The sequence below is a fragment of the Ictalurus furcatus genome, chromosome 9 (genome assembly GCF_023375685.1).
Source record: "Ictalurus furcatus strain D&B chromosome 9, Billie_1.0, whole genome shotgun sequence".
Taxonomy (NCBI): Eukaryota; Metazoa; Chordata; class Actinopteri; order Siluriformes; family Ictaluridae; genus Ictalurus; species Ictalurus furcatus.
The window spans coordinates 18,965,134-19,033,408 of record NC_071263.1 but is presented as its reverse complement, the minus strand read 5'-3'; the positions used below and the strand labels follow the sequence as shown (position 1 = coordinate 19,033,408).

Genomic DNA, 68,275 nt, shown 5'->3' with positions numbered 1-68,275 from the left:
TATCAGTCACTTGCTACGTGTCAATGTCCTGTCAACGTCAAATCAAAAGCTCTGTCATGAGATAAAAAGGCAAAGTGATCTCTAGAGTGGATAGAGAAAATGTATATATTAAAATATCCTTATATCCCAGCACTGTTCAATGCTTGACTCTGATTGAACAAAACATTATTAATTTTCTGTAACAGCATGTTCAGACAATAGTTTGCAAGATTTATATGAATGCGCTTATTTGAATATATTATTGTTTCTACAGTAACAACTTACACCAGTATAGTGACTTGTATAGTGGATGTTCCACATAAAAATCTTTTTTTGAAATGTTTAATTTTTGATAAGGTGTATTCTGTGAGGAGATGATTTATTTCATTTTACTGGAAGGAATGTCCATTCAGAGGTAAAGCTGTCACTTGAAGTTTTACGACATGAGAAATTCGTCAGGATGAAGACTTCGTGAGAGAGAGAAAAAACAGGCTTCTGAGAGCTGCAAGTGATGAGTGCTATAGAAGGAATAAACACTTTAGGACATGCTGTTATTGGAACATAAATAATTTTACGATGGGCACAGTCATGTGCTTTGTGATTATGTTCCTATAATAGCATGCCCATAAGTGTTATACTCCTTACATGGCATCCAAACAAGTAGGATTTGGAGTCCAACCATATATATATATATATATATATATATATATATATATATATATATATATATATATATGCACTGAGTTCCACTGAAGAAAGCTTGCATGAAGTTTTTTTTCAGTTGTTTCTACTTTGTGAAAAATCCTCTTTATTATTATCTGTTGCAATCTGACCAGGAGGATGAAAGAATAAATGGTTTTCCAAACCACTGTCAGCCAATGCACCAGTCTATGTTTAACATTGCAAGCATGTAACCCAACAGGCAGCAGCTCCAATCCCCCATAAGTCCTGTCTGCTGGAAATCAGGGAACAGAGGCTTGTCAGGCTCTAATCCTAGTAAATGCAGGATGGATTCAGGGTGACTGGCAGGTGTTGCACGTGGCTGATGCGTGTGTGTGTGTGTGTGTGTCTGTGCCTAAGGCAGTATCTCGGAGGAGGGACTGTCAGTGTTTGGTGGAGCATGGCACATCTTCATGAAGCACGGGGATTCTCCGCGATATCTCTACAGGATGCGCACACAGACGGATCTGACTGTGTACTGTTCGGACTTGCTCCACTCTCAAAACAGACCCATAACTGAGCCAGGCTGATAATGAGAATCTGGTCAGTGAATAAAATCTCCAGTGTTAGAGATGAAGGCAAAAGTTATGAAAATAAAGTTTGTTCATTCTTAACTTTAAGTGTAAATGAGCTCAGAGTTTAAGGACTCTTGGAGACACTAAGAAGTGCTTAATTATAATTTCAGAAATAGAGACACAAGGGAGCATGGTTTCCACATAGGTGATTATAGGAGGCATGGTCTCTTGAAATGCAATATATGGAAATAAATATAGCTTGTGAAAAATTGTGCTGCATATAAATTCCAGGCCACTGTTCCATAGAAAGGCCAAAAAAAAACCTTTACTTTTTATCTTATGTGAAAGACTTGGATCCTTTCATGAAGATCCTTTTTAGGAATTTAAATTTCATAAATATTGCTTCTGACAGCACACATCAGTTTATAAAATCCACAATGAAATTACAAAATCTTTCTCACCTAAGGGTCTGATATTAAAAAAGCATACCCGAATGGATTTTGTGCATAATCAGGTGATGATGGACAGGTGCTGAACAAATTTGTGCTACAACAAATTATGCTTGCAAATTTTGCTTTAAATGTTACTTCTTAGCAGTTTGCTTCCACTATTCATCGTGGATATGCTAAAGCTGTATGGAATTAAATTTGTGCCAAAAGTAGCTTCAAGAAATGAACAAAACTATACAATGAGGAAGAAGAAAAATGCCCTGAAATGAAAAACAGTTAACTGTGGCAAAAATTGAACAGGGTCTTCAAGTAAACAGCATTAAAGTAAACAGCATTAAAGTAAAGAGCATTCTTAACAGTTAACAGTTTTCTAAGCTTCCTTTCTGCTAATCATGGTTTATGAATTTGCTTCCATTTTTGTTTATACTTTCAAAGTTTTCGCTTACGCAAGATTATGTTCGCCATTCTGACACAAATCTCACGTGTGGGCGGGGCTTAATTGTGATTTACTCTCATTGGCTTGTGAATGAGAGTAAGCCCACCCATAGGTGAGATTTGTGCCAGAATGGTGACATTAAACTTGTGGAATGTAAATGAAAACTTTGAAAGCGTAAACAAAAACTCATCATAAACCATGATTAGTGAAAAGGAAGCTTAGAAATCTGTTCAAAAATGAATGCTGTTTATTCAAAGACCATTTAATTCCATAAAGCTGTACTTTTACACATTACTTGAAAAATAGTGGAATAGTGGGGAAATGTGGAATATGATATTTGTGTCATGGTTGTAGATTGGAGTGTAATAATTATTGGAAGACAAAAAAAAGCAAACAGAAAACTAGAGTAAAAAAAAATTTTTTTTTTTTTAAATATTTTTAAAAAAATATTTTAAAACTGATATGTAAGTAGGCTAGCGAGGTGATTTATCCATAACTCTATACTTAAAAGTCTTTTTCCACATCATGAATTAATGGTAGGTCTACTTCAGATTCTGATCAAAGTTGGGAGGCTATTAAATTGAATCATATTGTAGCAGATTCAGTGGTATCATCAAATATTGACGCATTGCCTTAAATAATAGAAATTGAATCGTATCATGTGGAAGCCTAAGGTTTGCATGCTTAGTTTTAGATCAGTCATGACTACAAGTAAACTTTATTTACTTGAATTTTACAAACTGGTAAAGAATATTGTAGTTTTCTTGTGCTACTTTCTTGATTTTAAGATGATGTTTAAAATTTCTGATTGGTGACATATTAGAGCAGTATTGTCACGAATCAGACCTCTGTGATTCCTCCCGCTCACCGCCAGAGGGCACCATCACCCGAGTACTGACTGCTGTATGACCCTGGACTGTTTAGGCTGTTTTGAACCTTCGCTGCCTTCCCTGACCGTCTGCCTGTTTAACTACTACGTCTCAGCCCTGCCTAGGACATTGTGTTTGCCTATAATTGATCTCGGCCTACCTTTACGTCTGTTTTATTTCTTCCTTTAATAAAGCTGCACATGGATCCCAACTCCGTTGACCCTTCATTGCAAATATATTTAAATTCTATAATAATTGTGGCCAAAATAGCATATGAAAATAAATTTATTTTATGTGTACAACTGCACTATAGAAGATCAACATTAGATTAATAGCAATTAAGTACAAATGGTAGCATGGGAAAATGTGTAGGACAATTTACTGCTACATAAGTGCATATTGTTTCACAAAGTTAGACTTATTTTATGGTACTTGGTGTTAGACATACATTTTTGTACTTTACTTAAGAATGTTTTCCAAAAATAATGTTTCTGGCAATAAATGAACACTAAAGAAGGAGTAGATCGCCAACACATGGATAAAACGTATATAATTTTATTGCCACTTTGGTGGTGGAACATATTAAAATTTCATTCTTAAACTGATGCACCATGGGGGGAAAATCACACTTGTAAATCTGTATGATTTGCATGCAAATTAACATACAAATGGTGACTGATTACTTTGTGCCATTTTAATTAGCCTTTCATTTTGTTTTTAGTCCTCATTATCATTATTGTGATTGTCTTGAAGAGGCACAGACCCCATGGGCCCTTCTGAGAGGGGAGGTGAAAGTGTTTGAATCTCTACGCTGTTGTAGTGCGGCTTTGAAGGAAAAAGTTAGATTTTTCTGGATAGATTTTTTCCACTGCTTAACTGTCACTATAGTGTTTGTGGACCTTTTTCGAAACTGCTCCTGCCAAGGAAGAATCTCAGATCTTAATAAATCAATCAGCCTGGTAGGAGTCCTACACTGGGGAGAAAGAGTTACCATGACTACCTGGGTTGAATGTGACAATCTGTTACCTTTCTCTCTCTCTCTCTCTCACTCTCTCTCTCTCTCTTTCTCTCTCTCTAGTGCAGTATTATGGTTAATGGTAAGTTTTCATATTCAAAGAAAAATCATGAAAAACTGTATATGAGTAATATAAATATAAGAATAATGGAGGGAGCTTTAAAGTTTTTAAACACTCATCAGAGAGTAGTATAACTTTTAATGTTTTAAACTATTTTCCTTAATAGAATTTAATGCAAAACTACAGAAGCCCTAAGCGGCCTTGCGTTATACATTTTTTTTTCTTTGTAGTTTTCTCGTGATAACGACTTAATTTTCTTGTGATCTCGACATAACAAAAGTTGTTTTCTCACTATGTAATTTTATCCATAGAAAATCTCATGCTTTATGAATGGGACTGGTGTCACATGCACGATGGCACCTTCAACATCATAAATGTAATAATTGCCCACTGTAGAGATTGTCTTTATCTCCACATTAAGAAAGAGGGGTGTCCCCTTTTCAAGTGTCAGACACTAATGTGGAAGTTGTCGATCCTGTATGGACGACGTATTTTGTAGGCCACCCCAGAAGTTAGCATCACCCAGGTTCACTCCACATAAAGCCAATAGGATTTTTTCCATTGGCTTTTGGATTATTGCAGATACAGATAAACAAATAAATAAGATACAAATAAACTCTGTGATCAACAAAAGTTTATGATTCTTACATGTTTCGTTCATTAAGATAAGATTCATAAGATTTTGAAGCCTAGATACACTCGCCAGAAGTAAAAAGCTAAAGTTAGCTATAAACGAACTACACCACGGTCGCATGACTTCAGCGTCACCACCACAAGCTTCCAACAACTCTTTCAATTTTTATTGTAAAAAACAATACAGTTGGAAAATACTATAAATTGATAAATCTACAAACTGGAAAGTTTGAGTTGCAACAGCGCGAGTATAAACACAATGAGGGTAGATGAGTTTTTCTGTTCGGCATGATGACGATTAATGTCCCTGACCACCACTGTAGTCCTATTTAGCCACTTGTTAACAATCACCTTTTTTCAGACATGTGAAAGCTTTTTAAAAAATCCTGAGTTGGGTATTATTGATGTTTATGTTTACTATTTTATGTCATAGTATAAAACATGAACATATATTGAGCTTGTGTTATCCACAGACTTTATTTCAGGCATTTAACTAAAAACCCATTCAAAAACCCCATTGACTTCGGGACGATGGATGTCGAGTACACAGAAAAATTTTCTCAGGATAAAATTATTGCGAGATTTTCTCAGGATAAAATTACATTGTGTGAAAACAGCTTTTGGTTATGTCAAGATCACGAGAAAATTAAGTCGAGAAAACAACAGAAAAAAAATCATAATGCATGGTCGCTTAGGGCTTTCGTACAAAACAGATCAGATCTCACAAATTTCCAGTACAAGCAATCTGACTTTAGGTGTTTTCTTAACAAAATTTTGACTTTTGTAAGTTTGACCTAATCCACTCCACCTCCTATTTGTCCATACATATGAGGGAGAATTCATTTCTTTAAAAAAATAAATAAATAAAAAATAACTTTTTCATTTATAGTGCTTCCTTTTAATAGTGCAATTGTACATTAAATAAAAAAAATATATACTATGTTTAAATCAATATTATGTTTACAATGTAAGATGTAAGATGTAAGATGTAACCCCTTAAAGTCCCAGGACCTGTAGCAGACTTACATTCTTTACTTTAATAATGAATACCTAAAAACTAATTCAATAACTTTGTCTATATTTTCAATTTAGTTATGATTCATAGTACTTAGAAAATAAAATGCTCTAAACTGAGCGGTAGGCTTCATGATATTTTCAAAAGCAAATGTGTCATGTATCAGGAAACTCTGGACTCCAGTTCCCATCAGCCACTGCACTGCAATACATGTCACATGCCACCCATTACCCAGATTCAAGTTTCTGTTAATGAGCACACTTGTATATATAGCCATTGTCTGCACTGTTTCTTTGTCTTTCGTTGTCTTAGACTTCTGTCTTCCATGCCATGGTGTTTTGTTTCATGCCTAAGTGTTTTGCCTAGTTGTCTTAGTGTCTTTGTTTTGTTGTGTATTTGTTTAAATAAATGTTGCAAACTGCGGTTGCTTCCGAACCCATCCTTGATTCGTGACAAAATGTCTGACTCAGAAACCTTTGTTCCATGCTGTGACATTAAATCAGCTGAAAAGGGGAAAATGACACCAACACACACACTGCCTTATTCAGCTAAATTGAGCAGCTCATTATAGAGTGCTCCCTACATATATAGGCTAGATAGATAAATAAATTCTAAGACTGTTCAGTACATCACCAAGAGGATGTGAGTTATTGTCAATGATGTTTAATACTTTGTGTAGTATCCTCCTCTGAGACACTTACACCAGTGAATCAGCATCCATCCCTAACATTTACCCATCTTTCTCGCTACAACTGTATGGTAGAACCACCTCTGCCACCTCTTCTGTAGTCTATGTTGACCCTTTTTGTACAGTGCCTCAGAATTGCCCAGTCCATTTTATTATCCAGATGGACACCCAGCTGTCAAGATGTATACACAAAGGTAGCTAATTTATCACCAGCTCATGCTGCACCAATGGTATGGATGCATGGAGGATGTCTCTGAGTATAAATCAGACTGATTTCATGCAAAATAGATCAGACCTCACAGATGTCAACTAAACTGTACAATATATTCCACAGACCACCTCAGGACACATTTATTTAATGATCATTATGTATGTGAACAATAATATTGTCTATTTATACAATAGTTAGTTCTGGTCCACTAATTTGATTGGATAAGTGGCATTCCAAGAGTGTTGATATTTAGTTTAGCATCACTGGTACAATTCTCTGTTTGTATCACTCCGCTTGTCTGTGTGTGCTACATAAAATTCCAATTCTAGCAATTGTCCATTACATTGAAACAATATCAGGACAGCTGTGCAATGGCTTCCCTGAGCACTGATAAAACACATTAGGTCAAGTTGACATTATTTATAGGCCTCTGTGTTATTTAGGTTTGGATAAAATATATTCAGTTAACCAAGTGAACAATCAAATCAGCTGCACAAGAACTCAGTAATAAATATAATAATAGTAATAACCGTAATAAACATAATAACAGTTTATAAATTTACTTTAATAAAACTATATAAATATAATATAATAACAGCAATAACCATAATGACCTGTTGTAATTTCCTCTATTGTAACTGCATTAAAATGAATGGACTTGACCATCTCTGTTGTTTCACACCAGCCCATGAATATTGAATGAGAATGCACTTCTAAAAATGCATGTGTATATATATAAAACAGAAATGACATCAATGCATTTCTGTAAAACAGAATTTACAAATGTACCAATATGTTGGAACAACTTTTGGTCCTGGGGTCCTTCTCTGTTCACCTGTGTGAGAGATGGGCCTCTCAGTCTGAGGTCCTCTTTGATCAATGTGCTGCCTACAGCCAGTTGACCTCTGCCGAACAGAAACGATCCAGCGCAAGCTGAGAAACTATTGATCCCACTCACAGTCTGCAGCACCACAGCACCACATGCCAATTATATGTTTTTGTGTAACGTGCTGTGTCAAGAGTTTTTCATCTTCCACTTTTATAATCAACACCCAGACACAGCCTATTGGACTAGTCTGCAAACACGTACAAACTGGTTGAAAGTAAAGTGTGACAGAATGGGAACTGGGGGTTTGGCTTATTGTGTCTCATTCTGATTATTGTGATTCCATACGTTGTTATATATATATATATATATATATATATATATATATATATATATATATATATATATATATATATTATTAACCTGGATATTTACAGTATCTTACAGACTTACAATATTCATACTGTAACACTAATTTATGCTTGTCATGAAGTGGACAGAAGCAAGTAAGCTAGCTATTTCCATCCATCATAGAGAACTAATCAACCAGTGCCTACGATTGTGCCACTAATGTGGTTTTCTGCTAAGTTAGGATTCAACTAGTACAGTACTGGAGCTGGAATCATTCATTCCCTCAATTGCCACCTCATTTTAACTATCTCTCTCCTTCTTCTTAGTTCTATCACCTCCAAGTACTGATAACTGAGAACTAACTGTGGTTACCACAGGGTTTCAGAACTAGAGTGATCCAGCGAGAACTCAGTGAGGATGTTCCAGAGGAAATTATCTGTATTTAATACAAGTTTAATTTATTATTTGACTGAGTTTTTTAGCCTGAAAAATGTCAAGTGTGCAGAATACTGCACTCTACATTAATATAGAGTTTCTGTTTAAACTAGTAAGCTGTTAGGTAGCTAACTAAAGGCTCCAAGGTGTTTTTCTTGCATTACACCTGGGTTATACTTACCCTGTTTTTCTGATATTATTGAGGCCTTGACGTTTTTGTTAACAGTTAGTACATAATGGAAAGATGAGGGTCTTTTGCTGCTTTAGTGCCCTGTAGTGTCCATTATTATCTGAAATCATGTTTTCATTCATTCATCTTTAGGGTCAGGATGAATCCAGACAAAGGAGGAAGAATTCACCCCAGATGGGATGCCAGTCCATCGTAGAACACCAGTCACACACATTCACACACTCATTCACACTTAGGGGCAATTTACCATAACCAGAGAATGTTTTAGGCCAGTGGGTAGAAACAAGAAAACCCAGAGGAAATTTTTATGAATACAGGTTTAGTATTACAAACAAATATTAAACCATGTTTAGTATAATCGACAAATATTAAGAATTCAAATCTAAAAATCATCATTTGGTTTGGTTTTTTGTTGCATGTGTAAGCACATGTTGGGCTCAGCTGTGTTCTGGTAACAGATATTAAACAATATCACAGGTACTTTCCAGCTTGCTATTTCAAATTCTAATCACCTGCATGGATGAAAGCCACAAATCTATCAGGATCTTTAACAAGAGCCTACTGAAAAAACTATAGAAAGCATCACAGAAATTATAAAGGTCTCCACTACAAATACCATTACAAACCACCAGCTAACCTTTAAAATCATTACCATTACCATTATTGGTCCTTAATGGTATCCACTAGACATACTGTAACATTCCACCAATAGAAAACAAGGCAAGGCCTTAGAAATAGGCAACAAATTACCAGTAGAGACCCACAAGGACCATTACAGTTTCCATTAAAACCAATAAAATTCCTATTATAACCATTACAAATTCTATGAGGGTTTCTATTCAGTTGTTTTCCGCAGGGGAGTGATGCATAAAGAGTTAAAAGCACACATTGTAAGCTATTGAGGATCAAAATCCAGTCATCTTTTCTTGTTGGGGAGTTACTACACACTACCAAATTCTAATAGATGAAGACTTGGTGATAAATCATTTTTAATATTTGTTTGGTTGTATTGGTTTGGAAGTTTCAAATCTTGGATTGGGGGTTCAAATCTCTCTTCAAGCCTGTGTGCTCTCCCTGTTCCCCATGGGCCTCCCCCAAGCACTCCAGCTTCCTCCCCCAGTCCAAAAACATGCATTGTCAACTGATTGGCATTCCCAAACTATCTTTAGATTCAGGGACACTAGAAGAAATGCTTCTCCTTGAGCCTGTATAGTTTCTTGGTTTTAACATGTTAGATCTGTTACAGCCAAGGAAACACAATGTCACTGAGCTGATTATGTCTTGAAACTCTTAATTCCATCTTTCCTCCTGCTTTCCATGCTTATTAGCAACTGCCAACTTATTAGCAGTATGTTGTGTAGCATATTATGTTTTTACTGATGTTGTTTTTTTTTTTTTTTTAACTTTACCTGTATCTAAACATAGATACAAAAAATACACAAGTAAAAATCTTTCACGTCTATAATATGAAATGACCTTACATACACTGTGTAGTGCAATGTATGTAATATGCCAACAATTCTATTATTTTAACCTCAGAGAGACGATTCCTGAAAAACAGCCTGACAAAGTCTCCAATTTTGCAATAGAACATTAGGCTTTCTGTCTCAGGCAATTGCTCCTGTTAAAGACCAGAAAATGGGGAGATATCCTATTATAAACTCTCATTATGCCTTTGAATAGCTATCTAATGATTATTTATAATCATGTCTTATGTTTGTAGTATTGTAAAATTTTTGCTGAAAAGAAATTGAAAACCAATGATGGTGAAGGCCATAAAGATCTGCAATTAAATATTTCATGATCTCAAACACCATCTCATTAGAAAGATGACTGAGAAAGATGCGTTCTTGTATATTTGCTAGACTGTTTCCTACACTACTGTGTATCTGTGAAACTTGAGACAAGGTGTTCTAGTTAACATTTTTATTATTAATTAATTTAAATAATTTAAATTTTTGGATACCTAGCCGAGACATTTTTGCGTTCCCTGTGCACAGAAATATGGTAGAAATGTGGTTTATTATGGAGCTAAATGAAACATGACTTTAGGTCAGACTACTCTAGCAAACCACTTACAAAAAAAAGTGTGCCTCTTATTTGTATCTTTATTTGAATCTGTTTAGAACACATTATCTGTTCATTGCAAATTAACCTATTCATATTCTGTTACATCCCTACACCACTCAAAGGAAGCACATCACAACACAGAGGGCCGAGCAGCCCCAAGACTGTTCAGAACAATGGCAACAACAGCACAAAAAACAAAGAGCAGAGCTTTCCTGCTATCAATGAAAGCAACAGATACGTCATGCACTCAATCCACAGCCAGTGGACACATAGATATGCATGGAAGATCAAAGCCAGGGGAAATCCACTGCTCTGTGTCTGGAGCGCCAGTCAACAGTGGACAAATTCGACCAATAATAATAATAATAATAAATAATAATAGTGTATTTCTTGTTTGTGTCTGATTTTGTATTTGGTTGAAACACATATCTGTTCAATCCAAATTATGTATTTGTCTTCAGTTACATCCCTAATACATTATATTGATTGTTTTAGCTGTTCTTGATGGCATCATGAGCTTTTTACACAATAAGTATTCCAATATTCCACTCAAGTATTTGGAGAATGTCTTTTTAATGCTCGTTTTTTTTCTCTCTACAGAGCTTTGCAACATTATTGGCCCTTGTAAGAGATAATTAAATTGTTGCCCTTGACTTTTTTTCTTCCAGAAACTCTATTTACTAAATATCAGGTTGCAAACAAGTAAAAGCTCTTTCAAATGGGCTTTCAAAACAAACAGACAGATTGGATAAGTCTGATGATATTCTGTATTTGACTAGAGGTCCATCCATTTTCCAGCTTATCCTATACAGGGTCACAGTGACCCTATCCCAGGGAACTCAGGGGACAAGGCAGGTACACCCTGGACAGGGTGTCAACCTATCACAGGGCACAACCACATACACATTTACACACTACAGACAATTTGGAAATCTTAGTCAACATACAACACATGTCTTTGGACTTGGGGAGGAACCTGGAGTACCCGTAGGAAACCCTGTGTGCATGGAGGTGCGAGGAAAACGTGCTAACCACTAAGCCACAATGTCCCCTCTACTAGAGGTCATAACTTATAATTCCCAAACTCTGAGTGCTTCCAAGTTCAGCAAGTGACATCAAATCAACATGACTGTGCATCAGCAGTTAACAACGTAGCACTTCTTACCTTTAATTGAGTTGTGCTATATATACAGGGTGTCCCAAAAGTCTCCATACATATGGGAAATTAACACGTTTTAGCAAAATGTCTTCCAAAATTTTTGTATACTACTAATAATTTCTTTCAGATAGCCTTTAAGAATGCATTTGACGAAAAATAACATACTGAACTTATTCTCATGGCTGGATCAGGAACTGTCACAAGGTTGCGATGGATTTTAACAAGAAATATGGCAAGCACATCACACACGACACTGTTGCTAAACTTCAGAAAGACTGGAAGTGTTGCGGAACAACCAAGAAGTGGACGTCCACGAACATCCACTGACGAAGGCACAACCATTTTGCTTTTGAGGTAGGTCAAACTCATCAATAGCCATAATCAAGGCCACAATAAAAATGTCAAAATTCTGAAAAAGGAACAGTGCACACCAACATATTACACCTGATTGTCTCTGCCAGAAGGTTATGATCGATCTTTCAAGACAATGATGTACTAAAGTGAGTCAAATGAAATCTTGAAGTTTTAAAAGTGAAACATAACTTATAGAAACAATACATTAAACTTTTAGTTACAAAAACAAAATGTACCACTAGTCCATAACCCCTTCTAGTGTTACCTTAAACCTCTCAGGTTCTTGACCTGTGGTCTAAATTTAAGCAGGCTGCACATGTGCACAAACCTTAGAAAGGTTAGAAATAAATTTAAAATGTTCTCCATGGTGCTGTAATACATTCCAAAAGAGTCTTCACTGAAATGTCATTTCACTAGAAGTGTACAGTGTCCCCATATGCTTAAATTCAAAATATCACATATTGCATGTGTTGTTCATTTAATATATTCATTTTCAGAAGGGTGCCAATATTTCTGGTGTTGACTGACTGCATAGTGCATTCTGGTTAGAAATCATTGTCATTAAATGAAGGCACTTCAGTTGTACATGCCAAAAAATAGACAGTTCTCTTATGGTGAGGTGTGAAAATTGTGACGGTTCTTGTTGGAAAATGAAAAATCGAAATTCCTGTAAGCATTTAGTCCACTTAGTGCATCTAATAGAAGTTCTGTAATAGTGGCTCACAGCTACTTGAGCATTCTCTCAGGATGTAATAGCACAGAGATGACACCTTAGCTTGAAGGAACAGATTATTTCTCATGAATCACAGCCAACATGCAGCCATAGCTCTTTGAGTTGGTGCTCAGGTGCAGCTTCCTTTCTGATATAAGCTTAATATAATGGACAGACAATATAATGAGGCACTAACAGCAAATTGGCTCCCAGAGCATATTCCAGTTGTATCAGAACATGAGTGTATCCCAACAACACCATTCCCTCAGTGTAGAATGGTACAGCCTGTCTCTCTCCAGGCTGATTCATGTACAGAGTGGACAGCCTGAAGCCATGTTCACACCTCCATTCAATTAAACTGTATTCATATAGTGCTTTTAATAATGGACATTGTCAAGGTAGCTTAGTGGTTAGCACGTTTGCACCTCCAGGGTTGGGGGTTCGAATACCGCCCCTGCCCTGTTTGCATGTTCTCCCCGTGCTTCGGGGGTTTCCTCCGGGTACTCCAGCTTCCTCCCCCTGTCCAAAGACATGAGTTGTCAGCTGATTGGCATTTCCAAATTGTCTGTTGTGCGCATGATTGTGCCCTGCAATGGGTTGGCACCCCATCCAGAGTGTCCCACGCCTTGTGCCCGAGTTCCCTGCAATCGGCTCCAGACTGTCCGCGACCCTGTGTAGGATAAGCGATATAGAAAATGGATGAATGGATGAATCCCTGACACTTGCTTCTGTTAGACGATTCACCTTGCTCAGGTCTGTTAGTGACTGCTAGTTTCCCTGAACACATGCCAAAGTATCTCTACCTGTTGTGTATCTAGCATTTAGGATTCCTGTGGATAATTTACCTCCAATGTGTCCTGGTTTGTTCCTCATCTACTATTAATCAAGCTCCAGTTCCACTTGGATGATCACATACTCCTGTTACCAGTTACTTTGACAAATTTATATCACTTATTCATCTTCAGTAATCACTTTATTTAGGTCAGGTGTCACGGTGGATCTGGAGCCCATCGACACTGAGCAAGAGGTGGGAATATATACCCTGAATATGATGCCAGTCATTCACAAGGCATCATGCACATACTCATTCACATCGTAGGAAGTAACTGAAGAACCCTAAGAAAACCCATGCAGACATGAGGAGAACACCAGGATTGAACTGGGGACCCTGGAGCTGTGAGGACTGAACCACCACACTGCCTTCACATTAGTGGTTCTAGATTTAAGCAATACTGCACAAACAATAGTGTGATTATACTGAATATTGGCATAGCTGTGATTTGGCCATAGGCACAAATGCCAGTCATTCACAAGGCATCATGCACATACTCATTCACATCGTAGGAAGTAACTGAAGAACCCTAAGAAAACCCATGCAGACATGAGGAGAACACCAGGATTGAACTGGGGACCCTGGAGCTGTGAGGACTGAACCACCACACTGCCTTCACATTAGTGGTTCTAGATTTAAGCAATACTGCACAAACAATAGTGTGATTATACTGAATATTGGCATAGCTGTGATTTGGCCATAGGCACAAGCACGCAGTATAACTGCACAACTGTGAGTGTGATATTGCCTTTACACATCAGTTCTATAAACAAGAAATTACTATTGAATAAGTGACATTTCGGACACAATAAGGCAAAATGTCCTGTTTATTTTGGCACGCTAGTGGAACTAGCTCCCACTGAATCCACATTCACTTTACAGCCTGCCGGCTATCTCACTAGCTACCTCACAATGATTTGTACACTTTCGTTAAATGTACTTCTGGTAAAATTGGCATCCCTTTTCGTCTTTATCCGACAAGCTTTCGTATTTTAAGCCAAAAGTTGAAAATGATTGATTTCCATGTCCACTGATGATGTCATTTGTTACTGAATACTGTAGTAAACATTTCAAACTAGCAAGTGGAATTTTACATGGCAGACACAGACAAGTGGAGTGATACACACATTGAAACATCCCAGTGTGTGCAGTGGTAGCTCAGTGGTTAAGATGTTGGCCTACTGATTGGAAGGTTGTGAGTTTAAATCCCCGCACTACCAACCTTCCACTGCTGGGCCCTTGAGCAAGGCTCAAGTTGTATAAATGAGCTAAATTTAAGTCACTCTGGATAATGACATGTGCCAAATGCCGTAAATGTAATGTTATACAAGCACTCTTGGTACGCCACACAATCAATTAATTTAATTTTTAAATAAATAATGAAATAATTAAATTAATTAAATAATTATTAATTAATTAATTGAAATTAATTATTTTTATTTTTATTAATTAATTAAAATAAAATAAAATAATTTAATTAAGTTAATAATTTAATTAAATAATAATTATTTAATTAAATAATTAAATTTAATTTATATATATATATTATAAATTTGCATTGATATATTTATATACAGTGCTGTGAAAAAGTATCTGATTTCTTCTGTTTTTTGTGTATATCATACTAAATTGTTTCAGAAATTTAAAAAAAAAATCTAAGATAAAAAAAAATAGGCAACCTGAGTAAACACAAAATACAGTTTTTCAATGATGGTTATTTACTGAAACAAAAAAAGTTATTCAATACCAACCGGGCCTGTGTGAAAATGTATTTGCCCCCGTAATTACTAATTCCCCAAATCTATGAAACTGCATTCATAATGGGGTTCAGCTGGACTTGACACAACCAGGCCTGATTATTGCAAACCCTGTTCAATCAAATCAACACTTAAATAGAACTTTTTCAACAGCATGAAGCTGGTTAAAAGGTCTTACACAGTAACACACTATGCCAAAATTAAAATAAATTCCAGAAATGATGAGGAAGAAGGTGGTTGAAATACATCAGTCTGGGAAGGGTTACAAAGCTATTTCAAAAGCCCTGGGACTCCAAAGAACCACAGTGAGAACCATTATCTCTAAATGGAAAAACTCGGCACAGTAGTGAACTTTACCAGAAGTGGCCGACCTTCCAAAATTCCCCCGAGAGCACAAGCACTACTCATCCAGCAAGTCACAAAAGAGCCAAGAACAACATCAAAGGAACTACAGGCCACTTTTGCATCAATAAAGATCACTGTTCATGACTCCACTATCAGAAAGACACTGGGCAAAAATGGCATCCATGGAAAAGTGGTGGGCCGAAAATGCCTGCTAACCCAGAAGAACATTAAGGCTCGTCTGAATTTCACCAAAACACACCTTGATGATCCTCAAACATTTTGGGAGAGTGTTCTGTGGATTGATGAGTTGAAAGTGGAACTATTTGAAGACAGGGGTCCCGTTACATCTGGTGTAAACCAAACACTGAATTCCACTAAAAGAACATCATACCTATGGTCAAGCATGGTGGTGGAAGTGTGATGGTGTGAGGATGCTTTGCTCCTTCAGGGTCTGGGTAACTTGTAATAATTGAGGGAAACATGAATTCTGCTCTCTACCAGAAAATCCTAAAGGAGAATGTCTGGTCTTCAGTCCATAAGTTGAAACTCAAGCGCAACTGGATTATGCAGCAAGACAATGATCCAAAGCATAGGAGTAAATCCTAGTCCTAGAAGTAAGTGAAAGACTGACTTACAGTTATCGGAAGTGTTTGGTTGCAGTTATTGCTGCTAAAGGGGGCACAACCAGATTTTAATTTAAAGGGGGCACTTGCTTTTTTTTTTTTAAAAAAAAAAAAATAATAATAATAAATAAATAAAAATTGTATTGTGTGTTTACTCAGGTTGCTTTGTTTTATGTTGTATATCGTTTGAAGATCTAAAACTATTTAATATGAGTTATACACAAAAACAAAAAAAATCAGGATGAAGACAAATACTTTTTTACAGCACCATAGCACTGTAGTCTTTACTACCAGATTACATGAGTTCCTAATTTCTGTTTTTCTAAGTTTTGACCCTCCTTGGTTTCTATAGTTGTCTTTCTGATGCTCCTTGGAAAAACCTAAACCAAGGTCAGAGCAGAGACTAGCATTGAGACCACATTTAAATCCTGGCATAGACCAGCATCACAGCACTGCAGCTGATTTTAATGAGCACCTTTTAATTCCATTAAAGGAGATTTATCTTGATAAATCAAAACTGCAGACCTTTAGGGCACAATCTGTGCTTCATGGCCACAAAAGTAATAGCCGCATCAGTCGCTATATCACAAGGCTCAGAGGAGTGGGTGGCTTTGTTTCTGACACTAATTCATTATTAATAGCGCTTGCTGTGCTGGAGCAAACAGCGGCTCCCATAAAAGAAATCTCCAAATGGTTTATCTATATTTTATTGACTGTAAACAATGGTCGATGGAGCATTCTTTGAAAAGGACATACATCACAACACATTATTTTATGAGCCACTGAAATATATCCCAAAGATATCCCAAATGAACTTCACCTCCTAATCTGCAAATCAACCCCAGTTTATACTCAGTAATCAGTTACATTTCTCATGACGTCAGTTCCTCCGCAGACGTGATGTGATTATATTGACGCCCATTTATTTTTCATCACTAGATGGCGATGTTAATCTCAGGCACGATGTAGACTCACTTGCTCACATGGAAAAAGAGATGCGTGCGGTTGCCAGATTGCATCGATACCCTAACTGGTGGCTGAAATGTGAAAGGAATGAAGATGACACAATAAGCAATAAACGAATAATGAAGTTTTAATAAATAGTTAACTGAAGTCTTGAACTTAATGACCAATGAAGTCATACTGCAATAGCAACAGATAATAAGCATTATACCAAATTATCTCAAATCAGAAGGTATGCATTCAGTTTCTGTAGCAGGACAGCTGTGACAGTAGTCCTAGGCTATAGGTTTATATTAATGCATAATTTCTAATATGTTTCTATAATAACAGCGCATACACACACACATAATCTAAAAGTAAAAAAAAAAACTAACATATTATTTAACAAACAAATGCATACATTTTGATATGGTAAGGCTTTCTATCAGGAGACAGTTATGTAACATTTATGGAAGAGTTTCCTGCCATGGGAGGGTCTTCAGATTTTATAATTTTTTGGGGGTCTTACTTAGTTTTACGGGGGCACGGGGGCTTAGAAGTTAGCAGGTTTGCCTCGCACCTCCGGGAATGGGGGCTTGCATCTCTGTGCACGGAGTTTGCATGTTCTCCATGTGCTACAGGGGTTTCCTCCATGTACTCTGGTTTCCTTCCCCAGTCCAAATACATGCACAAATTTCCAAATTGTCTGTAGTGTGTGAATGCGTGTGATTGTGCCCTGCAATGGGTCGGCACCTGTCCACGGTGTCCCCTGCCTTGCTCCCCAAGTCCCCTGGGATAGTCTCCAGGCTCCCCGTGACCCTGTGTAGGATAATCGGACAAAAAATGGATGGATGGATGGATGGATTTACTTTTACAGCAAGAAGCTGATAGAGGGAACAACTGTTTATAGCTGCTATAAAGTGATAACAGGAACTAAACTGTCTCACATACGTTCCACAACATTAAATGTAATTATAAATAATGAAATGCCTTACATGTTGTTCTTTTAAAAAAATTACAAATTTTAAAAGCAATAAAACACTTCATGATGTGCTGCTGTTTTAGGACCATCACATCCTACCAAAAATCCCAGCAGCTGTTGATAATTATTTTCCTGTAACAGCACCCCGTATTTGTATAGTATCTGGCAACCTAGCCCGGGACGCCATTGGTTCTTCAGTAGCGCGCTGTGCCATGTTTGCATGATTTCTTTTGCTGAGAGCCGAAACGTAACATTATACTTCCAAGTTTGTTCAACTATTCTTATTTTTAATTAATTTTCCAGGGACGTGTGCGAGGACTAAACCGTCAAGATGCCGCGAATTATGATTAAAGGTGGCGTTTGGCGCAACACTGAGGTATGCTAAACGATAAACACGTAGCTGGCTAGTTAGCATAGCCGAGCAAAATTTGCTAACTAGCGTTGCTACTACTCCAGATAAAGTTAACTGTTAAATATCAGCTAAAGCGTATTTAAACATGGATTAAATAGCGTGCATGGAACTTTAGTTAGCACGATATTTTAAATGTAAACACGAGGACTTCACAAGTCACGCCGACAAGCTAGTGAGAAGCGTTAGCTTTAGAACTAGCCTACTAAGCTAGCTGGCTAGTTACAGTATCTGGATCATTTCTGTATATAGACTGATTTATTCTTATAATACAATATGAAGGAAGAGTTCTCAACTTTTTTCCAATGTATAAACACTAGGGAAACATGTAGCATCATATTTACTGTTGGAGATTTTTTTTTATTCTTCAACTTTTCCCCGCTGAAACAGTTACACTGTGTTACATTTAAATGCAAGATGGTATATAATGTGTATACTTGTTTTTAAGTAATTAATCTTCAGATTAGATTAAACTAGTTAGGTTTATAATCTATTAGTAGTTGTAGCAGTAAGTACAGATCATGATCATGATGTTCACTATTGTATGAAAAACCACCTGGCAGTGCTTCATGAACACATGAGTACCCCAGAGCCTCTGTGAGTCCATGGATCGGATCTGTGAGTCCATCACTCCCTGGCTAGATAAAAGGAAATAAACCTTGTGTGCATAAATGGTTCATGGACCTGTTATAAGTAAGATTAGCTTTCTAGATTGAACACTTGCACGTTATTCTAGTTTTACCATGCTTATCTCAGCCATCAGATTATTTTTTTCAATGCCCCCGTTATCCATTAAGATGAATAACAGGTTTTGTTGTATAGTTAGCTATGTTGACGTTTGTGTTAAACCACCTGTTTTTGCATTCTGTCTCAACAGGATGAGATCCTTAAAGCAGCTGTAATGAAATATGGCAAAAATCAGTGGTCACGTATCGCCTCTCTGCTGCACAGAAAGTCGGCTAAACAGTGTAAAGCTAGATGGTGAGTCTGGCTTTTTAATTCTTTACTCAGAGTTCTGTGTTTCATGTGTGTTGCTCGCGGTTGTTTCAAATTCACATTTTATTGGCCACATACACAACCGTACACTGTACAACATGCAGGAAAATGTCTCTTTGTTGTTGTATTTTTTGTTGTTGTTTGCCTGTCAATGACCTAAGAATAGCATTTTTATTCTTTTATTCTATAGAATTTTCTTCTCTTCTACTAAGCTTGTTATTGGATCGATGTACACATTATTTATAAGCATACTTGTCTTTGAGTTCTTGAGGTTTGGATTAAAACCTGTTCACTTCAAGTGACCAGCCAAACAGAACAATAACCATAACAGCACAACAATTAAATATATCTTTTTGATAATATTTAGTTGTGATTTCTACTGTAACCGAATCAAACATCCCCGTGGTTTTGCTGTTCTAAGTCGGTGGCAATGTACGTGCATGTACAAGTACTGACTCTTCTTTGGTTAACTTCAACTAGGTATGAATGGCTGGATCCCAGCATTAAGAAAACAGAATGGTCACGTGAAGAAGAGGAGAAGCTCCTTCATTTGGCCAAGCTGATGCCCACCCAGTGGAGAACGATAGCTCCCATCATCGGCAGAACCGCAGCACAGTGCCTGGAGCACTATGAGTATCTTCTGTAAGCGCGCTTGCTCATTGTGCTTGTGTATTATTAGTACGTTTGACTCAATTTTGTAACTGCACTGTTTATTTCTGACACCAGAGACAAAGCTGCCCAAAGAGACAACGAAGAAGACACGACCGATGATCCTCGCAAGCTCAAGCCAGGGGAGATCGACCCAAACCCTGAAACCAAGCCGGCCAGGCCAGACCCTGTGGACATGGATGAAGGTTTTCATACTGACGTCTTGGAACGTTCTTTCTTTGTCTGACCTGAGTACAGTAAAATTTTAATTCATTTGCTGACAGTTAATGAAGTGCTTTTATTTCTTCTGCAGATGAGTTGGAGATGTTGTCTGAGGCCAGGGCTCGTTTAGCAAACACACAAGGAAAAAAGGCCAAGCGGAAAGCCAGGGAGAAGCAGCTAGAGGAGGCGAGGTAAGATGACTAATGTTGGATGTGTACGGGTATGTATATATGTACTGATTACATGAGGAATTATTGGAAGGCTGTAAAAATGCATGTACTAAATTGTAATGCATTAAATAGATCACATTTACTTGGTGGATTTTATCCAGAATGACTACCATTTTAGTTGAGCAGCTGCTGGTAGTTTGTTGAACACCAAATCCCCCCCCCCAGGCGCTTGGCAGCCCTGCAGAAGCGCAGAGAGTTGCGTGCTGCCGGCATAGATATTCAGAAGAAGCGGAAGAAAAAGCGCGGTGTTGACTACAATGCTGAGATTCCCTTTGAAAAAAAGCCTGCTCCGGGATTTTACGATACATCTATGGAGCAGTACGATCCACTCGAGCCTGACTTCAAAAGACTTCGCCAGCAGCATCTTGACGGAGAGCTGAGAAAGTGAGTGAGAGGCACACACTCATGTATAAAGATCATAACTAAATGAATGTTCTTTGAAGGGCTGCACAATATGATATAATATCTATAATTATGTAGGGCTGCATGATTATGGCCAAAATGATAATCCCGATTTATTTTTTTTAATATTGAGATCTCGATTTTTTTTTTATCACGATTATTAATTGGTTTTAGTGACAACATATTTTTATTGCACTTTCACATTTTAAGTTTTCTCATGCCACAATATAACACACAAGTAGGCATGAGAGAACATGAGCTGGTCAATTATGACAGAATTTAGGAACATAGTGTGAGCCATGACAAATTAATTTACCTTCTGATAAACTAAATGTAATTTTCAGTTAATTTTACAGACTGTATGCAAAAACAACCGTTAACCTGTTCCACCTTGTCGTGGAAATTAGACAACACTCGCAGACTCGTCCTCTGAAGGTAAAAAGGTTTATTAAAGAAAGATGGTTAATACAGAATAGAAAAAAGCAGGATAGAATAATGAGAGCGCTCTTAAGCGCTTGTGCTGAACCACTACTATATATATATATAATATGAAACGCAGAGCATGACACACTTCTCTGTACCGATAAGAAGCGGTTGGAGGTAGGTCAAACAGGCTTTGTTTTAGGGTCTTAGAAGATGTGCAGACGAACCTTGAACAGAACATGATGTTTGTGTCTCTGTAAGCAGGTAAACATTATGTACTGATCTCAGTGACATCACATGGCCTTCTTAGGTGTTATCCTCTGAACAGAACAAAATAATTACAAAGTAAAAATGAATAATTTCCCTCACAACCTTGTAAACAAGTACAATAAACATCACTGTTCAGTGTTTGAAGTCTGCTCCTCTTAAATATATTTAAAGCTACAATATTAGACATTTCCCATTGTCATGGATCTGGGCTGGAGTCAGTTCTCGAACCGCTCTGTGTATATCGTGTGTGTGTGTGTGTGTGTGTGTGTGTGTGTGTGTGTGTGTATATATCTGAATAATCTCATATAGGATGTGATTGGGTGAGTTCATTTATCCACCAGATGCAAAGCGCTTTAGTTTAATGGTGTTCATTAGGGATGCGCTGATTAGGATTTTTTACGGCCGATAGCGATCCAGGTACCAATCTTTTTTTTATTTAAACTTTAATCAGGAGGTCATAAACAGTTAAATGTAAGCTCTTTGCTCATGGTCACTGTTAATTTAATTAAAATTATAGCAATGAGATACTGTTGGTTAATTGATAAATAAAAAGCATAAATTATTTATTTTTAAATATCTTAAACATTAGAGTCCTAATAAAACGTATATTAACACTAAATGATCCATATTAGGAAAAAGGCTAATAGCTTTCTAAGGAGATAACGAACTAAGCTTAATGTCAAATTGCTATTAAATGCAACCCATAGAAATGAAACATTATTTCATTTCTCATTTTATTTATATTTTATGAAATTATTATATCAATTTTTTTATATTAAATGATTTATTTATAACTACGCACATTTTCTGTCTTTACATTTTAGTAGTTTTATTTTTGTTGATCAGTTTTAGATCAGTTCCCCCAGTACAGTGTCTATGTCTGCTTATATAATATTGTGTTTTGGGGGGATTAAATCAAAACATGGAAACTGGAGTTGACTTTTCTGGTGCTATCTGGCAACCCTGAGTTTAAATGAAATGAACAGAGTTATGTTTTAGAGTTAGTGAAGAGAGTGAATGGAGAGGTGCAGTGTACTGTAAGTTTACAGACCGAACAGTTGCTAATCTTGATTATGATTGGTGAGGAATTTTTTAATAAAGAAGTTTGAATTAAACCCACCTTGTAGCGTTAGCATTATTATTAATTTACTCTGTACGAAGCCGCTGTGACTACACAAGCAGGTGCAAGTTCAGGTCATTTTGCAGGATCAATAAAAGATGGCGGTTTGTGAGATTGGAAAGTTGAGAGAAGCAGATGATGTACAGAGTTACTGTTCATCATAATGGCTTCTCTGCAGTATTTCCACACTTGTTCGGTTGACTGCGGAGATGAAAAGCAGTGTGAAAGTAAAGTGTTGCGCAGTGTAGATGTATTTTGGACTTCCTGTAGCTTTTATTCCGATTGTTTTATACAACTCCGAACAGGTCACTCGTGCCAGTGCGAATAAATATTTATTCACAGTCGCACAAAGTACTGTTCAGTTACAAATGCGAGTGAAATGGTCACACTGTAGAGCCCCGAGTTTATCTGCAAAGTCGAGGGCTAAAATGCTAACTTTGTTTCCGGGTTTTGGCACTACAAAATGACGTCATCCATGTGCCGCTGTATGGTGATTGGCTGTAAATGTAGGAAGACACTTGATTTGATGTGCAGCGGAGTTTTCTATGAGCGTAGGACGAACTTGAAACGTTAATCACAGTCAATCATGTTCATTTAATCGTGGGCAGTTAAAATCGTAATCGCGATCGATATTTGATTAATTGTGCAGCTCTATAATTGTCACAATAGACTCAGAGATTGCAGGCATTGCGATATCTTTTTATACAACTTAAAAAAAATTTTAATGACATACCATATTCGTATTTCGAATGAACTGATGTTTTGTACTGTATCTTTAAAAGCTTTATAAATTTTGTCAAATTGTACAATTTTATGCTAAAACAAACCTTTTAAATAGTTATTTTTGATTGTGGTTGAACAGTTTTTAGATTGATTCATTGATGGATTCAGTGCTGGATTGATTCATTGGCACACCTAACAAAAGGGACCTTTTCAGAAAGTGTAAATTGAATTCAAATGTAAAAGATAAGTCTCACGTGAAAATTGTAGATAATTGATTTCTTTTGCACCGCTATAATTGAATGGTTTTTTCATGGTCTGCCATAGTGAGAAAGAAGAGCGTGAGCGTAAAAAGGATAAACAGAAGATCAAGAAGAAGAAAGAGTCCGACCTTCCCTCTGCCATTTTGCAGACTAGTGGGGTGTCAGAGTTCACGAAAAAAAGGAGCAAGCTAGTGCTTCCTGCACCACAGGTAAACAGCCATATATTCTTCTGTGGAAAATTAAGTTTTGTACAAATACAGTATCTCACAAAAGTGAGTACACCTCTCACGTTTTTGTAAATATTTGATTATATCTTTTCATGTGACAACATGGAAGAAATGACACTTTGCTACAATGTAAAGTAGTGAGTGTACAGCATGTGTAACAGTGTAAATTTGCTGTCCCCTCAAAATAACTCAAAACACAGCCATTAATGTCTAAACCGCTGGCAACAAAAGTGAGTACACCCCTAAGTGAAAATGTCCAAATTGGGCCCAATTAGCCTTTTTCCCTCCCCGGTGTCATGTGACTTGTTAGTGTTACAAGGTCTCAGGTGTGAATGGGGAGCAGGTGTGTTAAATTTGGTGTCATCGCTCTCACACTCCCTCATACTGGTCACTGGAAGTTCAACATGGCACCTCAGGGTAAAGAACACTCTGAGGATCTGAAAAAAAAGAATTGTTGCTCTATATAAAGATGGCCTAGGCTATAAGAAGATTGCCAAGACCCTGACACTGAGCTGCAGCACGGTGACCAAGACCATACAGCGGTTTAACAGGACAGGTTCCACTCAGAACAGGCCTTGCCATGGTCGACCAAAGAAGTTGAGTGCACGTGTTCAGCGTCATATCCAGAGGTTGTCTTTGGGAAATAGACGTATGAGTGCTGCCAACATTGCTGCAGAGGTTGAAGGGGTTGGGGGTCAGCCTGTCAGAGCTCGGAGAATACGCCGCACACTGCGTCAAATTGGTGTGCATGACTGTCATCCCAGAAGGAAGCCTCTTCTAAAGATGATGCGCAAGAAAGCCTGCGAACAGTTTGCTGAATACAAGCAGACTAAGGACATGGATTAATGGAACCATGTCCTGTGGTCTGATGAGACCAAGATAAACTTATTTGGTTCAGATGGTGTCAAGCGTGTGTGGCGGCAACCAGATGAGGAGTACAAAGACAAGTGTGTCTAGCCTACAGTTAAGCATGGTGGTGGGAGTGTCATGGTCTGGGGCTGCATGAGTGCTGTCGGCACTGGGGAGCTACAGTTCATTGAGGGAACCATGAATGCCAACATGTACTGTGACATACTGAAGCAGATCTTGATCCCCTCCCTTCGGAGACTGGGTCGCAGGGCAGTATTCCAGCATGATAAAGACCCCAAACACACCTCCAAGACGACCGCTGCCTTGCTAAAGAAGGTGAAGATGATGGGACTGGCCAAGCATGTCTCCCGACCTAAACCCTATTGAGCATCTGTGGTGCATCCTCAAACGGAAGGTGGAGGAGCACAAGGTCTCTAACATCCACCAGCTCCGTGATGCCAGCTCCTGTGAAGCTCTGATGAACTCCATGCCCACGAGGGTTAAGGCAGTGCTGGAAAATAATGGTGGCCACACAAAATATTGACACTTTGGGCCCAATTTGCACATTTTCACTTAGGGGTGTACTCACTTTTGTTGCCAGCAGTTTAGGCATTAATGGCTGTGTGTGGAGTTAGTTTGAGGTGACAGCAAATTTACATTGTTATACAAGCTGTACACTCACTACTTTACATTGTAGCAAAGTGTAATTTCTTCAGTGTTGTCACATGAAAAGCTATAATCAAAAATGTGAGGGGTGTACTCACTTTTGTGAGATACTGTACATGGTTATACAGATTTATATAACTGTGTTCTCTTGGTCAGATATCTGATGCTGAACTGGAGGAGGTGGTGAAACTCGGCCAAGCCAGCGAAATCGCTCGTCAAACCGCTGAAGAGTCTGGAATCACAAACTCTGCTTCCAGCGCTCTGCTTTCTGAGTACAACGTCACCAATAACAGCATGGCCCTGCGCACACCTCAGACTCCCGCAGCACAGGACAAGATTCTACAGGTATCTCAGTGTTTCGTTTTCAATCTGTCAAACCAAAACATTGACATGTTAAAACCTATTTGAGCATAATTTCATGCCCACTATCTGATCTAATCTGGTATTTCTTTTACACTCACTCTAGGAAGCCCAGAATCTGATGGCGCTTACTAATGTGGACACCCCTCTGAAGGGTGGTCTAAATACTCCTTTGCATGAGAGTGATTTCTCCGGGGTCACCCCACAGAGGCAGGTGGTCCAGACCCCCAACACTATGCTCTCTACACCTTTCAGGTACTGTACAGAGTGAATATTTTAGTAAGATCAGATTATGATGATTGCAAAACGTATCAAACCAATGACAGCCTTGAATTATAAAATCTTTGGCAGAACTCCTAGTCATGGTGCCGAGGGTTTGACCCCTCACAGTGGCATGACCCCAAAGCCTTCAATAGGAGTGACCCCAGGTCGCACGCCCCTACGGGACAAACTCAACATCAATGCTGAGGATGGTGTGGTGGATTACGCAGATCCAGCTTATGCCAAACACTTGGTGGGTAGGAAAAAAAAAGCCACATGAGAAGAATTCTCTTCTTCTTGAGTATCTCCCTGCAGAATTTTAATGTCATGTATATTTTCCAGCAACGGGAGTCTCGCGAGCACCTGAAGTTGGGGCTAATGTCTCTTCCACTGCCCAAGAATGACTTCGAGATCGTGCTGCCTGAGAACGCTGAGAGGGAGATGGAAGAGCCAGAGGTGGACGAGAGCTATGTGGAGGACGCAGCTGATATTGAGCTCTGTAAACAGGTCAGGGATTTCACTTGCTCTGCTGCTAATCATGTTTTCTTTAAAAAATTTCATTATTGAATTCAAACGTTTAAGTGTTTCTAGGCCTACAGTAAGCATATAAGTTCAGAAATACCTCAAACTTGGTAATATTGCAATGGAACAGATTCCTAGTTTATTTTTCTTGTTTTTGTTTGTTTTGGCTTGTTTTTCTTCCCCCTTCAGACTTAATTTTTCATCTTTCAGGCCCAGAAATTAGCCAGAATATTTGTAAGCTGTTTCAGCAGTGTTTAGTGGACATTTGGAGGAGAATGAAAAGGATTTTCAGTTTTTGCATTGCAATTGCAGGTGGCAGAGAGCTCCAAAAATGACAAGTAACAAATGTCTCCTTCTCCTTGGAAGACATATGTCCAATGTTCAGGTAGAAAAATTTATACTTAAACGTGAAAATAACGTTTGCGTTAAATGAATTAACTTAGAGTATCGACACCGGGGTCAATTCGCCCAGAATGTTTAGGAAAAGCTGGTTTAAACGAATATACATAAATGTCATGGAAATTAAAATAGCATTTGAACAGTGAAATTAGGAATGATCAAAGAGCAGCCTGTTTTCTCTGACCATTCTCCAGCACAATATTTTAGTTGTGTTAAAGTCCTATTAAAAACAAAAATGTAAAAAAAAAAATAAAAATCCCGCACATTAACCTCTTTTCCCAGTAGCCAAAAAATGCCATTTTTGTCTGTTTTGGGGGTACCTGTGTTCAGCATTGATCGATTTGTTTTGTGATCTCACACACCACAGTAGTGGTTAATGGCTCATATGAAAGACACTTAAGACTAGGGATGCACCGAAATGAAAATTCTTGGCCAAGGCGAATATAATGAAAAACTTGGCCGAATACCGAACACGTTTTTTCCATTTATTTTGCCCTTTTTTTTCACCATTGCATAAATTAAATGGTCAAAAATGTGCTTTTTACTATTCTGTCTTGCTTTTCAAAGGAAAAAAAATCAATTACAAAAACTACGATTTCAAAATATCTATTTAACACAACATTTTTTTTTCATTCCAGCAGGCATAGGCTACCAACAAGGCACAATATAACTTTAAATAAATAAATTAGTAAAATAAAAATATCTTTATGTGGTCATCTTTGAGCCCCCCTTGAATAGCATATGTTAGGCCTCTAACTGACTGCTGAAAGAATGGAACACACTGTAGCCTACAACAAAAAAGTGCATTGACGAGTGAAAAAATGGTTCTATCCGGTTATATATGGCTGATTATATTGGGGATATATACCGATCGCGTCCCTGTACTCCTCGCAGAGTATTATAGTAGATATAGTATAGTTAGATACGTTGTTAATGTTATGTTCCTTGATAGATTTAGTTGTCTGCCTACCCTTAAATAAATACATCTTTACCTGCATCTGCTTCCGTACTCTACTCCCTTACATCTCGCGACGTGACCGAATACTCCGGAACAGAAACAAAACAAACGCACGTGTCCACAGTAAACATTGTCACGGTTGTCAACATCCGAAAAGCACTCGTGCACGTAGATCGTGCATGCGCGCGCGCCCCCTCATCTCTCCGAGCGCGCTGCCGGAAGTGGAGGTCGTGACATTCACGCGTCTCACTCTGGTTGCTAGGCTATATGGTCACGTCAAACACGCCATTTTCGGTCAAATTTATTTGGCCTTTTCACTTATTCGGCAGAACAGCGAAAGTGCTTTTATTCTTTTTTTTTATTTGCTATTTTCAGCTGAATAATTTCGGAGGCCGAACATTCAATGCATCCCTACCTAAGACTTTAAGAATTAGCAGTTATTTCAAGTATTTCTTCTTTTACCTAGCCTACCTGGGGCAATATATTCAGATTTTTTTTTTTTTTTTTTAATTATAAAAAAATTTAATTACTTTTAACACACGTTATATCTTCACAGCAAATGTTGATCTCAACCCCATTCCTGGTCTCAAAGATGCCCCACGTACTTGTCCATGAACACCCAAATATGTGGAAGTTATCTCAAACCACTAAAATTGTGTGTAAGGTTATCCAAACACAGGTAAAAACCTCTCCAAAATGGCACAAAACCTCTCTAAATAGCACAAAGCTTATAAAAATGGCATAAAGCCTTTAAAACTTGCAGACTTCTAGAACATTAAAAAAAAATGCACAAAATAACCTCTCCAAATGGCACAATATTAAAAACAAATGGTAGTAGCATGAAGTCTGTTTTCACACACACAAAAAAGTCTGAAACATACTCATAAAATATAATGTTTATTAAAAATAGCACCAGAGCCCCATTAGCCAGCACTGTCACATAATATTCTAGTCACATATAGGCATGCAGAAGGTGCTGTTTCCACCTCCTATGACATGGATGTGGGGTTGGGAGGCAAAAAAACTATTTAAATATAGCAGAAAAATGGAAAATTGGAACTAGAAATGGAGAACATGAATAGAAGTACAAAACATTTGAACAAGTAAAAAAAGACTGTTTGAAAATCACTCTGAATGGTTGAGCTCACAGAGCTTGGCTGTCCTTGAGATCATGCCACTCAGTGAAACAAAGACGGTCCGGTATAATACAGAGAGGGACATCACAAGACCGGCACTTATAAATTGTTTTGCTGTACTCTTCCTTTGAAGGCAGAGTACACAGTGTCAACTCCCAGCTGTGACTTTGTCTTTCTTAGCAGAGGCAAAGGTGTCCATGATGGTTACTGGGTAGCATGGCCTGCTCTCTGCCACCTGCAACACTTCGCCAACAGCTGCCGCTTCACAAGCTAAAAATCCATGCTAAAAAAAAAAACGCAGTCATGCTACATGCAAAAAAATCAGTGCCATGCTATGCGCAAACGTGAATTTTGACAATACAAGAAAAACAGCTAGCAAAATAGCTTACATGTCAAGAAGCCGGTCCAATCATTGCTGGAATGCTTGCTCCTCATCTGTATCCACGCTATCTTCCTCCGAAAAACCCTCCAATTCCTCGCTAGAGTCACTCCTAAGTAATTCCTCCAAAATTTCTGGCAAAGCCAGGCTTTTTCGGGAATGCGCCATCGTTATAAACCGCGCGCTGAGCAAAAAGCAAGGGAAAACGCTGAGAAAGCTATCTGAGACTGCAAATGTAACAATGACCAAAACACGCCAAAACTCACCATCACCTTTTGGGTGAAGTCAACTAGGTGTAAATAGCCACCAAGGGTGGTTGCATAACAAACCCGTCTGGCCCTACAAGCTGATTCGCCTGTCCATGCTGACTGCCAGCATACAGACAGCTCTAGACCAATAAGTGGCACGTAAACTGGCTAGTGCCGACTTTTACGCATTGCTATAACTCTGTCTCTGAATGGCCAATCTTAGCAATTAAGGTGTCGTTTGAAAGCTAGAAGTGTCTACAATTGGTCCATGTGGGTGTCAATCAAGTGGCACTGCCCGATTAAAATTTAGGAGGTGGGTGTTGGTGTTCAGCATAGCTAAAGCAGATTAGTTGTTTTTTTTTTTTTTTTTTTTTTTTTTTTTTTTAGAATGTGTCTCAGTTCAGTTTATGGCTAGCTACTACATTCCAGAGGAGTGGGATACCAAAACACTTAATGCATTTTGAAGAGGACATTTTTGATTAAATGTGGAACTTTGCATTTGTTTTCTTCAATAAAGCTGTTGGAGTATATACCAATGGAAATGTGCATGATTTATAAAATCAAGCGAGCTGGATTTTCGTCTATGTAGGTAAAGTAAGTTAGTAAACGTTTATACAAGTCCGACTTGGGTTTAAATGTCATAATTTTATTGTGGCAGTTGTATACAGTGTTTTACTATCAAAAAAGCTTGTCATGCTCTCCGATTTCTCTGTCTCAATGTTTTTGTGGAGAGGTGTGAATTGTTTGCCCAGCAGGGGGCTCAACCTCCGCCCCTTTCCCATCCCCCTGCACACCAGCAGTTAAGCACACGGTCATGAAACTGCACACACTGAAAGCCACCAGTGTCCTGACTACTCTTGTACCAGAACTGCGGCAATAAAATAATTCATTTGTTTATACTAATTGAAAATATCCGATAAGTCGTTTTCCATTCTGCCGGCGGAATGGAACGCAAGTGTTGGGGCTTAAGGGGTTAATAGTACTTGCACACGCATCAAATTAGCTTTATTCACAACGTTTCGGTCCCATGACCTCCATCAGGCATATCCATACAATCTATTCAACACCGTGTCATTTAAAATCAACACATGACCAATCACTGCAATGATCCATCATTACCGATCACAGTCAGTGATGTAATACATCATTGTAACCACATCATCATATAAAAGGGTTACATCAAAAATGTACAAATTACATAGACAAATGGACACAAACGTAACTATAGCATCAGATTAAACAATGCTTCGTTCATGCCCATAGCTGATCAAGTCTGAAGAGTAACAGTCCAAAATAACTCACATTAATGTGAAATTATTGAAAAAAACAAAAAAGCATTAAGTATTAAATACTGCTCTACAATGTGAAGTGCATATAGATGACCTCAAGGCCACAGAATGATAAACATAGACAGTCTAAATTGCTATTGTTGGCTATTAAACTGAAAACAATGACTGCAGTTAGGCCAAGTTTCTGAAAAGCAGAGCGGAGCATGAATGGAAGTAAAGAATTGGCACCTCTCTGGTCTCTAGATGACAAGATGAAGTTTAGTGTACAACATGTCAAGAAGTAGTGTCTCTTTCAACTATTTGTACTTGTATGAATGGTTTTAATGCACATTAAGTTATAATCTTGAATATATAAAGAAAAATGTATAAAGACAGAAAGCTACTTTATATATTTGTAGAAATATAATTTGGTTGTGTTTTTCCCATCGCAGTTTTTCTGTGGCTAAATATCAAATGGTGTGCACGATATGTAGTATACTACATAAGGTGTACAAAGTGTGTACCCCTGCACTAGAGTATATATTCTGTGCTCATGTCAGGCCATATAGTAGTCTATTAATGATTCATGTTATTACATGATGCTATTGCAGGCAGTCAGAGAAGCTGAGCGAGAGAAAGAGCTGAGGCAGAGACACACACCAGTGCAGAGGAATTTTCCCAGGCCCTCAGAGGTGAGCTCTGTCTTCTCTGATTGTTGATAAACCATTGTCCAAATCCTCATCATGCTTTAATGGTTTCACAAATGAATCCTAAAGTTGGCCTTTTCCATTTCAGTTCAGTTAACTTAAGAGTACCCTGATGAGTCAGTCAAATGTATGCTGTAGTAGTGTGTGCTGTAATGATGTTTCTGTAATCAGGTAAATGAGACTATTCTGAGGCCTCAGAATGTGGAGCCTCCTCTCACAGAGCTGCAGCTGGCAGAGGAGCTCATAAAGAAAGAGATGATCACCATGATCCACTATGACAGTCTGCACCATCCATACACAGAAGTCCTGGCTAAGAAAGGTAAAGGAGCAGGCTCAGGTTCTACCAGCACTGAGCATGTTGCCTACCTGGAGAAATCGCCCTATGAAAAAGTGGCAGAGGAGGACCTCAAAAAGGTAAGCGTTGTGTGCACCAACTTGTTTATTAAATGTACTTTACACAGATTTAAAAAGCAACAATTCTTTGATGCCACCTGTTCATGATGTAAATGAATGGATGAATTAATGTTGCACTGTATGAACATCAGGCTAAAGAGTTACTGCGGCAAGAGATGGAGGTGGTGAAGCATGGGATGGGTCATGGCGATCTTTCCATTGATGCCTATAACCAAGTTTGGGAGGAGTGTTACAGCCAGGTGCTGTACCTACCTGGACAGAGCCGATACACCAGAGCCAATCTGGCCAGCAAAAAAGACAGGATTGAGTCTCTGGAAAAGAAACTGGAGGTATAGCAAAATCAAACCATCTTTTTTTAATTTTTTTTTATTAAATGTGTTTATTTTGCAGTTCCTGCACATTACAGCAGGTGGTGCTGACAACTTATTATTGGCCTGATCACTATTTGGTTGTCACAGTTCAGAATCAAAGTGACAAATGTTCTTACTTTTTCTGTCATTCTGTTTGTGGAGAGGCAATTAATAATTAAGCACATCATTCGTAAAGTAATGTCATTAATTAATCTCTGGATCAGTATGTAGGAGGCAGGTAATATATTGTAAGCTCATTTAAAATGCACTTGGTGCTTAAAGTTTTATTTCTCAATTTCACATCACTCAAGAGAAACAGAGCGGTCCTCCAGTCAGTATTCATGAATTTGAAGATAAAAATGAGTTTTTTTTAAAATCTAAAATAAAAATTTGTTCCTATGGAAACACTGATTTTAATGCAGATAAAAAGACAGTCAGTTGGCTTTAGTTTTAAGGCTGGTATAGGTGCAAAGTTTCAGTTAATCAAGGCAACCCCTGTCTCACAAAGGGTGCATTTGTTTCATATTTCTTGGCTGAAACATTGGCGGAAACTTGGAGCCTATTCACACAGCAGCACACTCACAGGAATGGGGGAGGGAGCAGAGGGCTAAGTGTCGCTGCACTCCCTTCATTCAGAGAATCAACAGGATTTATGTTAACAGCAGCTGCATTCCACATTTATTAACAGGCCTCAGAAGTGGCTTGGAGTAGCGGCATTTTAGAGGGGTTCAGGGTGATATCTGTGGTAGGGTCCATAAATGGCGGCACACTTTCACCTTACCCGCTGGCTCAACCACACAGAGTAAACAAAAGCCCTGTGCAGACTGGATGTTAACATCAGTCTTGGGTGATCGGATCACAAGTGGGCAAATCAGGTGCCTAGCCTTTCACACCTGGTTGTTTTTATGTGTCTTGCCTGCATGTTCATTGACCACTATGATCCAAGTGTTCAGTAGCAGACTTGCTAAATGTGCCAAAAGCAGCCTGATGTCACTTCAAAACCAGACCCGGAAATACTACTCAAATTGGACGACATACTGTCATCTGTCTGTGTAGCCACTTATTAATGTGCTTTTAATATTCATGCGTATGTAAAGACGGGTACGTAAATTAAAAAGTGAGTAGCGTTGCATAAATTTAGTCATTGTGTAGTAAGAGTGTAGGTGTGTCAGAGTTTTAAAGATTGCCTCACAAATACAGCTCTAATTAACTTGACCACAATGCACAGGGCTATAAATAGGGATGGGTACCGTACTATCGATAAACTCTGACGCTATCGCTTCTGCTTTTGGTACTGGAGAGATTAAGAAAATATATTTTCTATTAATTATTGCTAAATAAACATTATTTTGCACATTTTTAGCTCACCAACCATTTGTAATTTGTGATAATATTAAGACATTTGTCTGCATTTGTTATTCGCAATCCAGAAATGAGATCTCTTGTCTGTTACACGCAACAGCGAGCGCGCGCACACAACATGAAAGCTTCCACTTAATACACGGAGTGACGATGGCCGAGAGAACCAAACGTTCAAAAGTGTGGTTACAGTTCACTAGAGCTGAGACAGACAACACTCATTGCCACAAGTGCAACAAGATTTTTGCTTGTAAGGGCGGAAACGCAAACAGTCCGTCAAAGCATCTTTCAGTAGTGCATTATGTGCAGACAGAGAAATGCAAAGTTTTCGACTGCCTAGCTAGCGCGTCTCTGGTTGCCCATCTACGTCAGGTATGTATGCTAGCAGCCTTCCCAAATAACAGACGTAATAGTCCTCACATAATCGAGGTCTCTCGTGGCATCGACACAATGTTCATCTCTGACGTTGAACCAACAGCTTTTTGCTCATTAGTCATGTTGAATCAACGTTTTTCACGCCATTTAAAATAAATGTAAAATCACCCTAATTGGTTTGCTTACCTTAATGATGTTTTTCATTCTGGTGAAAGGATATTACGCATTAAAAATATTTCCTACTGGTTTTTAAAGTCGCAAATAAAGAAATAAATTAGTATGTAATCATTTAGGCTATTAAATGCACATCACTTTCAGTTACTTTACAAATAGCCTACATATAAAACTTTAGAGGTGTTTTTTTCTGCAGTGTATATACATCTCGAACAATAAAAAATGCCTTCACACTGGTACATTTACAAATAGATGTATAATAAACTTATTTTATAAAAATAAAGCAAGGTTAATTTTGTTTTTGATTTGTTTGTTTTTTTTGTTTGTTTGGTTTTATTAAAAAAAAAAACACTAACACAAAGTATTGAAAAGAATACCGTTAAAGTACCGGATCGATAAGCAGTATCGGTAAGAGTAGTAATACCATTAAACCCTTAACGATACCCATCCCTAGCTATAAACTCAAATATCCTGTCAATATCAAAGAACATTGTGGGTGTATTGTAACTGTGCAATTTGCTTCTAAAACATGCCCAGCATGACCGTATCAAGCTCATGCCTGGAGATTTATTTGCTTGCTTTCCGACCATTTAGTAAATGCTTTAATATAGCTATTACCATCCAATGGTATTAAAATGTTTCCTTTAACACTGCCATCCAACAGCTGAATGCACATGCCCAAACCTTAAACCTCCAAGCCCTATATAATTTTTTTTTTTTTAAAGATTGAGTTGTAATATTTAAAGTTGATGTCATACAGTATGAAAGAATGAAGCAGTATTAAAACACCCCCTGTTTAAAAAAGATATTTTACCAAGGTGCTAATATTGGCTCATATTAGAGAGAATCGTATGGCAGACGTGAACACCTTGTTTGAGGTAATTGGAGAATGGCCAGACCGGTTTGAGCAGACATGAAGGCTACAGTAACGTCGATAACCACTCTGTCCAGTTGTGGTGAGCAGAAAAGCATCTCAGAATGCAAAACACTTCCACTTAAGTCAGCCAAGAACAGGAATCTGAGGCTACGGTGGGCACAGGCTCACCAAAACTGGACAGTTGAAGACTGGAAAAATGTAGACTGGTCTGATGAATCCCGATTTCTGCTGAGGCACACAGATGGTAGGGTCAGAATTTGGCACCAACTGCATGACTTCATGGACCCAACCTGCCTTGTCAACAGTCCCGACTGGTTGAGGTGGTGTAATGGTGTGGGGAATGTTCTCTTAACACACCTTGGGCCTGTTAATACAAATCAATCATCCCTTGAATGCCACAGCCTACTGTGTAATGTTGCTGACCATGTGCATCCCTTCATGGACTCAAGTTACCCATCTTCTAATGGCTAATTCCAAGATAATGCACCATGTCACAGAGTTCAGTGTTCTTCAGTGGCCTTCCTGGTCACCAAATCAATACCTTTGGGATGTGGTAGAACGGGTGATTCGCTGAAAGTGTGCCTGGAAAATCTGTAGGAATTGCATGGTGCAGTCATGTCAAGAATCTGGAATGGTTCTATTTGTTTTGAGAGCAAATGGAGGCCGTACCAGTATTAGTATAGTGCTCCTAATAAAGTGCTCTGTAGGTGTATAACAGTAGTACGAACACCAATGTGTCCAGATGTGGGCCTTAGTAGTCACATGGGACCAATTTTAAGACACTAAAATGTAAATCCTTGTCTATTTTCTTTTTGCTTCTAAAATGAGCTGTTGCTTACTTTGTGTGAGAGGGCTTGATAATTACACGCATTAATACTGGGCTGTTGATGACATGTTTCCTGCTCAATTTGTTGTTATTAAACTTGCCGATTCATTTGCATGTCCCATGTTGTTTTGAATCACTTCAAATGATTTCCCTACATATTATTAGATTAATTATCAAAGTCTAGCTGTTAAACTACAGCTCATGTAGTATACAAGTTGTATATTATGGCGACGCAGGATTCACAAAGTTATAGAAAGCTGATTTGGACACTAACTAAAGCATTGCTCTGCTATTATTTGGTTTGATATAGGTCAACAGAGGGCACATGACAACAGAGGCTAAACGGGCAGCTAAGATGGAGAAGAAGATGAAGATTCTTTTGGGGGGATACCAGTCTCGGGCCATGGGTCTGATGAAGCAGCTCAGTGACCTGTGGGACCAGGTGGAGCAGGCCCACATGGAGTTGCACACCTTCCAGGAGCTAAAGAAGCAGGAGGACATGGCCATCCCACGCAGAAAGGAGGTGATTCAGACTAGCTGGCTGTAGTAGAACATTGTGCTCATAACTTGAAATGAGTTAGAATGTAGGAATGTAGCCGTTTCCACTTCTGGTGCTGTGTTTGCGCCTGTTAGACATAAATAGAATAAAAATAGACTGACATTGTGCGTGCTCTTTTTTTTTTTTCTTCTTTTTTTTTCAGGCTTTGAGAGAAGATGTGCAGAGGCAACAGGACCGAGAGAAGGAGCTCCAGCAGAGGTTTGCTGATCTTCTCCTTGAGAAGGAAACTTTGCTTTCTTCAGAGAAGTTCTGAATGTGATCTGGGACTCAAAAACTCCACCGTGGCTGTGTCTACACTGTAATCTATAAAAAAAACAAAAATACAGTTAAAGCTTTGGAGTGGTTTTATTTGTTCAGCAGCGTTGATGTACTATGTTAATGTTTGCTACTGTACCTTCAGTTTCAGCAGCAGTCATGTGGTCCATATTTCTCATACACAGTTGCAATTTAGCTGGTACTTAAGATTTCGAGGACCACTCATTCATTCAGATTTAAAAAAAAAAATGGTTGTGAAATTGTGACTCATTTTGTAAATAAAATAAAACATCTAACAGGATGTTCTTTTTCCAGAATCAGGATCCAGAATAAGGAGGTCTTACACCTTTTCATTGCTCTGTCATTATGCAGGGAACGATATAGGCTTTGAGAGTACTGGTTATTTACACAATAAATCATTAGCTTCAAAATTCCCGTGTTGCCGTTTTGCATTACAGATTTTAGTGATCCTATACCTTTTCAGGATCCTTCTCTTTATACCCAGAAGAGTTTACATTTTAGTGGAAGTAAGCTCTAAAGTAAAACGATACAACAACCCTATGGATGTCAACAATTTTCTCCAAATGCTTTCCTGCTCGGCGCCTAAATGTAAATCCAATCATTTATGTAAAACTGTAATGTGCAGTACACACCCAGAATTGCTTTGCTGTGTGCTGCTTTAAACATGCTAAATCTAAATGTGCAGTACCTTATTACATTTCTCCAAGTGTTACTAGTCTACTAATCATGCTTGAATCTAATATAAACAATGCAGCACCATGTCATAATGAAATGTAATCGTATAATTATCGTCGGGCATGGGGTTTGAGGTTGCATAAGTTCACATAAGACTAATAGAAGTGATTTTTCTCCTTTATTCAAAGTTCATGTTATTATGCAGCATTTGTTTTGATAATTAAGAGAAATGCCCACTGCAGTCCATGCCTTCTCAGTGTGGTACCTGTGCTCCATAACAAACCTGACTACACCCCCCCCAATATAATGAAAACAACATACCAAAAGGCTTTGCATTTCATTTTGCTATGCCTTACTCATGTCACATATGCTTTGCATTTGACATTGTTCTACTGCAATGATTGTGTTTAAACGTGACGTGCATCTCTTTGCCATATTCATGGGGTTTTAAAGCTTTTAGACTTAACCTGGGTTAATGGAGTTTGGCAAGATGATTGGAATTGTCTTAGAACATTATTAGAAATTACCAATTATTTTCAGATGTAGTTACACTGTGTCCGTGTCCTTTTACTGTGGAAAAAAAAAAACGACAGCTCTTGCCTCAGCTTATTGAGAAGAGCGGATGTGGTTTCAAAGGCTGTCAGTGCTCTTCAGTGTTCCCTTTGCCAGTCGGCTGCAAGTTTATTCATTGGCCTTTTTAATTATTTGGCTGATGTGATGAATCAAATATGACAGGGTGAGTGGCATCGCTTGTCTTTGTACAAGAGAGAGGGAAGTGATTATTTGTAAATCCATTAATGCATGACTGACTTGGTGCATAAGACTTGTACGTTGGCCAAAGACAGGGCTCGTGCTACAATGGGCCATTTGTCAGTGTTCATAGACTCAGAAGTGATTTAGCAGAAATCTGATCAAACGGTAAAACTGATTCTCTCCCTAATGTCAGTTTAATAGCAGTGATCAAGAGAGCACCTATTTTAGTGATTATATAATAGTCGTTTTTGAGTCAGTGTGAATCGTGTTCAAAACCGTGTGTGCCAAACTGATAGCTGTCACCATATTTGACTGTCTGAATATATTGTAGTGGCGTTAAAAGGTTCCTTTCTCTAGATACAAAGCAGTGGCTTCTCTGTGTTTGTATTAGTGGAATTCTGTGTGGCTTTTACAGTCTGAGATTTTGAGAGTTGTGTGATTAACACCAGGTGTTACTGGCTGTAGCACAACACTATCAGCTTTCACTAGAGTGCCATATATTGTACTATTGGATCTAGGTGCATTATAAATGTGTTTTGCAACACCGAAGCCTAGGACATGGTTAGAGTCTTGTAATTTGAGTCTATATTAGATGCAATGCAGGTCTGGTTCTGGTCATACTGGCTCTCGCCTTACATAGCAAATCTGTATCGGTCTCACGCGCACACAAGACATTGCTACATTAATTCATGCATGAGAGAGATAGAATTATTCTTGACATAGCAATTGCATCTGGAGTCTGGTTCTGTTCTCTTCTGGCATGAGGCTGAAGAGCCATTTGTAAAACATGAGGTTTGTGAAGGTTAATTGGTAGTTTAAGAAGAACCATCATATTGTGAGTTTAGAAGGAATAAATTACCTGTTGGACCATAGAAGTGGATGAGCAAAGACTTTCAAATGTGAAGAAAACATCTGTAACATAACCAAGTTACAGTTTAGTAAAAAGAATACACTAATATACAGGAATACGCAAAACTGTTTTTGTTTCTTGTGTTATGTGTTTCTGGTACTTGTATTAATCTGTTACAGAAAACTTATCTAGTAAAGGGTGGAGTAAGTGAGCTTTTGTCTTCTGATACAAGTTGCTCCATCCTTTCAATCTACCTCCTCCACTTACTTCAGGTCTTCCAGGGGACGTGCTTAATTCCACCTTCAATGCTCCCTCTGGTTTGCTAATCTAATAGCAATCCTATGTATGTGATTGGGCCACTGCTTTAGGAAAGGAATGGAGTGATTGTGAAAATGGTGTGCAGGCATTTCCTGTGAGTTCAGTTGTCTAGAAGGAGGGGGCATCACATCGTTTTCTCTTTAGTGTCCAGTCCCAGTGAGCTCTCTGCTCTCACATCTCTAGCAAGTAGAGCTACCAGATGCTTGATAGTGGATGTGCTGCCTCATTCTGTGGTCACACAACAGTAGATTGGGTCATGCTGTCTTTCAGTGACTGACTTTTCAGCACTTTGATTCTGAAAGCCTTAATAAAGCCACTCTGAACTGCAGCACAATGATGCCACAGTGTTGCCATCTCACTGAGCTCGGGTTCCTGTGGAGTTTCACATGGTGTTTCTCCTTGTGTTTGCATGGGTTTCCTCCAGATTCTCCAGTTCTCCTTCCACTTCCCAAAAACATGCAGGTGGATTGGTGAAAATAAACTGCCCCTTGGTGTGAATGAGTGTGTGAGTCTGTGTGTGTCCTGTGATGTATGAAAACTTTTGCTTGATGGTGATATTGCTTATGGCATCGCCAGTTTCAACACTATAGCAAGAAAACAATCCAAGGGCAGCATGTTGAGCATTATGATAACTTAATTACCACCGAGCCTCCTCCAGCCATCCCATTTTCCCTCTCTCTCTCACTCTCACACACACACACACACACACACACACACACACACTCTCTGTAAACAGGATGCACACTTGCAGGATACAAGCACAAACGTGATGGCAAAAAGCGGCAAAGTACAGCCACTTCGGCACACTAATGAAAACGTCCTGCAGCCACGCGAACAAATAAAACCCATTCGAAATCTACCAAAACAGGAAAGCGCAGAAATTCACAGTTGTTGCCTCTCTGCTGCAGTCTTTATGCTGAGGTTTCACCTTTTTCCCAGAGAAGGCCCTGGACTGTACATTTGAAACCAAGTACATTGTCAGTCTGAGAACGAGGAAAGAGATGGAAGCAGAAGAGAGAAAACACATCATCAAAGGACATGAACAGTCATCGAAAAACAAGAACAAAGCTTTCAGTGATGGGGTAATGGGCAGATTATGCAACCAATTGCCAGCGCAACAACACGCTACGTGTTATTCAGGCTGACACTGAATTAGACGTTTCCTTTTCGTGTCGGAGAAGAAATAACAGCAGAGAAGAGTAGAACAAAAAAAACCAGCATGTCTTTTCATTGGAAAAACTCCTGTTGTCTAGCCAAGTCTGGCTCCAAGCGTTGGCCATGCTCTCCCTGGTGGAACTGACTATAAAGCAAGGGTCAGCATTGTTCTCTCAAATCAAATCCAAAATATTTCCAAGCATAATAATAATCTATACCCCTATGGTCTGTGGTTCAATTGTAAATCGGAGCTGTCTTCAGAAGCTAAATTTAAACAGATTTCACCCAGTGACAGTGAGAAGCCGTCAGACCAACCTTCTGTTTTGACTTTCACATCAAGGGCTTCTGCTGCCTTTCTTCTGGCCAACAGCGTAGCTTGTGTTCTTTACAGCTCCACTCTTGACCTGTTTACACGAGTGTGACGGACTCAGCGGCGATTATAATGCACAAGGGCAAAGGGAGGTCTCCAGTGTGTTAGCCTGTTATTATAGTCAGAATTGGAAACCCCCGAGGGAGACGGGGTTCGGTTACAAATCAAACACGAGCCCCGCTTTATATGCAGCTAAACTGCACTGGTTGGAAATCTTTTGTCAAATTCAGACCCGTCTGCTGGAATTGAATCTGAGCATTGGTAATTACAAACGGAGTCATGGTGAATTATGCAAGATGTTTTTAATGATTTCAGTATTCCGTTCACCCAGCATGACCTCGCTGTGACTGAGCCGTGCAGAATTTTTTTTTTTTGAACCCTCTTTCGAGAACAGAGAGATGCTTTTAATGTTACAGTATTAAAATACATGATAAGTGGAAAAACATCTTTTCTTTGCGAGAGTTCAGTGAAAGGTGCTGGGCTGAGGGGCTTAAAAACAAAACCTTTTGCTTGTTTCATTTCATGAGATGCTTTGTTTAAATCCTCTTGATTTTTGTCTTGTTGTCGGCTACATGTCTACCTGTAAGGCAGGCCCTTTGGGAATTAGTGATCTATATTATGTCATGGACAGCTTAAGCGTTTAAAAGGGACAATTTGTTCTCACGAGCTGTTCAGACAGCATGGCCCGTGTTTGCTTTGGATGCCTATGAATAACCTTGGATACGGAAACGAGATTAAAAACGCAGGGTTGTAATTTACAGGGCAAGGGAGTAGATTTAAAGACCTTCTTGCTGCTCCAGGGCCAACTTCCAAATTTATCTCAGCTGAACATTAGCAGAGCGCTTTTTTTTGTGTGCTACCATTCAGTGCCAAAAATGAGATTTGCCTATCAGATCAAAAGTGACATGGACGTCAGACATGTGATTTCACTCAGGCTTTATGGGTAAGGTTAAACTGTTGTGTAATTTGGTGTTTTGGAAGTGCGCATGCAGGGCTGCCAGGTGCTAAAGACTTTAAGGAGTTTGCTGAATGAAACACTTGCATTATGTCACTTAGAGCAAATATTGGGAGAGATTTTTGCCCATCTAATACAGTAAGATCCAAACATAATCCAAACTATTTCGACTGAGGACACAATTTCAGCGGTGGAAATTTAATATTCTTAGGAATGTCTGTTTGTCTGGACCAGCAATCTTTAGAATGATAAAGTTTTATTATTGTATATCGAAATCAAAACTTTCTGTAGAGTGGCTACAGGACATGTACATCATGCTGAAACCATTTAGAGAAAGTAGTGAACCATTTTGTTTTTCATATATTTGTTGTCCGACTCAAAAATTCACCTAGAAAAATGATGATAGCATAAATTGTTTTAATTGACATTTATCAAAAGTAATTGGATTTCATGCAAATGAGCTTCTATTGAGATATATCTCTGTATAAAACATTCTAAAACTATCAAACCAGGAAACTGTATTATTCATTGTGTCTTCGAGAAGAATAACGGTTGTACGGGAACTAAAAGCGGGCTGCAATTGCTTTTGCAGTATAAATGTAAGTATAAAAAAATCACTCGTTTGGGATCTGACATTACACCACAGAGCTGTTGAATTCTCAAATCCAATCTAACACTCGTCACTCTAAACATTACTTTTTCAACATTCTTATATATCCGCACCATGCTAGATTTAGACACAGGATCTACACTACGTTGTCTTTTTCTGTAGTGCTTATCTTACACAGGGTCCCAGAGAACTTGGGGCACAAGGCGGGGGTACCAACCCATCACAGGGCACAATTGCACACACATTCACACACTACGGACAATTTGGAAATCAGCTGACAACGCGTGTCTTTGGACTTGGGGAGGAAACCGGAGTACCCGGAGGAAACTCTGTGCACACAGGGCAGAGGTGGGAATCAAACCCCCAACCCTGTGGGTGTGAGGCTAACCATTAAGCCACTGTGCTCTCCCCCCCAACTACCTTATCATGCAACACAAATCTACCTGTAGTACAGATAGGAACTTTTGGGCGGCTGTGGTTCAGGTGGTAGAGCGGGTTGTCGACTAATCGTAGGGTTGGCGGTTCGATTCCCAGTCCACATGACATCACATGCTGAAGTGTCCATGGGCAAGACACTGAACCCCAAGTTGCTCCTGATGGCAAGTTAGCGCCTTGCATGGCAGCTCTGCAACCATTGGTGTGTGTGTGTGTGTGTAAATGGGTGAATGAGACACAGTGTAAAGCGCTTTGGAACCGCTAAGGTTAAAAAAGCACTATATAAGTGCAGAACATTTACCAACTTTTCCCACACTGAGAAACAAACAGTGCTTTAAAGGTAATTTGTTAGTGTCTGGCTGTGAATAGCGGGCTGAACTGTGAACTCCTATGCAGGGTTTTGGCCTGTCTGTGAGAGTCAGCGATGGACTGCTGCTAGGCGTTGGACACCCCAGGGGAGCGCACCCTCCTCTGCGCTGTGGTCTCTGTGGTGTGTGGAGCAGCTCCAGCACTACTGCTCTTACCTTTCAGCAGCTGGCCTTACACGAGCACCGGCAAACAGGAACACGTCAGCCTAGAGAAAACACACCAGCACAGAGCTGTTAGACAGGATTGGGGTGTATACAAACATTATCGAGAGCTTAAGAACCACCATAGTGCCATTACAGTGCAGAGTTCCAAACTACTTTCACTAATTTAATCATTATATTTTGTAATATATTATTATATGAAATAAGGAATACTTACAAGCACAATACTGTAAACTGATAAAACAGCACCACTCTAAGATCATATTTAAAATCGTTACAATTCGAACAGTCTTGTACCTGGCATGTGGAGTTCAATGTGAAAATTTTCAAGGTTCTTGGAGCAGAAGAGTCTTTTTCAACGTTCCCCCAGAAGGTGGTGATATTGTGCTAATCAGGACATTTCAGTCTGCTTAAAACGTTCAATAATTTCTGCAGACTCCACTGCCAAGGTGTGAAGTAGCTCACATTACACATAGTTCATTCATAAGGCAACTGAATGAGAAATATCAATGACCCAAAATATCTGCCTGCCTATAAATTCAGTTTTAAACTACGAACTAAAAGGGGAAATCATAAATATGAACTAAAGTGGTGCTTTGAAAGTCATAAAGTCTTAGAAATAGGATTCTATGTCTTTTTTTCAAGTCAAGTATGGTGTTATGGTTAAGGTCAGAATTAATGGATAAAAACTGATTAAATAAATCAAAATTAAGAATTGTATCAGAAAGCTAGAACAGTAGGTCTTTAATTAGGTTAACAATAAACATGTATTATTATGGTATTCATTATGTGACATTTATGTATTTCAATAAAGAAAGAAAAAAAAGGGGGGGGGCAGAAATCAATAAAGTTCGAGCATTGACTTGGTAAACCAAAAGAAATGGTTGGTGGTGCTTTACATGCACACAAGTAATAATCAGCCCTGTGAAACTCGAGCAGAAAAAAAATGCTTCTGCATTTCTGGAAAAGTGGTTTAAAACTAGCTTTAAAGGAAGTGTTAGCCTCAACATTTCAGCCATTGCCTGGAGTGTTTCAGTGCTGAGGAGCTGTGTGGTCTCCCCTCCCCTCAGTGATGGAGGGCAACACTTAGCACAAGGCTTACTGGAGGCCTCTGTGGTGAGGACTCGGGTTTGGTGGTGGTCAGAGCTGTAGAGACGCCCTGCTGAGTGCTGCGGCTCTAAAGCCCACTCACTGCGGCTCTCTGGGGCCTTATGACACGCCAAATAGTCCATAAATAGACTACAACTGATTTATACGCAAAATTAACTTTGGATTGTGTACTATCTGGATTGTGTACTGTCTGAGGTGCCGATTTCAACACTATTTTCAACACCAAGTGCTTAAAGAATGTCACCTAATGATATGTGTTAATTTTTAGGAGGACAATTTTATCAGTGGAAAGAATTAGCTTTATTAGCCAAACGTTTAGGCTAAACGACTGTACCAATCAGATAACGTACATACTGTTTTTCTTAGCTAAGTTAGCTAAGAGTCTTGCTAGCTATTTGCTTATTTGCTTTGCTTATCATTGATTTATGCTGTAGATGTCATTTAAATTTAAAGACAGGACCAAGTGTGTAGGATGATACTGGGGAAAATCAGGTCATAAATTTGGCTAATTAAAGCATAACTGCCACAAAATACCTATAGTTGGTTTGATGAGAGTCTTGCTAGCTATTTGTTTTGCTAGTATCTGGAGTATATGCACTATTTAATAGTCATATTAAACATAATCTGACTTTAGTTTTGTCAGTCAGTCATTAAATTCTTCTGTAGATTTCTTTCTTTCTTTCTTTCTTTTTTTTAAAGCCAGGACCAAGTGTGAAGGATGAAGCTGAGGAAAGCAGGTCATAAATTTGGCAAATTAAATGCTGATTGCCACAAAATTAACACCCATCACTGAGTGAGATTCCTGAAATGCCCAGTGGTGAGTGGTGTTGAAAGCGGTGGCTCAGACAGAAACACAAACAGCACTTATAACCCACTGCAAACTCTGGGGGATGAAGTTGCCTTATGGAACTTTTGGCATTCCACAGCGGGCTGTAAAACATCAGCGTAGTGAGATTTCAGCTCGTCTCCTCCTGCGCCATCGTCTGGCAGATTTAACTCCTTTCATCACATAAATCACCTCCATCACACAGCCTTGATTTGAATATGTAAAAGTAATGTGTGCACTTTAATGGATCTTCAATGTGTTCACACTGTACTGTAGGTCAGGAATTTTTAAATGATGTGCCTTTTTTTTTTTGGCAAAAAGTGTCTTGATGTATTATGTACCTGAAATGAATGCAATTCATTCACAGGACTATAAGGCTACAAAATGTATAAAACATCTCACTGCTCAAATGTAAACATTTGAAAAAATATTTATTCTGATGTGAAATATGCTGGCTCGACATGGCTTGAACTCTCACAGAGAGTGTTTAAGAAAACAGCCTCTTAAAATACACGATGCATCGCAGGTTCTGTTGAACTCATCATCGGTGTGCTGACTTGCCTTACCTGCCATTTATAATTATGAAATAGATGTAGAGCAAAGAGCAATTTCATCAAATATAATCATTCTACCTGAATTAAAGGGGAATAATACCCTTTAAAAACATTCTCCATTGTTTAATATTTAGAGTTTAAGGTTTACAAAAAAGCATGTTTAATTGCATCTAACACATTAAACACGTACACATGCAATAACAGTTGAGTGCAAAAGTTTGTCTCCCCCATGGTTATCTACAGAGAAAAGAATTCCAAAATGGTAAAAATAATACGTGGAACAAGGAAATGGTCCAACATATCAGGCAGAATTACCAAAAAAGTTACCAATAGACAGAAATCAATGTTTCCCCTGACACTCAGTCAAAAAGAACTGATCATCTGACCTGTGTCAGTTATACCAGATGTGTCAAGCAGAATGGGCGGCCAATGCTGTAAATGAAATATGTTCAGAGGATAATCAAAGCGCTTGAAGGTTATTAGGGTTATTAGAGAGCATCTATATCACATTTAGAAAGGGAAATGTTCTTCTAAACTGATATCCTTTTGATTTTGATAGCCTGCACTAGTTTTGTTTGTGGTAATGAGGAAGCATCTGTGAAACAAACCAAAGGTCTTGTTGGTATAAATTAATTGTCTGTCTTCTGTATGTTTTTAAGGGAATACAAACATGTGCACTCATCTGTATGCCACAGAAAGTATATACATATACAATATCTAGTGTAATTATTCCTTTCTTTGAGTTCTACAATAATAATAACAATAATAATAATAATAATAATAATAATAATAATAAAGTGATATTTAATTATCAGTCACCTTACAGTTGTGACTTCAAGGATTGTGGTTTGGCTCCGTCACGCCCGCAGCAGTGTGCGAAGGCGTTTCCTCTGGCTTTGGATCAGTCTGACTCATAGCTGAGAGCTCGGGCCTCTAATCTTAAACCCACTGAGGGGTCGGAGCCCAACCGAGCATCGCAAACCAGCTCACACAGCAGCCTGTCATTACAGAAAACCATAAAGACATTACAAATGAAAGGAACGCTCTATCTATGAACAATCTCAAGAACGGGTACTTCAAGGGGACTTTCCAAAACAGCTGAAATATCATGGTGAGACAATATGCACTTATGGACCGTGGGATTTCTGATCTTCAGCTTGTTTTAAAAAGAACAGGCTCGGTTCAGGCCACGGCTCACGCAGGGCTCTAATAGACGGATTTTTGAAAACTGAAACATGACTGATCCATAGTGTCATTTTGTCTAGTCATTCAGTGCTGCTTGCGAATAACGCTTACACTAATCAAAAACATTATAACCGATTGTATGGGTGCTTTTGGATAAACCTGAACAAAGCCTTCGTCAGGATGAACATCGGTGCTTTCATAGAAGTAATTATTGTGAACCAGTCAAAACAACTCACTAATATAAATATTTCCATTTAAAAAACAAATGAGTGGAAATAAAAAGCTATCGTTTCTCAGTCATTTCATGCGAACATGTCATTATCTGTTGATCTTGTTTATCTGGTGTGTAACTCAAACTTCTCTATCAAATTCTCAGTCTGACTAATGATGGAAAGAACGTCTTGAACACTGAAACACTACTTGCTCCGAGACCACCTGTTAAAAGAAACAGAGTGCTGCTGAGACTTTTTTTTTCAGCTAGTGGCCTGTTTCTTGTCAAGCATCAAGACACCCAGGTGCTCACTGGTGTATTTGTGCTCTGGTCTTTGGAAGGCAGCTACAGCTCTGTTTGGCAAACTACTTCGAAGAGGTGTCAAATATCGAGAACCAGTTTCAAATGCCAAGCTAAGCAAAAATGCCTTTTTTTTCCTCTCTCTTCTTTCTGAAGAAAAGGTATGCTGTTCCATTCTGGCTGTTATTTTCGTATAATTAGTCAGGCTGTGAGTGAAAAAATATATTCTCTGCCCCATATGCTGCGGTAGTGCTGGCTAGCCAGAGGGCCTATTCATTAGAGTGAAGAATGTGGAAGCTGCAGTATCATTACGAGTGTCCGTATTTTACTCTGTTTGCAATTAGCCGTGTCCTCGTGTTTGACATGTCAAAAAGCCTTTGTTTCCGTTAAACAAACATATTCTGTCCAGGAGAAGAAGACAAATGTGGACAAATCATGAATTCCTGAAGTCGAATTATGTGTGGTGTGCTCCTCCAAAAGCAGCAAAGAATGGAGCAGGGAAGTGTATGAACATTTTTAATTCAGTTGGTTAGGAGGAAAACTCCAGCAGTTTTCCTAAAATCCAGTATTGAATAATGAAGATGGAATTGGATAGGATTGAACATATTTTAACATGCTTTCTGATCCAATCCACTGAAGCACATCAGTGGATTAGATGTTGAGTAACACAACACAGATCTCACGCTTAAAGGAGGACAACAGGAAGTTACCAAGTAGGTTATGTTGAAAACAGAATGTTAGTAAGAGGATGTCAGTATTGCATCAGCATCAGAGCTCTGATACCAATAGTATAGGACAAAAAAAAAACCTAAAATATGAGATGTGAACATCCCAATCCACACACTGTAAAAGATAATTCAGCAGTGCAATATTCTCCGGCCATTAGATCTGACAGTGAACAGAATCTTTTACATTTCATTTGAAAGTTATAGAAAGTGATGCATTGTGTAAACTCACTTATCTTCAAATCATTACTTCCTGGAAGTACAGGTTCAGAATCACAAGTAATACAAACACAGTGGTTAAGGCTCTGGATTACTGATCAGAAGGTCAGGAGGTTCCAGCACCACCAAGCTGCTACTGTTGGGCCCTTGAGCAAGGCCCTAAACTCTCTCTGTCTTAGAGGTATCATGGCTGACTCTGTGCTCTGACCCCAACTTCTTAACAAGCTGGGATATGAGAAGAAAAGAATTTCTCTGTGATGTAATGTACATGTGACAAATAAAGGGTTCTTCTTATGCTTCTAAAATTGTCTCTCTGGCAGACCCCTTAAAAGGTCTGTATCAAATATATCATTTCCGTATTAGAGAGGGTTTTAGGTAGAACTAGTTGAGGAAGCCAAGAACTATCCTAAGAACCCTTGAGTGTAATGGGTAAATAATAATAATAAAAAAATTCATAGCACTGGATATGTTAAAATATTCAATAGCAATTGTTCTCACAATGAAGTGAGGATATGATGATGATGAACGTATTTTTTTTTTCTTACAGCTACTTGCTTTTGAAAATCTATTAAAAACCTTTTATGGGTCCTTATTGAGAACTATTCTGGAATAGAGAGTGACAGCCTTCGAATATCAGCCCACTACCCAAGACAATAACACATAAAAGACCTATGAAAACACCCAGAGGGCCGTTTCTTAAATACTAAAGTTCATCTTAAACTGAGCTTTTTAAACGAATCTGTACCTGGTAGGAAATACTGCTACACTGCTTGAGAAGATCCACTTATGGGCCACTTATAGAGTCCTTAACTGCATGTGCTCTGTGTGAGTAACACTGTAATTGTGTCTGTCTTCAGGTTACATCAGTCATGCAGCTTTCCTGTGCTCACAATATATATATATTTTTTTTAAAGTTCCTTAGTTTATTACATACTCAGACAGTGTAATTATTATAATACTCAGACATATACACTCATTTTCAAGTCAAGACAATCATCTAACTTCCACAGACAGGCCCTGGTTGGATAGTGTTCAGTGTTTATATCCTGCTCTGTCAGGCCTGCTCCAGAAATCTTATCCTTCTGTATCAGAGTTCCATGAAAGACTGCTTTATTCCATCACTTCTGTCTAAACCATTTCACGATAAGTCACATCGCTTCAAAACAGAGAGAAAGCATTTAGATGGCAGCACTCATCTGTGATCCATTCAGTGTGCCGGACATGTTTATTAGGCTGGTTATTTAAGCCTGGGTCCCACACAGCTCCGTCTTTACTGAAGAATCCTCTGGAGGATCTTTCCCTACCCTTTTCTCCACTATGTATGCATTGTCTTTCCTCAGCTCCACCGCTCTGCCAATGCTTGCTTATCTTATGGGAAGTCATTCACGATTCAAAGAATGCAGTGTGCACTGAAGTGTCACGAACATTTTCTGGGCTTTTGGTGTAAGATGGCAGATACAATCTGATTTAATGTAGGATACGGTTAATGTTAGATAGTCTGACTTGACTGATATCCTGTTGAAAGAATATCTATCAACTTATGCACATATATAATATATACACTACAGAGGAGGAATGTTCAACATAAATCCTGTTGTCATAACGATGAGGTGAGACCATGGTCTGGAAAATGATACACAGCAGAAAGAAAGTAAGTTCTGACAAAAGTTCTGACTATAAATGACTCCTTTTCCAGCTGACAATTGATGAGGATGGGTTCCTTTTCTTTATTCTGTCTCAGAGCTTTTAGTTGCAATTGTCGCTACGAAGTTGTGTTGTTTCAAGGATTCAGGAGGTTGCCATATTCTTGTCTGACTCATGCATGGGAAAGTTGCAGCCACGTTGAGAAAAGCTGATTGGGTATAAGTGCTTGAACAGAGACAGGCGTGAGCTCCAGTGACTGGGCCTGTAGAAAAAACACCCCCCTTTCTACTAGTCACACATTTTATTGGCTCATAATTAATGCCTTTGCAGACTTTTCCCAAGTGGCCTTTGGCCCCCCTTCAAGACTCCATATTAGTCAGTGCCTTACCCCTGATTTATGAGCCAGTTGCATGAATCTGCTTTGTGTTTTAGACTTCACAGTGAGAGATCTTACAGTATGAAGGAGTCATTCAGAGTCAGCATGACATACACACCTCACTCACATTATCTCAAGATCAAATAATTCCATCTGAAATAAGAGGGTTGTTTTCATCTCCTCCAAATTACCTAAACTACACTCAACACAATGTTCCAATTGAGAATGATTTCCATTTGAGATGTGGTACCTATAAAACATATAAAACTGATACACAAGCCCCAAAACTATAAGTTACAGATGCTGTCAAACCCACAGCCCAGCCCAAGAACAATATCTGGCATGCTTTAGCATTCTTGGATGTGAGAGGAGCACACTATGTATATTGTACATGTGGTGAGTGGTACCGTCATAGGAAGGACATGGTGGGACTTCTGTGGAACCTTATAAAGCCTGGGTCAGGATGTCCATCCACTCTTCATTACTCCAGCACTTTACTGATGGAGCACATCCAAAACTGGGATTGCAACATGTCTCCCAAGTTAAACATTGAAATACTTACATTGTAGTAAAAAAACTTCGGCTTGCATACATACAATATTTTCTTTTTTGCAGAGGTGTTCTTGGATCTGCTCAAGAAACTGACACATAACGACTGTCCTAAAATTTGATCCTTGATTTAGTAGTTTGTGTAAAAAGACACTTTTTTCATATAAGCTCGTTGTGTTTTTGTATGTTTGCATTAACGACCATGTAATTTGGGGCATTCTTCTAAAGTTGCAAAACATAAGGAAGTGTCAGTGCAAATCAATTCCTTTTCTACCTGTAATGTGATTCACTGACGCCTTAAAGTCACTTTGAGACCAGCAAAAGTGTGCTCAAAAAATACAACCGAAGGGCAGGTATTAAACTGGGAGAAGCTTGTTTCCATTACTATATTAAATATAAAAAGGTTTTCTTGACGTAATACTTTATGAACACACGTCTACACTCTTCTTTGGCATTTATATATTTTTAATGACTATTTTTTTTTTTTTTTTTTACACATCCCACCATTTTAATTGGCTTTCCACTTGTAATTACATGTAGTTCATGTAGCAAATTTACATTTCCAGTGGTCTCTTTGCACATACAATAATCTTATTTAAACTATGTGTTCCTCCTTTACTCAGGACATATATTCTTTGTGCACTAATCAGAGCCTTGCTGTGATGTTTAATTCAGCTGACTTAAAAAATTCTGAATTTTTGTGCTTTGACTGCATCTGGAAACAAGTTTTACATTCCACAAGACAACAATTAGAGGAGTACAAAACAGAAATAAATTATGCAGTTTTTCTGTGACGTCACTACAGGATTCAGGGAACATTCCTCATTTCACTTCAATCAATCATGCAACCAACAGATTGTGCAATCCATTTCTGGCTTCGAATGACTGACTCAACATTTTTTTTTTTTTTTAATGCTGCAGTCTGTATTTTAAGTCCTCATGTTTCAGAATGGACATCTCTGGACAACGTCTCCAGAACATGCAGCATTGCTGATTAAGGGCCAACCGAAATCTCAGGCCAAAAAGATCGATATTTATGGTATGCCTGGAAAGGGATCATTAAATGCTTGAATTCTGCCTTGATAAAGAATCAGTGTTTGCTCAATCCAGAGGAAAACTGGCTTAGATGCTGGACCAAGTCCCAGTGATGATAGAGTTTGGAGATCTTTCCAAACATCAACATACAATCAACTGATCAGTAATTTGAGAATGGTTTTGTCGCCACCGATTATCGTTGTGTAATCAAACCCAGAGTTGTGAAACGCTGTGGACTGTACAGACCTACTGCTGTGAGCACATGTACATCCTGCATACATCCAAAGCACAATAATGTCTTTTCCTGGATGGAAGACTTAACAGAAATGTAAACTCTCTTCGCACACTTCATTTTCAGTATTATACATAAAGCACTTCAAAAATAGTTGAATGGCAGCCATCAGCTCCTGCAGTTTTCGGTTCCTGCTCGCAACACACCTGGGCCAGAAAAAGAAAATGAAATAATAAAGTAAAATAAAAATACTACCTGGCATACATTTGTTGGCAGCTTAAAAAGAGCAAAAATGTGGACTGGCAGGAGGTCTTGAGGAACTGGACTGGGAACAACATGCTCCAGCAATGATATGATACAACTTGACAACTAAAAGAACGCCTAAGAGAAATCATCTTTCTATCATAATAGTGTGTGGGAGACTTTTCAAATCCACTATGAAAATGTATTACACAAGAACTACTATAAATTTTGAGACAAGTTAAAATCATAGGCAGATCCAGAACGTTGGAGAAGACGTTATGATACGTCTTTATATTCTCATTAAATAAAAAACAGAATTCTATGCGAACGTTGATGTTTTTACATAAAAGTGCAACAGCACTTGTGAGAATGTAGCTGTAATAGGATTAATGTAAAATTCCTCAGATCTACCTGAGGTTGCGGCAGGTTTTACAGGCCTCTCTGTTACAGCTGTTTATTTTCACAGCTCCGCCGTGGCACTCTCGCTGTGTCACGTTGCCTCACGTCTGTCAGCCTCCATTAGAGTTCAGACCTGGTCCCGGTGGCCCCTGAAAACCGATCGCACTCCACTTCTGCAGCCTACAGGAGTGTGGACGTAGGGAGAACTCTCTGTACACAAAGATCCTCTCACACTGGAGGCTTTATTTTCCATTGAGGTGCCTGCTACGCAACAATAAATAAATAAATAAATAAATAAATGGATGGAGTGATACACTGAGAGCTCGACACTGTGGGCTGGGATATGCATTTGGATTACATGACAGGAAAAGCCAGAAAACTTCAGAGGCTGTTTCTGAAGATGGGAAATCTGGGTGTCTGTGAAAAGGATCTGGCAGGAAAAAGACGAATAATAAGGAATAAATTATGACCAGGAGTGCTGTTATTAGAAAATAATCAACAACAGGGTTGCATGATGTGTCTTTGCATCAACCAGAACTTGATCTGTTTAGAGTTTATTCCTCTTATATCACAGCGATTTGCCAACATTAGTTTAGTTTATTTATTAATGAATTATATATCATGCTTTTAAGCATTTATAGATATATTTTAATGTTTGGGAACATCCATGATACAGGTTAGCTCCTGTCATCACTTATGTTATACCTCACCAACCACTCTGTTTTCCTCTCTTGGAGTTAATCAGCCAAACACACCGCTTGTCAAGTTACTGAGAACCCGGAAAACACAAAGGCTCTCCCATGGTGGAAATATTGACCATTACAAAGGCTCTGACACTCGACACTCCTTCTATAAATGTTAAATAAACATCGCCTTACAGAAAGTATCACCATACAGTATCATTAGATGTCTTGAATGAGTTGCTATGTTACAAATAATACCGTATTAGAACAAGCGCATTAATATAAACCTGTGACAGCTGGTCAGAGTTGCTGCTAATTGTGTTGAAAATTATTTTCAACTTTCAGACCAATCAGAATCAAGAATTCAAAAGCAACGTGGTATAATAAAGAATAATAAAAACAGTGTTTCAGTGCACACCACATTTGAAATATATGGAACATTATGGCGTGCAGGATGCCATGCTTTATTGAGCTCAAATTTCAGTTTGTAAATGTTTTGTGGATTTTAAAAAAGGGCCTGCTTTACTGGAGGGTGATGAATGGTTGAAGGGTGTAATAACTTAAGCATGGAAGACAGTGATGTAAAGCAGGTGCTTACGATTTCATATTCAAAAACACGTTTCACGTCTTGTATTGATTTGACTCACTATTACAGGCATACACGCATGAGCAGGCAGGATGGATTTTAGTGTTAAATCTAAACCGTGTAAAGTTTACGCAGTCATGAGAAGGGAAATCCTACAGGGGGAAAAAATTACGCCAGAATGTTTATACTTCTTAATTTACCTGTCTTCTTTCATTTTTTTTTTTCTTTAATGGAAAACTGAATTAAACAATTGTCAACTCACTGCTAAGATACAATTTTTCATACAAAATCTCTCTGTAATGTCAAGGACATAAATACATTTCACATGATTATGTGAATAATATGTTATCATTTTACCACGTGTTCCCTGAAAGAGCACGTGTAAAACTGCTCATGAAAATGAATGGATTGTGTGTGTGAATCACGTGATATGAATCATGTAAAAAATATAATGTGGAAAAGGAATCAATCGTGTAAAAAAAAAAAAATCACCTGAAAGCAAAAGAATTAAAAGGTAAAAAAAAAAATATTAAAAAATAAAAAATCACGACAATGATTGAGTCATGTGGAAAATATGGGAAAATAAATTTTAATGAATGGTCCATAAAAATCATATGAAAAACAAATTGTGTAAAAAGCATATGGAAAAATAAATATAGTGTAAAAAAAATGTTGAAATAGATTAATTGTGGAAAAAAATAAGTGTAATGAGTGAATCATGTAAAAAAAAAAAAAAAGGAAATCTGAAATAGGAAAAATCATGCTTAAAAAGCACATGAAAAAATGTGCAAATGAATCTTGTCAAAAAATCATAAAACAAATTGTGTAAAAATATATGTGAAAATAAGAATGATGTAAAAAAAAAATGAACAAATCACGTAAAATCTAAAAAATAAATTGCGTATAAAACTTATGAGAATAAAAACACATGCAGTACTTCTAAAGTACTAAAACATAACGTGTCTATAAATTACATGTGTAAATATCACATGTAAAGTTCATGTGATTTTTCTGTCAAGGACATCAGTTCCACAGTGAGCTGGAAGGAGTATCAGAGCAGCTCATTGCTTTTACAGATAACTGAGAAGATAGTCTTTCCTGCCAGCAGCAGTGTGCTATAACTCATGGCCGTGATGACCTGACAAGGCCTGTGTGCTGGCCATGAAAGCACATAGACTGTGACACAGCGGGATTGTGGTGCGGATCCCTGAGCTGAGGCTCATAAAGCACGTGTCGAGTGTGGCAGCAGAGCTGGAGATATTGAGCCAAACCTCATGTGCACCGAGCCACGAACACCAGGGCAGGACAGGTCGCGTGCACCGTGTCCGTCTGTCTCTCTCGCACACGCACACAAACACACACACACAGGTTTAGTTTTCCATGTCAAGGTTGTATTTCATTCACATCACTGTTATGGATAATTACAAAAAAAATTGCCAATTAAAGAAGAAACATTAAGCATGTAAAAAATGAAGAAATAATAATAAAAAAAAACATCCTTGCTGGGGTTTGAGGAACAGAGTTAGCACAGAACAATAAAAGGAAATAAGAAGGTGAGCTGACAGATCACTTAAGCACTCGTAAATCTCACTTAAGCTCCCTTGAGGGAAAGCCAGGATTCTGCCTAGTCATGCATGATACACACTGTGTAAACTGATAACAGCTTGAAATAGCAGAGTGTACTAAAGAGCACTTTATAAGGTACTGACAGAAACATATGGACTGTCCATGGGACAAGGATGAGAGTCTGTAGCTCTAGGTTTATATTTACTGGACAAACCTGTTAAATATGAACCTATAGCAGCAGAAGCTCATCCTCATGCCATGCACCGTCCACACCTTTCCATCAATTCTCTACAAAATGTTCTAAGCATGACAGCTGCAATCCCCCAGAGGGCATCGTAATCAAACCTTAGAATACAGCTCGAGTTTTAATTCCACTTCCACATCACCAGCCAGCACACACAGGGAATGAGGAACTTTGCTGTAACACAGCGAGTGAGCGCGATGACTTCATCAAATAAAAAAATAAAAGAGAGGAAGACACATTGCACATATTTGGGGAAAAATGCATTGCTTTAGAAAATGTTATTGGTTTTGCCACATATGCTTGATAAACCTCAACTTTAAGAGCCAGGAAAAAAAGGAGAATGTGCCACTTACCATTTTATGGTGTACTTTTACTGTGGTTCTCTTCAACAGATTTTTTTTTTTCTGCTTCAGCAGAAAGATGTGAGTGATCACCTGGGGAAAAGCTGCTCATGATAGATTACTGTCAGAAATATACTGAGAGAGAGAGAGAGAGAGAGAGAGAGAGAGAGAGAGAGAGCTAGCTTGAACATTTATGGTTGTGACTGACAAATAAATAAATAACATTTATTTATATATATATATATATATATATATATATATATATATATATATATATATATATATATATATAAATAAATAAAATTTGCCTACTACTGAATATATTAGTTTTACTGCAAATGCATTTAAAAATACATACCTTTTTAAAAATTTATATATATTTTATTATTATATTTTTGCACTGTAAAAAGTTACATACTAGCAAATTTATCTAGCTTATTATGAGATTATAACAAATAAAATGTCATATTATTCAGCCTTTCACACGTTTCAAGCGTTTAGTTTTCTTATTCTGCTCTGTCATTTCGCTTCTTATTAAAATTATTTATTAAAATTAGAAAATAGTGTCTACCAACAGAACTATTTCAAGCTTGAAAGACTACATCAGTTACTTGCTAAGTCATGTTTTGCAGTGTGAGGATCAAAACCTTATCTTAAAATGAAAGAATTACTAATAAAAACAATATTTAGAACGTTGGTATTAAAATAACATATTTAAAGGGTAACAGCAGTGACTGATGAACAGTCAGATTTGAAAATGCCCCAAAATGGCAATGTTCAATGTTCAAAATCACTTACACACAATAAATATCTTTGTTTCATCATCGAGGCCTTGTTGGTCTCTGGTCTATAACACGAACTCTGCACATTAAAACACACTTCAGACCCTGGCAGAAGAGGCAAACATTTCAGCTCAAATGCATTACTTTTGTTCTGAGCCATTTATTCTCTTGAAAGTGACTAGGCTACACATGATATTTATTAAGGTAAAAAAAGACAGAAACATAACAGTACGTATAATAACAACATCATCATCATGATGCATACAATTAGAACATTGTACAATACGCTCCATTCTGTAATTACTGTCTCACAAAGTACAAAAATGACTTCAAGTTTAACAAAAATCACAAAATAATTCCTGGCAATATGAAAATCAGGCATACATGCTGGAATATGTGAAGAATTAAATGGCGTGAAGAACTGCTGCTGCTGCTGGATGTAAACAGACACCAGTTAAATGCTCTTGTGTGAGTTTTCCAGTTTCCCAGTGGAAGCGAGCACCGCTAGCTGGAGTGTTAAAGAGCTGAACATGCAGTGCTGCTCTCAGCCTCAGCTTCAGCAGAGGATGGACGGATGAGGTGAGAGAGAAGCTCCGCGACACACATGGCACTCCTCTTCTGCATCCCTCCATTACGCCGTCACTCCCCTTCAGCAGGCCAGGAAAGTCATGCCGCTCGGGCGGTAAGCACTCTGCCAGAGAGAGAGAGAGTTAAATCTGTTATGAATTAGCACTCAAGCTCCGCAGAGGCAAGAGGCAGGCCCTTGTTTTCCGGTTTTGTAGACAACACTGGCTAGAATGAGAGGCTTTTCCCTCCTTTTATGTTTAATCAGAGTATTTCTGGTTGTGTGGGTTATAAGACACCATTCACGTCTCCTGGCAATGGTGTTACGAAAAGTGTGGTTAACAAGTGGTTCATGAATCTGTTTAGGGAAATTCACAGACTTTGATAAATTAGACTCCAAATTTCAGAGAAGTGGTAGTGCTTTACAACACAAGCCTCATGTGCAGCTCAAATAAGATGCGAAAAAGCTGTTAAAATGACTCTAATGCACTTCACTAAATACTCAAATCAATCCTCAAAATACTCCAAAAATCCTGAAACATGATTTACACAGGCAACCAAAACTCAACATTAGACTTGATTTAACTCAATGCAATGTCATTTTGTGGTGTGTGGAAATTTTCTGTGAGCAATGTGACTAAAGAAAAACATTTAAAAATGAAAATGTAATTGAACTATTTGTTTAGTGAAGTACTTATCTCTGGTATACTCTGAATCCTTAACGTGAGGTCAACACGTTGTGCTCCGTAGTCGGACAAACAATTTAAAAATGCATTTCAAATTAAAATAAATAGATAAATCAACAAACAAACAAAAAAATAAATAAATACAAAAACGATGGATAAAACAATCAGTAGCTATGATGAGGCAAAATAACCAGAAAACTAAACTGCATCTTTTTCTACTTTTATGTTGCTCATTACAACGTGTGGCTGTACCAAAGCAGCACTAATTCTTCTTTCTAAACCTCAGATTAAAATGGCATTTTTTTTTTCATAGTTCATACTGATGCTTGCTGTGGAAAAAAAAAGAGCTCTTAGAAAACAGGAAGGTGAAATCAATCAGAATCAAACCAGATGTGAAAACCTGTCAAAAGTTCTCCTCTCAACACAGCTCGTTTTGATGCATGTTGGTCTTTTTTCTTCATTTCCATTCCTATGCCAGTTTGTCTGTTATTTTCAGAATACATACAGAAATGGAGACGTGCAGTGAGAAACAACTACTGAAACAAGATGCGGGCTGAAACAACATGAACTGGCTGGTATGCTGGAAAAGTGGTATGAAAAAGGGAGAAAAAAAAAAACCCTTTAGTGAGGGTGCTAAATACAGAGGTTGAGAAAGAGTTCTGCAGAAAGGGGAGAAATTGTGAAAGCTTTCCCTCCACAAGGCCAACCTGGAACTTATAAAAGACAGATTCCTGTACTGCAGTCCTCTGAGGTTGCTTGTTGATTTGCTCAGGACTTCTGTTTCCTAGTGCTATTATTTGTGAGTGAAATTACAGGATCAGCACTTTACATCTCCAATCAGGAAAAATACAGCCTACGTCTGAGCCTAGTGTTCATGCAAAGACGCCACCGGATCCATTACACAGCAATCCGAGCTGCACGTATGCCATGCACAGACACTTCATTTACTAAATAACTTGGAATCATGTTCAATGAGGGATCCGTTGATAAATGCAGCTTGGATGTGGTGTCTTTTACTAATTGTAATGTGTTGGAGTTAATAATTGTGTCAACACTGGCTCAAGAAGTGTCATTTTGTTTAGAGGGTTTTACTCATGGTTCTCAAATTGGAGTCTGGGAACTCCCAACAACACAAACCTCAATAACTCAAAAACCAGTAGGCCTGTGAATAAAGTCAACTTGAAGCTAATTGCAATTTTAATATAAATGCATTCTGTGAGTGGAAAGTTTTCGAACAAAAAAGTTGACAGTCCAAACAATATACAGGGCGGTCCATAAGTTCTGAGACCACATGGAAAATCTGGGATTAAAATAAAAAATACAATTTTTTTTTAAAAAAAATCATATAAAATTGGAAATAAACAGAAGGTTTACGAATTCTGAAATATTTAAAAGAAAGAAATGTTCAATATCTTATATTTAATATTGAAGCTTCTTTACTATTTCTAGGTCTCTATTTACATGTAAGCAAATATGTGATATTAACCATGTTAACTGCTTTGTACAAAAACCCAGATTTTCCTTATGTCTAATCTCTTCTATTGAAGCATGTGTTCAGACACGCCGATGGATTCGATCTAAAATGCATCATAAGGTTTTGCACAAACTTGTGGAGTCCGTGCCAGCTGGAGTGCACACTGTCATTAAAGCAAAAAAGGGGGACGTATCAAATACTAAGAAATTTTAAATTCATGTAAGATTCTACTATTCACTCAAGTTGTTGTCAATAACATAATTCGTACTGGAAGCTGTTGCATTAAATTAGAAATGAACGTGAAAGAGAAGCATTTTCTCTAGTGGTCTTAGACTTTTGGATCCCACTGTATACAGAGCCAAAATGTTGTTGGACATTACTATTTAAATAGTTGGATTATGTTCATGAAATAAACCTGTACTAAGAGATTACAGGTATTCACAGTTAAATGGCTGCAAAAAAACAAACCCAATCAAACCAATTATACAACATAATGTGTCTACATTTACAATGGCACAATATGGACAATATTACATCAAATTATTTACAAGCTCTTTACTTGCTTTGCCCTTCAGTGCAACCCTAAAAACACACACACCTTGAAGGATTCTAACAAAGAGTTGCTTCTGAGAGGAACAGAAATATAAATAAAAAAAATGTCATGTATATAATATCAAGTAATTGAAATATACGTCAAGGACGAGTTCCTTCCTGTATGGAATATATTTTAAATCCGACTGTCTCACATAATACTCCTCTTGCCATTCATACTCCCAATCCTCCCTCGACTAATTATTTATACTGTGCAAAAAAAAAAGGGAAATGGTTGTAGCCTCCACTTTCCTCACAGTGTGCAAAAACTCACTGCACTACACCGAAAGTCCAAAAACTAAAACTAAATCTCCCAAGAGTGAAAGAGAGAAATACAGCAGCGAAAGAGCAGAGACAGGATCAGACAGGTCACATGATCTGCTCTGAACACTGCTTCAGATTGTAACATACATTATACACGAGGCGAAAAAATAAACAGCTATCTTTCAAGTTCTACTCTTTCTCTAAATTGCATTAATAGCGACATCAAAAGTGTAAATGTTACACAAAGTTGCTCAAAGTGAGGTCTTGCTCGATGATAATTACTACTTTCATACTTTAAAGTCGCTCTGCAAACTGTGTTTGGCGAAGCCTCCACTTGGTCATTCATAAATCTTAATTTTGCAGTTAAATAGTGCTAAGTAAGGTCTTCTCTCCCCCTTATGGAAACACTCCGTGGAGGTCCTCAGGTCCAGGCCAGCCAACCCCTTACACACACACACACACACACACACACTCCACTCATCCAGGATCCTGGCCTTGGCAGTGGGTGGCAGGCCGCTGCCGCCGTCCACAGCTATGCCGGGGCAAATCGTGTTGACAGTGTCCAAGAAAAACCAGGGGGAAAAAAGGAAAAGGGTATGTGCAAAACGGGCAGAGGGAGACCGCATGTGTGCAGAGAACGGCCGTAGAGCAGGCGCTCTGATGAAATACCGCCTGCTGACAGGACAAGAAGGAAGAGACAGTGTGTTGAACAAGAGCCATGTAAAAAAAACCCCACTATTTCAGTTGCCCAGGAACTGACCCTGGCTCATTTTATTATCCATGTTCATTATAAGCTCTGCTGAAATCAAGGGCGTAAGGATCAGAAATGTGGGAATGGGTGGATGTGCAAGGCCTGGAAGACTTTACTCAGAACACACCCTGTATCTTGTGATTCTAGAGAGAATGGTCACAACATGCATATCTGCAACACAGTGTATTATATTTGATTTACGTTTTCCAAATTAATGAATTTGTTTAAAAAAAACCCAAAACTCTCAGGAAAATAGAATGTACACATGATGAAAAACTGTATACAGAAATGTTCTGAGAATTCCTGCACACAGAAATTTTCTACAGGGATAAATCTCTTCATGCCCACTTCTTCCAAGCCGTTACAACTTCTCAAGTATTTTTTCATGTCTATATAAGAACACTTTTATATGTTAGGAAGCGCAAACTTTGCATTCCTGCTAAAATGTACTAGATAACAAAACAGTCGGCATGTTTACCATGCCCAAATAAAGTCAGCAGAATCTGAAAAAGCAAGGACGAGGACCTAAAAAGAAAATACTGATCTTAAACAGAGCTGAAAATATCAGTGTTTAAAATGTATTTTTAGGGGGAGTAAATAAATGAAAAATAAATGAAGGAGAAAAAACTACTTCGACAAAAGTCGAAATCAAACAGCAGGAGAGCTGAAAATGTCCTCACAGGCAAGTGGAACAACATGCCACTGTTATCACATTCAGAAATATCATTTTAATTGCTTCACTATTAATATCTTAAACACCGTTTGACCAAATGTCTTTTTGTCCATTTACTACCGTCATTTGGTACAAGGGAGTGCAAACTTTTGCACTCGACCTTAAGTGCAGTGTAGAGTGTCGGCGGATTTATTTTTCAGATGTGCCACAAGTGACGGTAAGAATACACTGAGACAAACGTCCTGTGTGATCCTACTTAACAGTTAGCAGCTGATCCCACAGCCCCGCCCACTTGGATCATACTGGCTCACAAGTCTGAAGCTCATGAATACACAGGTGGAAGTTTCGCTAGATAAACTTGGTGCGAAATGACAGTAAGCATTACTGGTAGAAAATGCCGGTCTTTCACATTCTGTGTCCTTTGCAGAGTGAACTGTATTCATGTCATATCATATCACGATTCTGGCAGGAATTACTACAATGCATGATATGTGACACACACAAAAAATCCTTATAAATAATAATACATTTGTTTATTGTTAGTGGCTTAGTGGTTAGCACGTTCACCGCACACCTCCAGGGTTGGGGGTTCGATTCCCACCGTAGCCCTGTGTGTGCGGAGTTTGCATGTTCTCCCCGTGCTGCGGGGGTTTTCTCCCCCAGTCCGAAGACATGCATGGTAGGCTGATTGGCGTGTCTAAAGTGTCCGTAGTGTATGAATGGGTGTGTGAATGTGTATGTGAGTGTGCCCTGCGATGGACTGGCACCCTGTCCAGGGTGTACCCCACCTTGTGCCCGATGCTCCCTGGGATAGGCTCCAGGTTCCCCATGACCCTGAAAAGGAGTAAGCGGTAGAAGATGGACGGATGGATGGTTTCATTACAGGGGCGTGTGTCTTAGTGGTTAGCACACCTCCGGGGTTGGGGGTTTGATTCCCAGCTCCGCACTGTGTGCACAGAGTTTGCATGTTCTTTCCGTGATTTGGAGGTTTCCTCTGAGTACTCCAGTTTCCTCCCTCAGTCCAAAGACATGTGTTGTAGGCCATTTCCATTGTCTGTAGTGTGTGATTGTGTCCTGCAGTGGGTTGGCACCCCGTCCAGTGTGTCCCGAGTTCCCTGGGATAGGCCGACACATGAGAAAGGTATGAAAAATGGATGGATGTTTTAATTACATCAGCTGTTTCCTGTCAGTTTATGATTAAAAAAAAAAAAGTTAAAAAAAAAATTGTCCTATCACCCAGCCTTAATTGTGTTCATTCAGTACTAAATGTTATTATGCCTACTTTATGACTTGCATAATTTAATTTATTGACTGACTGACAGAAAAACAATGCTCAGCATGTTAGACGCCTCCATGCTGAGAGCTGGACATTCTCAGAAAAAAAAAAAAACCCTCATTCTAAAAAGAATGAATCAGCAGTCAGGGGAAGGTTCTTAGCTAAATACTCACTGTATCCCACGACATAACAGAAAGCAGAAGTTCCCGAGCTGATGAGAGGAGTCACAGATCAAGTAAAGTCACAGCTTTCTTGATGTGTGGGACTTATATATATAAAAGTGAAAGAAGAGTGGAGTTAAAAGAGCGGTTCTTTCTGATTCTCTCTGGGGCTTGTTTGAGTGAGGAATGAGAACTGTTTGCACTCCTTTCTTCCAGTCCTCACGACTGCCAGGACTGAGAGAGAAAAACAGAGATAGATGACCCTCAGTAAGCGGGACTTTATCTTTGATCAGATGTGCCGTGTCCTCTCGCTGGCTCCCAAGGCCCGGGCAGTCCTCTAAACGTGAGAGACAAGCGGCCTCCTCTGCATGGAGAGATGACTCTCCAATTTTCAGCCTCAAACTGGAGGCAACCTCACACATGCAAGACATTAGTGTGAATATCACTCTGTCATCCTCCTCTCTTTATGCACAATAAAAGTGAAGCCCATCACATGCTGTTTATCTCGTGTCGTAAACAATTTGCCATGTATAGCCTTTGTTGAGACTGCCTGTGTGCACCAATTGTGCAGTGTTCCAAATCATCGCCGTTTCACTGTACCCAAGCAGAGACAACAAAGGTCTGAGGACAAAAAACCCTTGTTAGCAGGAATAAACAAAGCAAAGCCCCAACATGCTCCAGACAAGGGAACAGTACACATATTTCAAGCCTAGTGGCAGCTATAGTTTAGCTTTTGTCTTTGTATTTATGTGAAGTGTTGAGGCCATGACATGGGTCAGAAACACATCTCAAGTCTCCAGCACAAAAAGGCTATAAATTCTACACAACTAGCTCTGAACGCAGGACACAAAGCCTAGCGGGGGGAAAAAAGGTTTAAAGCTTGGGAAAGCACAACTAACAAGCCTGAAAGCCAAATAAAATAAAGATAAGACAGGGTTAAATAGCATGAACGTGCATGTCTCTTTGCAATAATGAGCCGTTACAGGAAGCGGCGCTCCTGCTCCTGCATATTCATGAGTGGTGTCCAGCAGATGTGGGGATGTGTGTATGTCTGAAATGTGCGTGTGTGAGGCTGTATATGTACTGGCGCCTCGCAATTACCAAAAGGGAGTATGGGAAGGGCAAAACATGAGAGAGAAACTGAGAGAGAGGGGGCGAGAGACACTGAGCGTCTGTACAAGGCTGCAGCACACACCAGCCGTGAGCAGGACTACACCACTCTCTGACTGCCACATCTGTCTGTGTGCAAACGAATAGAACAATGAGTTTCAGACTCTTCTCAGACGTCTTCGGCGAGAGGAGAGGATATAATGGAGAAAATGTGGATAAGAGGGCATAGGTTCAAGTGTGACAGAGTTCAACTGCTTTGGATCCTCTCCTCTGTATCATTGTCTTCAATCTTGCGCTCTGGGCCAATTTACTGAGCCGTACTGGTATACCCGAATATGACAGGCAGAAGGTTTTCACACCCACAGAACAGGCAGTAAAAGCACTCTGTGGTTTTCAAAGGGCTGTCAAATGAAAAGCAGGGGTTCTCCCTGGTCAATTCCAAATCATGCGTGATCTGGAAAAGATGTCAAATTCTATCCAGGGCATCCCAATCATGCTGTGGCTGCTAAATATATATATATATATATATAAAAGAAATATGGTCATAAACTACATATGAGGGTAAATTTTTTTTTTAACCATTCTTTAGGTGTATTCACCATTGTAAATTGTCATATTATTGTGCACACTCAGCCAAATGCTAGAACTGTAAATGCTATGAGTCTGACCAGGAAACGAAAAGGTAAACACAGGATGATTTACAGTAAAGCAGTACTTCTGAGATTTCTGGGCAAAGGATTAGAGCAGTTATTGTGCAGCAGAGCCTTGTTTTTTGGGGAGGTAAAACCCAGCCAGTGCATCTCCAGAAGCCCAGGCTTAATGGTTCGTACTGTACACCACCTCGCTGTGAAGTGGGATCTGGGGGTCAGCATGTGGGAAAAGAAAAAAAAACAAAACACCACAGTGTAAATCAGGAGCATCTCAGAAAAGACCCAGGACAAATGCTCTTCTCGAAGCGCCTAAAATATGAGACTGTATTCAGAAATAATAGCCAGGGAAAGAAAAATAAAAATAATAGAAAAAAGAATAGTTCCATAAATCCAGCAGAAAGAAACAAGAAAAGGCTATTTGGGAACAAATGCTTAGCGACATGCTTTGGATGGTAAAGGATTTTCACATCAGCATTTTGACAAATATGAAAAGATAGTCCGCCAACATGGGTTTGGGTTTAAAATGAAAAACAGAATATATAAAGCCTTTCCAATGTTCGGAAACCATCCGCTGTTTTAGGCGCCTCTTCTTTTCTATATTCAATAAACTTTGTTAAACAATAAATATTAGCTTTTACTTCATTGGCTCCGGAGTCGTGATCCGTCCCAGGGAGGTTTGGATATCATTTAGATAATATACAGCCTTCTGGATGGCTACCGAATGTCTTTCCCCTTCCAGCTGACTTATTATGTACAGTATGGTTCTGCCAGTCTAGCTGTTCACTTGACATCTAAACGGGCAATTTCATGCTTTAATGACAAGGTATTCAAACCACAGGGAAGAATGGCTCCACTTGTAAATGTGCAATTGTTAGCAGAAGGTTTTGAATGGCCTCTGAGACACCTAGAACAGGAAGCAACGTCTAGTGCCAGTGCTAAGGATGGAACGGGAATGCAGAGACATAAAACTGGTTCAATGGGGCATTTAGTGGAGCGTTTGTGAGGCAGTGAGAAGGGCACGGCCCTATTGAAGCCCTCGGTTCTGTGGATGTCAGCAGCACAGCACGAGATGTCTGTCCTCACAGTGAGATACGGAGACGATGGGGCAATAAACAAGAGCTGAGACACATCACTCCTACGTCTGCTGTCTTTGGCATGAAGCGTACGTATGAAATGTACAGTGAGACTCGGGCAAACCACAAGTAAGGTACAGAATCCTGCAGCCACGGCAACATCTAAATACCTTCTAACAATGGTTACACGGCTGCGTAAGGGCTGACGATGAAGACTTTTCTTTGCAAAGTCATGCACTTAGCCACATTTTGAGATTTATCTATTGCAATAACAATCTGCCATGGTTTTGCTTTTTACTCTTCGAAGATTTTCCTTCAATACTCTCAAGATCTTAGTGGCTGCTACAAGTTGGGCTGGCTCGAGTGCTAGGTTTGCATATAAAAACACTAAACAAAATGCTTTCCAACTGTAACTCGCTTCTCTAACAGAAACTTTATAACTGAATGGGTGTGATATCATAAATTGGCATTAAATGTGAAATGAGTACAGAGTCTATATAAAAGTGAACCATCTTTGGTTTCTTTGGAAGCATGGAAAGCTACAAAGAACTCAAGAGATGCACCATTAAAAAGCAGAATAATAAACAAACCAGGGTGATGAAAGCAAATGCTCAAACAAAGCATGATGTTGCCATTTCTACTGATTGGAAGAACTGCCTAAGGGGAGGCTGTCTTCTCTGTACATGTGTACAGCAGGGGCATAATCAAATGAGCTTTGAATTTCCCCGAGTCTTATATTAGACCTTTAATTCAATTTCAAAGTTAATTATCTCAGAATGAGTGCAGGAATAGGAGGCAGATAAAGTCTCTAATCACACGGACACACAGCTACAGCTAATAATATGTTGCTATAGATCTATGGAATCTAGAACTATTTCCAGATTTTTTTAAATTTATTTTTATAAACCCTATAATAAACCTATAGCTCAAAATTGCACAAGCTCACCTGGTAACCCTACAATTGCCTATGAAGAACACACCAACAGAGCTTCAGCTCAGCCTCTCAAACAAGAGCTTCATTTTATCTTAAACATTTGTTAACCCTAGACATGTGGTAAAAGGCCAGAGTGAAAATTACTTATTGGGACAATTAATCATGGTCTTAAACTGGCTCCAGTTGCAATAAAACCAAACCAATTACAAGACAACTCAGCCTCCACTTCAACCCCAAGACAGACAGACACACACACACACATACACACACACACACACACACACACACACACACACACACACACACCTAATTATTTCTATGCCATTGCTGGTGACGGACTGCGAGCAACTCATCAAAGGCAAAAACCTCAATGCCACTAGGAGAACATCTGGAAACCTTCACTCATCATCATAGGTTGGAAAACCTGTTTTATATATTACACAATATAGGGGGATACTAATGCGCTTTATAGTTTCTTTTCTTTTTTTTTTTCTTTTTTTTTTTAAACATGCCAACCTCATGTTTATAGTTAAGCAATCACTGAA

General features: G+C 38.6%; 2 protein-coding genes across 6 annotated transcripts in view; one reads left to right on the top strand and one right to left on the bottom strand.

The window, feature by feature from the left end:
- Positions 1-18,341: 18,341 nt before the first annotated feature.
- On the top strand, positions 18,342-37,540 carry cdc5l (CDC5 cell division cycle 5-like (S. pombe)). The gene is made up of 16 exons (XM_053633106.1): positions 18,342-18,545; positions 19,456-19,559; positions 20,055-20,216; positions 20,301-20,428; positions 20,536-20,635; positions 20,840-21,058; positions 23,937-24,081; positions 25,771-25,959; positions 26,081-26,229; positions 26,326-26,488; positions 26,578-26,742; positions 31,757-31,837; positions 32,024-32,266; positions 32,398-32,595; positions 36,538-36,750; positions 36,929-37,540. Exons 1-16 carry the CDS (start codon positions 18,501-18,503, stop codon positions 37,037-37,039), a joined length of 2,415 nt encoding a protein of 804 aa, XP_053489081.1. The 5' UTR covers positions 18,342-18,500; the 3' UTR covers positions 37,040-37,540.
- Positions 37,541-54,602: 17,062 nt separating this feature from the next.
- Positions 54,603-68,275, bottom strand: part of supt3h (SPT3 homolog, SAGA and STAGA complex component) — a 92,935-nt gene continuing 79,262 nt past the window's right edge. For 2 of the 5 annotated variants that reach the window (XM_053633856.1, XM_053633854.1), the window contains exon 12: positions 57,703-58,214. In XM_053633856.1, coding sequence (XP_053489831.1) covers positions 58,173-58,214 — 42 coding nt within the window. In that variant the 3' untranslated portion in view covers positions 57,703-58,172. Of the gene's footprint in view, positions 56,877-57,143; positions 57,629-57,702; positions 58,215-68,275 lie in introns of those variants that run through there. The other 3 variants (XR_008386846.1, XR_008386844.1, XR_008386845.1) reach the window with 3 other exon arrangements.

Coding starts and splice junctions, on each gene's coding strand:
- cdc5l (XM_053633106.1), top strand. CDS start 18,501: ATGCCGCGAATTATGATTAAAGGTGGCGTTTGGCGCAACACTGAG. Junction 20,217..20,300: donor GAGCACTATGAGTATCTTCT/GTAAGCGCGCTT, acceptor TTCTGACACCAG/AGACAAAGCTGCCCAAAGAG. Junction 26,230..26,325: donor ATGCTCTCTACACCTTTCAG/GTACTGTACAGA, acceptor AATCTTTGGCAG/AACTCCTAGTCATGGTGCCG.